This window comes from Triticum aestivum, chromosome 3B (genome assembly GCF_018294505.1).
Source record: "Triticum aestivum cultivar Chinese Spring chromosome 3B, IWGSC CS RefSeq v2.1, whole genome shotgun sequence".
NCBI classification, from domain to species: Eukaryota; Viridiplantae; Streptophyta; class Magnoliopsida; order Poales; family Poaceae; genus Triticum; species Triticum aestivum.
In genome coordinates this window covers 417,578,190-417,650,278 of record NC_057801.1, presented here as the reverse complement: position 1 = coordinate 417,650,278, position 72,089 = coordinate 417,578,190, and the positions used below count along the sequence as shown (strand labels likewise).

The window sequence follows — 72,089 nt, the reverse complement described above, 5'->3', positions numbered from 1 at the left end:
GACCCAACTCAAACCTGGCGCGCTGGGGGCTCTCGAGAGGGCTGAGCGAATATTTTTTGGCGTGAAAGCGCCGTGGGCCAGCTGCGTCAGCGACTCGACTCGCTTCTTGCCGCTTCATCGTCATCATCGCCTCGTTTCCCGCGGCGAATCAATGCCAAAGCTGCGCGTGCTGCCACGCCGGTTAGCCTCCATTGATGCCTCACGGGCGGCGCAGTGAAGGCCGGGCAACGCGCGGCCCCTCGCCCGCCACGCCTCCCGCCACGCGTAATGTGCCGACCAAGCCTACCGCATGGCGCCTCCGCCTATATAAGCCGAGAACCAGTGCGCCGGAGACACGCACAAACACTTCACCGCCGACACGCCCACTTCCCCCCCTTCCTCCTCTCGCCATATCCACCTCAGAAGGATGGCCGAGCGCTTCCCAAGCGACGGCGCAGTAGCGAATGGCTTTGGGCGCCGCCATGTGCACGAGGACGAGGGTCGCCTCCTCTTCGAGGCCAAGTACCCGGCCCCGCCGGACATGCGGGTGCCCAGGGCTTGGAGGATCAGCGCCGGCGGCGTGCCGGTGCCACCATCATCCACTGGGGCGGTGCGACGTGTGGAGATCGCACGCATCCGTGCCTCCCTGCAGCGGGCGGCGAGGGAAGGCCCGCGGTACACCCCCGACAGCCCGCTCTGGGAGCCCTACTTCCGTTGCCGACACGCCGAGCAGCTCGAGGCGACGAACGGCGTCGTGCCCTCCGGCAGGCTCAACTCCGAGGGACGGTGCTGGTGGTGGGGCGTGCCCGGCCGCACGCTGGAGGCCGTCCTTGAGTACATCGAGGGAGGCAACACGCCGCGCGTCGAGTACCCCGCTCCCCCGTCCTTCTCACGCCGTTGTGGGATCTCCTGGACGCCGAGGTGTATGGAGCGCCCCGGCGCGTCCTCCTCCTCGTCCGGGCACTCGTTGGACTCTCCCTGCCTCCGCCCCGTCAAGCCGGAGCCCCAGGACACGCCTGTCAGCGCGCGCACCCGCAGCTCCGACATCCGCATCGCCGAGTCCACCCCCCATCCGGCCGCTTCGTCCTCGTCGAGCCCAAGCCGGAGCCCGGCCTCCCTGCGGAGTACGAGGAGATAGCTCGGCGCGGCTTCTCTGACGAGGACGCCCTGTAGTGGGCGCGGGACGACTACCTCCGCGACGAGATGGTCCGGCAGCGCCGGGCCCTGGAGGAGATCGAAGCCCGCAAGCGCAGGCGCGAGGACGAGCACTACGTCGTGATCCTTGATAGCGACGATGACGAGGATGCCCCCAGACCGTCCAACCCGCCGCTCCAACCCGCGTCCGCCGCCGCCGCCGACGACGACAATGACTACACGCGGTTCTACAGCCTCCTCGGCATGTAGAACTGCGAGGGCGGGTGGCGGGCGGCGGGGAGCGGCGAGGCAGACGGCGAGGAGCGGCAATGGAGATGGCGAGTGGCGGCCCCTAGTAGTTTTTTCTTTTTTTGTAAAATATGTTTAAGTTTGAACGAACTCACCGAAGTTTGCAATGAATTTGCGTCGTGTTTGTGCCGTGTTTAAATTTTTCAAAAAACCATGGGTGCCGCTGTCGGTGTCAAAACCGGCGGATCTCGGGTAGGGGGTCCCGATCTGTGCGTCAAGGCTGATGGTAAGATGAAGCAAGGGACACAGATGTTTACCCAGGTTTGGGCCCTCTCGATGGAGGTAAAACCCTACTTCCTGCTTGATTAATATTGATGATATGTGTTGGGAATATAACTATTTGTGTAAGCGGCCCAGGAGGGGTCAGGTTACACAAAGAGTATTCATCAGAGAGAAGCCAAGGCCAAGCATGAAGATGTCGGTTCATAAAGGGCCCAAAGCCCACACGCAACTTAAGGCCCGTTGTAGTAAACCGCCATGATGCAAAGACTTGTAACATAAGGTAGATTTAACTAGTCATCGAGCCGGACACTGTTTATAAGCCGGCCGGGACTTTGCAAGCCACAGGGCGTCAACCCGTGTATATAAGGGGACGACCTGCTGGCGGCTTAGGGTAAGAAAACAACTCATCGAGAGCCGGGCATAGCGTATGTCGCTCCCTGGTCATCGAAACATCAATACCAACCCAACTAGAAGTAGGCCTTACATTCACCGTAAGGGGCCGAACTAGTATAAACTCTCTCGTGTCCCTTGTCCCGATTTAACCCCTTCAAGCTTCCTAGTTGCGATGGCTCCACAACTAAGTCCTTTCACGAGGACATCTGATGTGACTATTCCACTACAGTTGGCGCCCACCGTGGGCCAGCGCACGGTGGATTTGAGTTCTTGAAGGGCAACTTCGAGGGGCTCAAGGGATACGTAGTGGGCCGGATGACCAAGAGTCGTCGCAGCAAGATCTACATCGACGACGAAGGCTGGGGTCCCGACGCCGGCTCGATTCAGTACGGATACCGGGTCCCCTTCGGGGGAATCCACGTCTTCATCGGCCGGATCGGTGAGCCGGGCCCTCAGTCGGACAACTGCACCGACCTTGTCGAGACGGCTCAGCGTGCGAGGAAGACCCGGGCTCAACCTGTCTTAAGGCGTGCCTTCGTGGGCTGCGTCCACGGAGAGGAATTTTCTGGATCTGAAGATGGGGGTGAGACGGCCGTCCTTTCAGATGATGATTCGTCCTCCGGCTCAACAGATTCATTGTATCAGGTACAAGACGACGCACGCTGTTCTGATGGCATCAGTATTCCGGACCCCTCTGAGCCGCCAAGATGGGCAGGGATCTTCATGGCTAGAACTCAGCCTGGTTCAAACTCTACAGTAGCCGCAGCGATCACGTCTAGATTAGGAGCAGCCGGGGTAGGCAGCCCCGTGAGCCCACCGGCTCAGGTGCTGATGGATCTCATGGACAAGCTTACGGCCCTATTAACCGGCACGGTTATTCCTGCAGACAAAGATGAGCATGATGCAGTGGTAGCACAGGTGCGTGAGGAGATAGCTCAGGCCAAGGAGGCCTTGGCAGCTGAGGATACTAGACTAGCTACAGAGCGGGTGGCTCTCGACGCCCGGGCACAACGCTTGCAGTCAGAAGCTTACCAGCTCACGATGTGCTTAAACGCATCCAATGAGGTAATAAGGAGGAGACATCAGAAAACACAGTCTCGTTTACCTCCGAATTACGACCCCCGGGTTCTCTTTGCTACACCCAGAGCCGGCCCTAGTAACCCGCCAGAGGCCGATCAGCTTATGACAGCCAGAACAGGAGGACCGGCTCAGCCTCGGGATATGGTGCCGCCTCACGTGCGCATGCCACCGCCGCGTTATGTGCCGATTCCACCGGGTCACTTTTCCGACCCCATGGAGAACTTGATCGCAGCTTTAGCGTGTTTAGCGGCTCTTCCTATGGAAGATGATGACCCGGCCGCAATGGAGACCCGGAGGGTCAGAGAGCTCCTCCAGACAGCCCAGGCTCAGCAGGAGACCTATTCTTACAGCCGGGACAGGATTCATTCAACTCCCCCGCCCTGGGTAGCACCACCTCGCCAGAACCGGAGCCCGAGTTACAGCAGACGCATGGAGTCAGAAGCTTTGTCAAGCAATGCTCAACGCCGTAGCCAGCCCGGGGGCTAATCCGGTGCAGGATCGAATACGTCAGGAGAATGAGCAGGCAGCTCAGGCGGCGGCTCAACACTTTCCAGAGTATCCAACAACTTCCATTGAGGCGGGAGTAGCCACTAGAACCGGTGGTGTCCTTGTTTGATTCCAGCTTTGCGGAATGTGCGGTTGCCCAAAGACTTCAAAGGGCCTCGAAAGGTGCCAAATTATACGGCCGACTTGCAGCCTGGAGCCTGGATTGAGAGTTATGAGATGGCCATGGAGCTGTTGGAAGTTAGCGACGCGGCGATGGCTAAATATTTCACCATGATGTTAGATGGAACAGCCCGGTAGTGGCTGAAAGGCTTGCCACACAATTCCATTGGTTCATGGGGCAAGTTAAAGGCCCGGTTCATCCAGAACTTCAAGGACACCTATAAGCAATCTATGTCGATTGTGGACTTGACGGATTGCAAGCAAGAGGAAGGAGAATCCACCACCCATTGGGTACGCCGGGTCAAGGAGATAATTCATTCCTCCGATAAGATGGATGCCGGCTCTGCAGTTCTTATGCTGGAGAAAAATTGCCGCTTTGAACCGCTGAGGCAGAAACTGGGGTGCCTTAAATGTGACCCCACGGATATGGGTACGTTGATGGCGGCTTTAGTTAAATATGCCGATTCTGATAGTACCAAGGATCCCGCGTCTGACAATGAAAAGACAGGGAAGGGAAAAAGGAACAATGGAAAGTGTCAGCAGCACAACCCGGTCAATCAAGGCAGCAATAAGCGTAAGACGGACGGTAACCTGGAGTTTGTGGCTAATGCCAACGCACGAGGTAATAATAAGAGGTATAAGGGTAAGCCGCCTCGGTCCGGCGGGTTAGGCCCATCTCTGGAGCAGTTACTCAATGAGCCCTGCCCAAAACACGGCACCCGGGAGCACCCCGCCACACATCTATGGAAGGATTGCGTGATCATGAAGGCGTTTAAAAATTCCAACACCTTCGGTGGTGGTCATGGATCTGGTGGCGGCTCAGGGGCCGGTGGCTTTCATGGCCCGGGTGGTGGCTCAAATTCCGATTTTTAGGGGCATCCGGGTGGTAATAATCAGCAGCAATCTGGTCAAGGTGGACAGCAGCAGCAGCAGTCGGGCTATCAAAGCCATACAAAGCAGTTGAGTGGTGGACAGTATCACGTGTTTACCACTAGTTTGTGCAAACGTGACCAGACGGTTCATAAGAGGGCTATGAATTCTGTTGAGCCCGCAATTCCTCGTTATCTGAGGTGGTCAAAGCAGCCCATTGTGTGGAGCAGAGAGGATCACCCTCCACGGGTCAATAATCCGGGTTAGTTAGCCCTGGTGGTGGCACCCCAGGTTGGTGGATATAAATTCACTAAGGTACTCATGGACGGCAGAAGCAACATCAATATCCTCTACTACGAGACCTTTCAGCGCATGGGGTTGACTGAGAAGAATTTGAGAACATCCAACACTGTTTTCCATGGAGTGGTCCCGGGTAAGTCGGCTTATCCAGTCGGCAAGATTGAGCTGGAGGTGGCCTTCGGGGACGAACATGATTCCAGGGCTGAGAAGTTAACGTTTGAGGTGGTCAAAATCAGGAGCCCATATCACGCTCTGTTTGGGCGGCCGGCTTACGCTAAGTTCATGGCTCGGCCATGTTATGTTTATTTGCAGCTCAAGATGCTGGGTCACAAGGCCACCATCATTGTACATGGCAGTCGCAAAGTAGCACTGGAGTGTGAAGAAGGTGACGCAGCTTATGCTGAGTCGGCCTGCGCAGCAGAAGAGCTCAAATTTTATCAAGATAATGTTGACCCGACGGATATGAAATCCCTGAAGAAGCCAACTATAGAGCATGACCCGGCGTTGAAATTTAAGTCGGCAGCTAAGACAAAGCTTGTTGATTTTACCCCGGATGATCCTTCTAAACAGTTCAGCATGAGCAGCAACTTGGATCCCAAATAGGAAAGCGCGCTCATCGAGTTCATCCGTGAGAACCGGGACATCTTTGCATGGAAACCTTCTGACATGACGGGTGTACCGAGGGAACTCGCTGAGCACACTCTCAACATTGATCCAAAGTATAAGTCGGTCAGGCAGTTTCTTCGGTGTTTTAATGAAGAGCGATGGAAAGCTATTGGGGAAGAAGTTTCCCGGCTCTTAGCGGCCGGGTTTATCATTAAAGTTTTTCAACCAGAGTGGTTGGCTAACCCGGTGCTTGTTCTCAAAAAGAACGGCACCTGGCGGATGTGTGTGGACTACATGGACTTAAACAAGGCTTGTCCAACTAATCCCTTTGCTCTTCCCCGTATTGATCAAATCATTCATGCTACGGCGGCTTGTGAGCACTTGAGTTTTTTGGATGCTTACTCCGGTTATCATCAGATTAAGATGGCAGTTAAGGACCAAGAGAAGACGGCTTTCATCACTCCCTTTGGAGCCTTCTGCTATGTATCTATGCCATTTGGGCTCAAGAGTGCCCAGGCGACTTATCAGCGGTGTGTGCAGAACTGTTTGCACGATCAAATTGGGCGTAATGTTCATGCTTATGTGGATGACATTGTGGTGAAGTCCAGAGAAAAGGAGACCTTGATATCTGACTTAAAGGAGATCTTTGATAATCTCCGGGTTTACAAGATGATGCTTAACCCAGCCAAGTGTGTGTTTGGCGTTCCTGCGGGCAAGCTCTTGGGCTTTCTAGTGTCCAACAGAGGCATCGAAGCTAACCCAGAGAAGATTAAGGCAATTACCTCCCTAGCTAAACCGGCGTGCATCAATGATGTTCAGCGACTGGCGGGTCGTGTTGCCGCCTTAAGTCGGTTCATAAGTCGACTCGGTGAGAAGGCCCTCCCATTTTATCAAATGATGAAGAAAACTGACACTTTTGTCTGGAGTGAGGCCGCTGATGCTGCTTTTGAAGACTTAAAGAGACAATTGTCTGAGCCGCCAGTTCTCGCGGCTCCGATTGACAAAGAGCCTTTGCTGTTATATGTGGCTGCCAATTCACAAGCCGTCGGTGTTGCCATCGTGGTGGAGCGTAAGGAAGCCGGTAAGGAGCATCTGGTTCAATGGCCGGTTTACTACATTAGTGAGGTGCTCATTGAATCCAAGCAAAGGTACCAGCATTGGCAGAAGCTTTTTTACGGGGTGTTCATGGCCAACCAGAAGTTGAAGCAGTACTTTCAAAGCCACCCTATAACTGTGGTAAGTTCTGCTCCTTTGGGAGACATCATTCAGAACAGGGAGGCCACAGGACGAGTCGCCAAGTGGGCCATTGAGCTTGGGCCTCACGATTTGAAGTATATGCCACTTACTGCTATTAAGTCTCAGGCCTTGGTGGACTTTATCAATGATTGGACAGAGTTGCAGGCCCCTGAGGAGAAGTCGGATAACACATAATAGACTATTCACTTTGATGGGTCCAGGCAGCTAGAAGGCTCGGGGGCTAGAGTGGTGTTAACTTCCCCTCGAGGTGACAAATTTTTTTATGTACTCCAGCTTATGTTTCCATGTACTAACAATGCAGCTGAATACGAGGCCTTACTCCATGGTCTCCGGATGGCTAAGGAGATGAATTTAAGCCGGGTACGATGCTTGGGCGACTCAGATCTTGTGGTTCAACAAGTGTCAGGCAAGTGGGATTCCAAGGACCCCCTTATAGAGGCTTATCGTCATGAGGTAGATACTATGGCTGGTCACTTCATGGGTTATCAAGTGGAGCACATCGATCGAAGGAAGAATGAGGCGGCTGATGCTTTAAGCCGGTTGGGATCCCAACGTAAGCCGGTGCCGCCCAATACCTTTCTCGATGTGTTACATAACCCTTCTGTCAAGGTGCCTACCGAGGAGGAGCTAGCAGTACCAGACCCGGAGGCACAACTGGTGGCGGCTCTTCACGTTATCTCGGATTGGACAGTGCCTTACTTGGCTTATATGACCCGGGTGAGTTGCCGGAGGATGAGACCTTGGCAAGACAAATTATCAGGCGTTGTGTGTCACCTACAGAAGGCCAAGAAATACTTCGTGAGATCCATGAAGGAGATTGTGGCCATCATGCCGGGCTTGACATGGTCGGACCTTTCAAAAGGTCTAAAGACAAAAAGACACATCTACTGGTGGTAGTGGACAAATTTACCAAGTGGGTTGACGCAGAGCCAGTCAGTAAGTGTGATGCAGCCACGGCGGTTCAGTTCATGAAAAAGGTGATCTTTCATTTTGGTTTTCCACATAGCATCATAAGTGATAATGGCACTAATCTCTCTAAGGGTGCCATGGAAGAGTTCTGTCAAAGAGAACATATCCGGCTTGATGTTTCGGCCGTTGCTCATCCTCAATCCAATGGTCAAGCAGAGAGAGCTAATCAAGAGATCCTGAAAGGTATCAAACCCCGTCTCTTAGTCCCCTTACAGCGGACTCCGGGTTGTTGGGTGGAGGAATTACCCTCCATGTTATGGAGCATCAACACTACGCCTAATAGATCTACGGGATACACACCTTTCTTCATGGTTTATTGAGCAGAGGCGGTCCTGCCAAGTGACATCCGGCACGACTCACCCCGTGTGGCGGCTTACATTGAGGCGGATAACGAAAAAGCTCGTCAGGATGCACTTGACTTGTTGGACGAGGTGCGAGACTTGGCAATAGCCCGCTCGGCGATTTACCAACAAGACCTGCGCCGCTATCACAGCCGCCGGGTTAGGAGCAGAACCTTTCAGGAAGGCGACTTGGTGCTCTGGCTCATCCAGGATCAGTCTAACATGCACAAGCTATCCCCGCCTTGGGAAGGGCCCTTTGTGGTCAGCAAGAATCTACACAGCGGGTCATATTATCTCATCGATATTCGAGAGCACAAGGACTCACTTAAATCGTAGGAGGAGACACGCCGGCCGCGGAACATAGCTCATCTCCGGCCTTACTATACTTAAGTTGCTAGTTTTTTAAGATGCCTTTTGTGATGTACATATTATATAAAGCAATAAAGCAGGACCTCTGTCCTTTTTCCCATAAAGAATGTTTCATGTCTTCTTTATCAGGTGATGGACACTGCCAACAGGGGACGGATCATATCTGAATCTGGCTTTCCCTTTGGTCCGGCTTATGATCATATCTGAATCTAGCCATGGTCACTTGGGGGCTTCCTGTTCAAACATAGGTCGTATTCGAACCAAAGAGAACATAGCTGTCGATACCCACTTGATCGACATACTGCCAAACCCACTTGGGGGCTTCTTGATCATATTTGAATCATAGCTTAACCCCTTTGGGTCTGACGTGGATCGTAATCGAATCAGCGTCATTAAACAATTCTTATGTTCACTTGGGGGCTTCCTGTTCAAACATAGGTCGTATTTGAACCAAAGAGAACATAGCTGTCGATACCCACTTGATCGGCATCGCCAAAGCCACTGGGGCTATATGATCGTATCCGAATCTTAACTTAACCCCTTTGGAACGGTTCTCTGATCGTATTCGAATCAGGAGGCTGTGAACATTGCTTATAAGTATGATTACTTTAACTATCATTGAAACCTTCTTAAGGAGATGGTTCTTGATCCTTCCGGTTTTCATATTGATTACCTTTAGGTTCTGAAAGGGCCGGGTGAAGCCTTATATGAGCCAATGAGACTATTAAAAGGGTCACAGGTATGCTGTTGTGATTATATTTTAAACTAATCATGAACCGGCTTATACATGTTATCTTTTGATCATGTTCCGTGTTATCAGTACTTTATAACCCCCTGGCGCAGTGAACCACCCAGGAAACCTTTCCTGTTTTTATGTGTAGGATAAAGCAGAGCAAGTTAAAATATCAAGGAAGCACATGGTTAACATAAGCCAGAGGAATTTAGTGATGGCGGCTTAAAAAAAGCAATCAGTACCATAAAGCATGACAAGCATTAAGGAGTTTTCTCTATCCTATTACAAGACTCCCCGAGTCTAAACAAGTGAAGCATTGTTTTTTGCAAAGGTAATAAACCGTCTGGCGGCTCATTCCTCCGGCTGGCTTGATGACTCCGGGTTATCCTTCCCCGCCTCCCCTTCGGTTGTTTTGTCCTGGAAGGTGGACGAGGCCCAGTCAATGCCGCTCAAAGCTTCCAATTCAGCCTCATTATCTATTAAGCTGGATGGGTCCACTTCAGGGGCAAAGGTATGCTTACACGTTGGAGGGATCAGGCTGACTTGGTCATATGGGGCGTTTGGGATTCTCCGGTTCTCGCTATCGTAACCCGACGAATTTTTAGTGAGATCAGTATCATTCCCAATGAGAGTCGCCAGGGGATGTACGACTTTAAAGCAGGAAGTGAAGTCTTGTTCGCCAAAAGCAGTGTTGTCCTCCTTAAGGCTTGGATATCCGAGTGAGACATCAGCAAGGTCAAGTTCTGGCACCCATGCTCTTGCCCGACTCAATGCAGCCACGGCTCCGGCTCTCGCCGATGCCCGCCTTAAGTCCTGAATTCATTGAGGTAGCACCGAAAGATGACTCAACACATCTTGTAGGAGCCGAGGAGTGGTATTTGATAAGGCCACAACGGCCAACGCACGTTGTGACCCGGAGTACAGCTGCTCTACTAAGGTATACACCGCCTTAAGCTTGATCAGCATATTTTCCTTCAGATTGGTACTCCTGGGGCCTATATGTTCACAGGTATAATAGTAAGCCGGAGGTAACTATTATGATAGCTCTTGAAAGATTACAATATTTACGAGCGACTTACCGAAGATGGCTGAGACCATTTGGGATATCTGCCGTTTTAAGTCGGACAGCTCATTTGTTGCCTCGGCAAGAGATGCCTCTGCTGTTTCAGCCCGAGTCACCAGTGAAGCCCTCTCATCAACCCAAGTTTTCTTCTCCGACTCAAATTTTTTCTTCAGCTTCTCTTGTTTAGAGACACTGAATTCAAACTTGGAGTTGGCTTTTTGAGCTTCGAGCTCTTGGGTTTTCAACTGGCTCTTCAGATCAGCAATCTCCACCTCAAATTGACTTATGGTGGCCTGTATCGACATCAGGTTATGGTAAGATCACATTTAAGTCCCAAACACTTTACAAGTAAAGATACTTGGCACTTGGGGGCTAATGTATGCTTAAAGAATTTTTAAACTATTTTACCTTGTCATATATATTAAGTCTCAAGCACTTTACAAGTAAATATACTTGACACTTGGGGGCTAATGTGTTACCCAAATTCAAAGTCTCATGCTATCACCGAGTTAAGCATATTCAATTTAAACCGGACAAAGCTAACAGTAAGCAGATTATTAAGTCTACATCATATTCATTCATAAGCAATAGACTTGGGGGCTGGTACAGGAAGTAAGGTTCAAAGTAAAAGCTTAAATTATACCTCAGATTTATGTTGTATTTGCTTCACCATGTCAATTTCCAGGTCACGACTACTGTGTACTTGGTTCAGATAGCCCGAGACTATATCACCAATAGTTAGGTGAGAATAATCAGTGATATCTTGTTTGGCTTTCCGACACTAGGCAAACTCCTCCTTCGCAGTGCATTGGGCAAGAGCAGTAGGCCGGCCTGGTTCAACATATTGGCTCTTCACAATTTCAACCTCTGGGTCAGTCGTCTTGGCCAGGCTAGGAGTTTCCGGGTCATCCGAGTTGTGAATAACGTCTTCTGCAGGCGGGTCAGAAGTTGGCACTGGAATATCAGAAGCCGGTTCAGGTGGTGGCTGATGAGTGGAGCTGTCAGGAACAGATGAGTCAAGCACCGGTTCAGTAACCACCGGGTCTTGGGACGGCTTATTCTTCTTTGCCGTCTTGCTGGGCTTTACTTGCAAGCTGTCAACCAAAGTGGAAGTATAACCATCAAAGTATAAGTAAGGAAAAACTTAAGGTAAGAAAGGTTATATTACCAGGGAGCCGTTTTGAAAGCCGGCATGTTTGATTGCATCGACTCATCAGAAGAAGGGGAGGTATCCTGATAGTTGGAGTCAGATGAATTGAGAGGTTGGTGAATCAAACCCATCAAGGGTAAAACAAAACGTAAATCAGAGATAACCTCGGTCCAACGCTTCCTGGTTACGTCGAGTAAGCCGGAGGAGAGCTCTGCGTCCTGGTTGGCCCGAGTCTGCCGCCGATTTTCAAGCTGTTGTTGCTTCAAAAGAAATTGAGGATCTTGGTAAGCTAGAGGGTGTGAAAACCTTACTTTGCGGGTCACCCTGCAGATTTTTTGTGTTGGCAAAGGCTCTGAGTCAGAGGAAATTATAGTTACCTCTTCGCCAACTGCTAGACTGTTCCCAGTATCCTCCTGAAAGGATCAAATATCAATAAGGTAATGACAAAGGAGTTAAAGAAAATCAAAAAAGATTACCTCTTCCTCATCCGAAGAAGAGTCATCCAGTTTCAACATATCGGAGGCTCTGGGTTTCTTCTTCTTAGAGGTGCCCGTCCTGGCAGCTTTCCTTTCAGTCTTCTTGGCCGCCCTGGCCTGTTTGGCAGCCTCATGGTCATACTTGACCTTCCAGAAATTATCATCGGCCTGTGGAAAAATATAAAGAATCATAAGTACCAGAAGGTAACATATTAAAGAGTATTTGTGAAGATTAGTAACTTACCGCAGGAACCGGGTTCTTCTTGTAGAAGGGAAGTAAACTGAAGGTATTACTGGTTACAATGCCCTCCTTCAATAGCGACTGGACTGTAGCATCTACCACATCATCTGGTAAGTCCTCAGGGCTATGACGCATTGGGTCTTCCTTTTCGCCTATGTAAGTACACATTAAGCCGGAGCGGCGGCTTAGTGGTAGTATCCTCCAGGTGACCCAGACCCGGACCAAATCGATGCCACTTATCCCGTTGCCTAAAAGGGCCTTGATCTTCCTGATTGTGGGATTAAGAGGAAGGCGCTCAATAGCAGTTAACTTGTCCGCCAGATGATGGTTGGACTCAAGACGCAGGGCATGAAAGCCGGGCAGAGCCTTCTCATTAGCTGGAGAGGTGTCTTGACAGTAGAACCATGTCTGGTTCCAGTCTTTTGGGTGACTCGGCAGCTCAGCGTAAGGAAAAACGCAATCTCTCTGCCTCTGGATTGAGATGCCGCCAAGCTCAAGACTAGGCCCGTTGGCACGTTCATTCTGCCGGTTCAAGTAAAAAAGTTCTCTAAACAGCAGCAGAATTGGTTTCTCTCCTAGGTATACCTCGCAGAAGACTTGGAAATTACACAGATTTGACACGGAATTGGGTCCAATGTATTGAGGCTTCATGTCAAAGAAATCCAAAACTTCCCTGAAGAATTTTGAGACGGAAGGGGCAAATCCCCGGTTCATATGATCTATGAAAACTACCACCTCCCCATCCTTGGGTTGAGGTATCTCCTCAGACGGATGAGGGGAACGATAAGACATGGCTTCCTTCTTTGGTAAATGGCCAGACTTTACAAACTCGGCAAGTTTGCTTTTGGTTACTGTGGATGGAACCCAATTGCAAGTCACAGGGGCCTTGGCCGCCTTAGGAGCCATAACAGCAGTGGCCTACGACAAAGTAAGAAAGCTCCGGCTCAAGTTTAACCCGGGGAAAATATTTAAAATTATTTAAAGTGGCGGCTTAAAGAAAAGGGGCCGAATGATATGAGGGTGATTATGCAATCATATTTAAGCCGCTAAGCAGTGTCAAGAGCAATTCAAGAGTTCTTAAGACCATAAGAAGAAGAAGAAGTTTGTCGGGTGATAGAAACAAGTTTCATAGATGACTGCTATTATTCTGGATCAAAGTATTGCTCGGAAAGAGAAATATTCATGACCGAAAAAATGGGTAGAGAAGTTCATACACTCGAAGAAGGTTTCTAAAACAAGGGAAATGAGGTCAATTCCTATGCAGATCAACAAAAACAACTACTGCAGCAGTTCTGCACAGTTTTTTCGATCTAAACAGGGCTTTGGAAGCGAAAACTAAGGAGGGTTTGCATTGAGCAGTGATGAATACCGATGAACTCGGCCGAGCTTCAAGGTAGATCTAAGAAAGGGGAAGGGAGGAACTTACGGATGAGGACGAGCTGCGGAGGTTCGCCGTCGATCTCTAGTCAAGTCAGGTCGATGCAGCAGCCTAAGTCGATGAAGACGAGGGGGTCAATGGCGACGGCGGCGGAGCTCGAGTGGCAGAGAGGAGAGGAAGAAGACAACTGAGGGGATAAAAGTGAAAGACCTAAGTCACAGCTATTTATAGAGTGAGGATAAAAGAGACGGCGCAGGAAACGAGGAGATAAGAATTATTATCCAGCGGCCCCGACGCCTCGATTTTCGGAGCAATCAATAAAGAAGAGATCCGTTGAAGGATTCGATGGAATAAAAAAATGAGTTAAAGGAAGAATGACGTCACGCCGAGTTAAAACGGATCCAGAAGATGATGTCATGGCGGGTTAACAAAAACCCTCTGTATAGTCAGAGGACTGAAGATTTAATTCTTTGAAAATATATTTTTAGATTGACATGAACAGGTTCAAATCAATCTGGGGCCTAATGTTGGGAATATAACTATTTGTGTAAGCCGCCCAGGAGGGGCCGGGTTACACAAAGAGTATTCATCAGAGAGAAGTCAAGGCCAAGCATGAAGATGGCGGTTCATAAAGGGCCCAAAGCCCAGAGGCGACTTAAGGCCCGTTGTAGAAACCGCCATGATGGCAAGACTTGTAACATAAGGTAGATTTAACTAGTCACCGAGCCGGACACTGTTTATAAGCCGGCCGGGACTCTGCAAGCCACAGGGCGTTAACCCATGTATATAAGGGGACGACCTGCTGGCGGCTTAGGGTAAGAAAACAACTCATCGAGAGCCGGGCATAGCGTATCTCGCTCCCTGGTCATCGAAACATCAATACCAACCCAACTAGACGTAGGCCTTACCTTCACCGTAAGGGGCCGAACTAGTATAAACTCTCTCGTGTCCCTTGTCCCGATTTAACCCCAGCAAGCTTCCTAGTTGCGATGGCTCCGCAACTAAGTCCTTTCACGAGGACATCTGACGTGACTATTCCACGACAATATGGGTAGTACAAGAGTAGATCTAACACGAGATCGTAGAGGCTATACCCTAGAAGCTAGCCTATGATGGTATGATTGTAATTGTGATCGACCTTCTAAGGACCAACCTCTCCGGTTTATATAGACACCGGAGAGGGCTAGGGTTTACATGGAGTCGGTTACAAGAAAGGAAACACAATATCCGGATCGCCAAGCTTGCCTTCCACGCAAAGGAGAGTCCCATCCGGACACGGGCCGAAGTCTTGAGTCTTGTATCTTCACGCTTCAATAGTCCAGACGTTGCACATAGTCCGACTGTCCGGATACCCCCTAATCCAGGACTCCCTCAGTAGCCCCTGAACCAGGCTTCAATGATGATGAGTCCGGCGTGCTGTATTGTCTTCAGCATTGCAAGGCGGGTTCCTTCTCCGAATACTCCAAAGTAATCATTGAACAATTGAATTGTGTCCGGATCCACAAAATGATCCTTACACACTGTTGTAGAGAGAATGATATTTCAAAAATGCAATCTGCTGACAACTTTTTCTGATGACGTGACATGTTATTATGGTCGGATCATTATTCGAACCGTTTCCCCATAACCAGCTATAGCGCATATTGTGAGGCGGTTTCTTTGACACGTCTTGTCAAAGCAGAGATCATATCCCCTTATCACGGGATTCTTTATCAATACGGACATGGGTAACCCAACCGCACCACTAATCACGGTGAGTGGGAGGCGGACGATCTTCACCAGGCAAGTGGGGAGGCGCAAAAAACTTTTACCGCCCCTATAAAGAGGTAAGGTCCCTTTCTCTTTTCCCACGCCTTCTCCTCCCGTTAGCTCATTCCCCTCTGCCCGAGCCCTAACGCCCAAGAACTCTCCTCCATCAAAGAGAGGTCTTCCAAAGATGCCCGGATCCGGAGCAGGAGGCAGATGGATGGCCTCGACCGTCCAGGAGAAGGACATCAAGAAGCTTCGGGGAGCCGGGTATGTGGCCCAGAAGATCGGCCATCGTCTCCCACCGACAGGACAGGTCGTCCCCACTCCGGAACCTCATGAGAGAGTCGTGTTCCTTCCCCATTTTATCAGTGGGATCGGGTTTCCCCTTCACCCATTTGTTCGCGGAGTCATGTATTACTACGGGATCGATTTTCATGATCTTTCCCCCAATTCCTTCCTCAATATCTCGACGTTCATCATCGTGTGTGAGGCTTTTCTCGGGACCCCACCTCGCTTTGGCCTGTGGCTGAAGATTTTCAATGTAAAACCCAAGGTGGTGGGTGGCGAACACGCCGAGTGCGGCGGCGCCATGGTAAGCAAGATGCCCAAGGCCGCTTGGCCGAAGGGTGCCTTCAACGACTCCATCAAGTAGTGGCAGCAGCAGTGGTTCTATATCACTGAACCACGCGGCAAAAAGTGGGCGGCGGCCCCCGAGTTTAGATCCGAAGCTCCACTGCGGCTCACGTCCTGGCCCAAGAAGGGCCCGAACTGGTCTTCACCCGATGAGCTGTCATTGCTCCAGACGCGCGTTCAAAGCGTGGTTGACAGGGACGTCAAACTCGTCGACGTAGTCCAGGTGATGCTAGTTTGCCTAGTTCTCCCCTGCCAGCGTCGAGCTTGCACTCTGTTGGAGTTCGACCCAACCGAGCACCAAACCCTTCAGGGGCTTTATGATTCCTCCCACAAGGATATCTGGAAGGTGCTCTTCAAGCCCGACAAATCATGGCCGAGCCCCGCTGAGGACCGTGGGTATCAATTATCCCATCCTGCAAGCTCGGTAAGTTATAGCCGCGCTCTGTTTATTCATGCTTTAGCTAGCATGCCCTGAGGGAGACATCTTAATTGTGCTTCATTATGACCTCAGGGATGGATAAAGAAAGTGGAGTGGATACATTGTCCGGCCCCGCTGCCGGAGGAACCGGCCGGACCCCTTCTTTCGAAGATGCTGGTCCCTGCGCCTTACGAGGCGCCGAAGAAGGAAGCCTCAAAGAAGGTCAAGAAGACCCGGAGTGGCCTCCGTCGCCGCGAGGCTTCGGATGCGAAATCCGAAGACTCAAGCGACGCGCCTTCTTCAGAAGGCAAAGAGACATCCACCACGGCTGCCGACAGCAGCCCAGAGTGGGATCCCAGGGCCCAGCCCCTGGGGAAGTCATAAGAATAGGGAATCCGAACATGCGTATGTGTCCGGGATTGTTGTTGGATTTATTGGCTTTAACCGTTGCCATATTTTGCACAGCCCAGCGAGATCTCGCGCAGGACAGTCCTCGTCAGAGGATTCACTGGGCTCTGACGCCTTGGCGAGCGAGACGCCTTTGCGGGCCCCTTCCCCAAAGTCCAGGCGCGACATTGAGGTGTCATCCCGACAGGATCCATCCCAGGGAGGACATGTTCCCGTTGCCAAACACACGGGGGTGGATAAGGCCCCCGGGACCTCTAGGGTGCCAGAGTCGAGCGAACGGCCACCTTCGATGGTGGGATGCCTGCCTACCCCACCGGCATCCTTTGTTCGAGCAGAGCTGCCCGGCAGTCTATTGATAGCGTTGAAGAACGCATCCATCATCGATGAGCACCGCACTCTCATGGGTGCGGTGGTTGAGAAGATTCAGTCCGTCGAGAGCAGGTTGAACGAGTCCTGCTTTGGCCTTATAAAGGCCTTTGAGGTATGTTTCCTAAGAAACCTTTGAGGGTTTGTCATAATATGAGTAGTAGCCCCTGATGCACATTCCGGCGGAGGAGACAAAGCCGGGCAGGGGATCAAATCTTCTGCAATCGTAGGAGCCTATGTGAATGACATATACCCTTTATGTGGAAACAGGTGTCTGCAGAGAGGATGGCCGCTTATAATGCGGAGGTGTCCGAACTGAAGCAGAGCCTTGCATGGGCCGAGGAAGAACTTGGCCGTGTGAGGAGGCAATTGGAAGACAAGCAAGGTATGTTGAAAACATTTGTCTTGAAGTTGGCATGAATTAATAGTTGTGCATAGTGAGAAGTATTTGTATTGTATGCTCTAGGAGCGAGTGCCGAGCATGAGACACTAAAGAAGGTTGGGGCTAATGGCAATAAGAAGGCTGAGGACGAACAGGAGCTTCGTGAGAAACACGAGGACAGGGTCATCGCAGCTGAGCGAGAGCTTTAGGAAGCTGTGAAGAAAAGCGAGGGCTTGGAGCAGAGCTTAATAGGGAAAGAATCCGAACTCGCCCAAGCTCTCGAGGCTGCGGAAGGTGCTCGTGAAGAAGCCCGAGGTGCTACGCGGGACATTCTGGAGGCCCGGAAAGTTGCGGCTGGTAAGGCCTTTTGTAATCTTATCCCTTTGTACATGATAATGGAAAGAATCCTAAGCGGCAAGCTGAATTCTTATTTTTCCAAGGGCCTTTGCTGATCTTCCTCGTAGCTTATCCAATGCCGCCCAATTCTACCGCACCGAGGAGAAGAAGTCTGCGGAGAGGGATTTCTGGTCGCAGTATTTGGCGCCGAACTATCCGGTGCCATTTATCGATCAGCTGAAACAGCTGGTCGAACTGCACCAGGGGCTGAACTAGCCATGAAGGACTTAGTTGTCCGGCTGTGGCCTGCGGAGCCAATTCCAACCAGTTACTTTGGACTCGTCAAGCGAATTGCGGGTGCCTGTCCTCGGCTTGATGCTATCAAGCGATCAATCTGTATAGAAGGTGCGCGCATGGCGTTTGCCCGTGCGAAAGTGCATTGGGGGACGCTTGACACGGAGAAGCTGAAGACTGAGGGGCCGCCGGAGCGTAAGGAGCACTGCAAGCCCGAGCTGTACTATGAAGGTGTGATGAAAGGGGCCCGCCTTGCGGCGGATAAGTGTGCCAAAGACATTATATTTCCCTGAGGGCATTTGTGCCGCTTTTTGTAATATGGGATAATGGCATTTTTATTATGTATTGCATGTTTTGTTTGAACATATGTTCTTCCTGTCCGGCTGTTTATTGTATGCAAATCCTGAGAGTTGGCCAGTCGTCGGCTTCTGCCCCCTCGTAAAAGAATACGGGGGTGTTCGGGTTATATCTGAACGCTCTTTATCCCATAGTTGGGTCCTTTTAAGGAGGTGCTTCTCTCCGCGAACCAGGCAATCGTACTATAAGGCTTTATTACTCTCACTTAGCCTTAGGAATTCGAGTATGGTCAGCGCATCCCCTAGTGTTCAGAAGGCCGAACTAGGGGCTCTATTGGCGCCTGATCAGAAGACCGATCCGTCGCACTCTACATTTATAATGGCGTTGTGCGGAATAAATCATTAAGGATTTTACAACCTCTCGAACAGCTGACCATCTCTCGCTTCATCATGACGGTCGGTTTTCGGCTTTCTCTACTGAGGTGCTCGTCCGGCTGAACCGGGACACAATCGCAGTAGTTCTCCCAGTGCTACCTTAGCCGATAGAACGCAACTTAAGGTACCAAAACATGGGAGCCGGGCAAACCCAACCAATGACCCAAGGCATGATTCGGAGTTGATGCATATAGTGTTATAAGTTCGGGGTGCCGAGCGACCGAAAAGGTGGTCGGACTTTATTGCCATACTGTGAAGCCCCTGGTGTGACCGGGCCAACACGAAGCATGGCTGTCCTTTTCAGTAAAGAGGCGTCCGGTAAGTGTTATTTAAGTCTACACATTGTAGTAGGATGATATGTCTATGCATATGAGTATGATGTATGAAAAGAGGTGTTATTTGGCGGAACCTGTGATGGCCGGACTGGAGGGGTTGTGAGTGGATCAAGAGTGAATCTGAACTGCCTTCTACCCGCACGTTCCTGTCATTGTGTGTCCGGTACTGATTCCGCGCCGACAATCCTGTTCTGTGTCAATCGTTAGTTTGTAAAGGCGGATGTTTGAAGGCGGCTGGGCGTCCTCTTGTGGTTGGTCCAAGGGTCCCTGATTGGACCCCGGTGGGCCAGCCGTTATACCGTAATGTAATGCGGACTCCTCAATGGGTGTCTGGATTAGTTGGCCTGAGTGATTTACCAAGTGGAATCTAGTCAACATGGTTTATCCCGTTGGCATATGGTAAACTACCGCATGGTGGGAAGGTGCCGAAGATTTATTCTTCGGCGTGGCATTTTTGGGTGATCCGAAGACAACCTTTAGAGTGGTGGGCCAATAAATCTTGGCCTTTGCGCATTTACATCTTTTAGGAGATGTTATTCGTGGCTTCATACCCGTGTGGGCTTTGTGTGTTATGGAGCCCCCGGACTACTAGGTCTGGAGGTACTGCAATGGACTTGTTGTGGTTGATGTGATCATGGGTGATCGGCCGTACTTTTATGCTCTAGGGGGGGGGGTCTTGACGATACGCCTCCCCTTATTGCTTCCGGCGCACGACCAGCCGCTTTGTTTTGAGGATCCGGCATTCTCTATTTGTATGCTTTGCCGTCCTTCTAGGAGTACCGTGAATTTCACACGGTTGATCGAGTTGTGGCTTTGGTCGAGTAGGCTTGAGATGTTCTTTGTTCGTTTACCTGACTGAGGGTTGCTGGACCTAGCAGCAGTTTCCCTGTCTTGACGTTTATGACCATTGTGCCAAGGCTTGAGGATGCCTCTTCGTGTATACTTCTTACTGTCTTGGACCGTAGTGGTGTGTGGGCGCCTGGGTGTGTGTCTGTGGTTTTCCGGTTTGAGTTGAGGTAGCCAGTTGTGCCAGGTGTGCCCTTTGTTAGGGTGGTCAAATCCTTACTTTTCGGTGGCCAGGATCTTGGTCCACCTGTCCACTAGCAAATATTGGTCAGCTTTGAGCTGCTCTTGCTTCTTTTGCAGGCTCCTTGCCGTGGCCATGAGTCGTTGCTTGAAGCGAACCTATTCCACCGGATCTTCAGGCACGCGGAACTCCTCGTTGCCGAGGCCTTCCTCGTCTTCAGAGTAAACATATGAGCCGTCGCTTGAACACGTCCTTAAGGGACCCATAATCAAGGACTACCTCAGCCGCGACTGGGGGGCATCACGCCCCCAGCGCGCGGGTTAGCGCTAGCGCGCCCCCAGGGGGCAAATTTTAGCCCCTCTTGGGGGGCCAACGGCTGGAGATGCTCTAAGGGAGATGATCTTAGCGGGAGGAAAATACTTAGAGATAAAAACATCTTTGCACTTATTCCATGAATCAATACTATTTTTAGGCAAAGAAGAGAACCAAGTTTTAGGACGACCTCTAAGAGAAAATGAAAATAGCTTCAATTTAACAAGATCATTATCCACATCTTTCTTCTTTTGCATATCACACAAATCAACAACGTTGTTTAGATGGGTAGCGGCATCTTCACTAGGAAGGCCAGAAAATTGATCTTTCATAACAAGATTCAGCAAAGCGGTATTAATTTCACAAGATTCTACATCGGTAGTAGGAGCAATCGGAGTGCTAATAAAATCATGGGAAAACTTTGTTTTTGCCACTCTAGTTTTTGCCAACTTTGCTTATGCCACTCTAGAATTTGACATCTCACTTTTGCCACTCTTAGCTTTTGACAATACATCACAAATGCCATTTCGTGGCAAAAATGATAATTTTTTATTTCAATTTTGCCACTCTTAGCTTTGGACTTGTATCAGAATTGCCACTCTGAAAAATTTGCTTTTACCACGTAGTGGCAAAAGTGATATATTGTCAAAAGCTAAGAGTGGCAAAAGTGATATGTCAACTAGAGTGGCATAAACAAAGTGGGCAAAAGCTAGAGTGGCAAAAACAAAGTTTTCCCTAAAATCATTGTTGTTGGTATTGGAAAAGTCACACAATTTAGTATTATCTTGAGCCATCGTGACAAACAATCAATCCAACACACATGCACACAAGAAGCAAGCGAAAAGAGACGAACGGAAAAGGGGCGAAGAAATGGCAAAGGTTTTCGAAAATCGTTTTAGAAGTGGGGGAGAGGAAAATGAGAGGCGAATGGCAAATAATGTAATGCGTGGGAGAATAGTTTATGATGGGTACTTGGTATATCTTGACTTGGTGTAGATCTCCCCGGCAACGGCGCCTGAAATCCTTCTTGCTACCTCTTGAGCATGCGTTGGTTTTCCCTTGAAGAGGAAAGGGTGATGCAGCAAAGTAGCATAAGTATTTCCCTCAGTTTTTGAGAACCAAGGTATCAATCCAGTAGGAGAAAACGTGCAAGTCACCTAGTACGTGCACAAACAATCAAGAACCTTGCAACCAACGCGATAAAGGGGTTGTCAATCCCTTCACAACCACTCACAAAAGTGAGATCTGATAGAGATAGTAAAGTAAATATTTTTGGTATTTTTGTTGTATAGATTGGAAAGTAAAGATTGCAAAATAGTAGACGAGATATGATGTAAATAAACGAGATGCAATATAATAAGGAAGAGACCCGCGGGCCAGTGGCTTCTCTCAAGATAGCATGTATTACGGTGGGTGAACAAATCATTACAAAAAAATACACTTCCGTGATGATACGTGTTTTTCACAGTAGGTCACGTTTTCTGTCATGCATGTACATCCATGACAAATTTATGACAGAATCAAGATAGTCATACCTGTGCTATAGTAGAAGTGTTCCATGACATTACCAAAATTATCATCATGGAATTGTCCCCTTCTATGACGATAAATCGTGCATCATAGAAGTGCTTTCGTCAAGGGTGACCGACATGTGGCATCCACCGTAATGGAATGTCGTTAAGCTATCGGGTCCGGTTTTAGATCGGATACCCCGTTAACAGCCCCGACCAATGGAGATTTTCCACGTGTAAAATCATCATTGGCTGGAGGAAACATGTGTCGGCTCACCGTTGGGACAGATGTCATCCACTCATTGGACCCAAAGCGCCTATGATACGTCGACACGTGGCACGACCCAACAGAGGCCCATATAGGTTAAAAAGGCCGGCCCAGTCAAAGGCACGTAGTACTTACTCAGGTACTAGTGGGCCAGCCCAATAACGGCCTGCTTAATAAAGGCCCATTTACAGCCCGAAGCCAGATCTGGCCCGTAATTGTTTGCCGAATATTTGGGCCCATTTACGGCCTGAAGCCAGATCTGGCCCATTAATTGTTTGCCGAATATTTGGGCCCAATTATAGCCCAGTGACTTTCATCCTGTTAGAGGCCCGATGTAGACATGGGCCCATTTCAGTCTGGTGTGACTTTCGGCCTGGGAATGGCCCATGCTGCCCATGGGCCATATATGGTCCAACGGGACATCGGGCCCACTAACGGCCCGTGATAAAGGTGGCAACAGTTAAGCCCAACATGACTTTGGGCCAGTTAAAGGCCTGTCACAAAATTCGGCCCATTGATGTCTGTACTAAGCTTTCGGCCTCTTAAAGGCCCATGATATTAGTGGGCCAACTAAGGCCCGAGATATGTTTCGGCCTGGTAACTGCCCGTGATATAACTGGGCCCAAAAAGGCCCGGTCTACATTTCAGCCTGCTGAAGGCCCGTCGACTACTAGTGAAAATTGAGGCCCAATATGCATTTAGGCCTGCTAAAGGCCCATGGTTTCATCTGGGCCATAGTAGGCCAGTACAATATTCAGCTTGTTAATGGCCCAACGCTAGCTGGGCCAAACTAAGCACTGGGTCCACAAAAGGCCCAACTAAAGTATAGGCCGGTGTAAGTTTTGGGCCTCGCGCAAAGTGTGAAGGCCCCAATCATTCGGGCCCAAGAAAGATGCATGCCGACCCACTTGTGGCCTGCTAAACACCAGGCCCGTTAGAGGCGAATGTTTCGGCCCGGTCGACTACATCTGATTTTTTTTCAGATAGCGAATGATGGCAGTAACTAGTAGGAATTAAGAACAAACCTACTTCATACAATAAATAAATTATGGCATAGTAACTAAGAATAAACCTACACTATACAATAAAGGATTTATGGTATATTACATCCACTGGGCATCGAAGTTCGCCACCAGTGATCATAAAGCGCAACAAAGAAGCAAATTACAAAAATTGGGCACCATTGTAGCGTAACAAAATAATACTGAACCGAGAGCACTTCCAAGACAGTTCACGAAAGGTTAGTCTTGCGCGGGAACTGCTGCGCAAGCTGTTGAGCAAGGCTGTGAGACTTGCCTAGCATGTCGGTCATAGCTTCCAGGTGTAGCTGTTTAGCGATGAGGTTCTCATTGGTGTTCTACGCAATCTTTCTTAGAGATAGGACTTCAAGTCGAAGTTGAGTTGCAGAATGCCTTTCTGCTAGAACTTGGGACTGAAGAAGTCGAAATGATTCAGACAATGAATTCTCTGAGCTTGTCTGACTGCTAGTCTCAAGTAACTTGAACACTACATCAAGACAAGACTTTGGGGTTGTCTCGCTATCTTCAAGATGATTTTCCTTCTTTGCTGCAATATATGTTGGGTTTGTCGCACAGCCTTCAGCAGACTTGTGCATGCCATCAGGCACATCACCCTAAAACAAAGCAGAGAGATGACAAGTTTTGCACGTGTATAAACAAAGATGATAAATGTGCTGTCCATTCCATCCAATTTCAAATTAGAAAATAAAGAGTAAGTTCAAAATATCAATAGCATAATTTGGCATTGTTCATAATGCGGGGAGCTTCACCACACTACTGGATTACCATGTCAACATACCAAGCATAGATGAAGGGCAAAGAAAATCATTGTATCTATTTTGGTTAATGTGCATGGCATGTTGTTCATATCATCAGCCACATCAGTAAGATAAAACAGGAGATGACAAGGTGCAAACGTGGGCTGCTTCACCACACACTGGATTATAGATCCACAAAAACAAGCATACAAATAGGGAGTATTGAGTAATGTGCATGGTATGAATAAGAAATTGGTTTTACAAGTAAAACTTAGAACTTACGGTTCTTGCAAACATGCATTTTGGTAGAAACAACAAACTAAACAGCAGTAAACGATAGGGAGTATGAGAAAATTAAACAACAGTCGAGGATAAAGGCTTTAGAAGGAGTGACTTCCATTAACAGCTAACACCGGCTTTATAATGCCCTTCTCCATGTCAAGGGAAGGATAACTCAAGAATTTCAGCACAGAATCTTCTTCATAAGCATTGCCTGTACTCTACATTTTGTAGAGAGTAATTATAGATATGATAATACTGGAAGGGATAGAGGATAATGAAGATAAGATGCAGATTGATGCTACACAATCAACTACCAATCCCTGGAAGTACAAGCACTACAGGACAAAATGTACTGACAAGAGCAATGGGCTACACTTCTGCACTGGCATTGTCAGTGTATTCTACTTTTTGGTAAGATTAAATACAAATATGATCTTTTTTAGTAAATGGTGGGCGAGGGAGATAAGATGCAGAATGCTACACAATGAGCCAATCCCTCTTCCCATAATACAAGAGTGTTTTGAACACTGGTGTACTGTACAAAACGTTCTTATATTATGGGACGGAGGGAGTAGCTGTTAATGTAAGTACAGTGATAGATGATGTTCATTCCTTACAAGAGGACTGCAGAGCTAAACCTCTTCAAAAGCATTGGGATGATTCTAAATTTATGTAAGAGTCCATACGGATCTTATAATGTCCACCAAATGGATGATAACGAGGCTAACATGTGCAGTGATGATACATAATCAAACAGCTATGAAAGTAAGTACGGTCATACAGGGCAAGAGGTACTCACAAGAGCAATGCAGTGTGTAGTATAGTTGCGAGATTCTGTGGTCACTTGAGAATGAATGTTCTTCTGCTAACAGTTTTCGTGTAAGTGAGACGTTAAGGCAAATGCAGAAATGTAGTTCAAATTGTGATGTGATATCATAGATAGTACCTTACGCTGCAGCCTAGACCAATGTGTAACAAGATTATTCCAGTCACCGTCGGATAAATGTAGCACTGGAGACTTTACAGAAATTTTGTTTAGAGGCTTCCCATCGAAGTGCTTGCCTCAGGTAGGAATGATACTTCATCAACGAGTGCTTGAAAAGCGCAACCAACCCTTGCTCGTCTTCACAATCCAGTTTGGTCCTTGCCTATTTAAAAGAATGAAATCTTGTGTCTTCTGTCAGTAGAAACATATGCAGTAATGACCATGAATAACGTTAGTACATTACTTGCCCGTAAGTTGCGGAGGAAGACTGGAAATTGTTCTGTGTCTGCGGTATAATCTTTCCATGAAGGAAAGATGCACACAAAGTTCTTGAAAACAATATAAGCTTTGTCTTCTAAACTGGGACAAAATGGAATAGGGGTCCTATTTGCTGCAATTGGGGCTCTCTCTAGATTGAGAAGGGATTTGACAACTGGATTTGGTGTACTCTTTGCTGGAATGGGGGTTTTGTGTCGTAGATATGGTGCTATGTCAACTGGCATAATCATAACGTTTGCTATAGTTGGGGTCTGCTGAGTTGGGGCATCAGAAATGACTAGTGTAGTAGGGCTACAGTCTGCAAGAGTTGGGGTGTTTTGTGGGTCAGGTGATATTGCAACTACACCTAATGGGCTATTTGATTTATCCGGTGCCACTACCTTTTCCAAATACTTTGCTTGTGCTCCTCCACGATCAGCAATCGCCCTCTTTCTCTTGAATGTCTGATACACAAGAACATCATTTGAATGGATAAATATGGATGATGACAGATGGAATATGTACTGAAAATGGATAGGCAGGCCGTATTCAAATACACGATGTGTAAACTAAGCTAATGGCAGTTCAACAAAGTAGAAGCAATGCAAAGCATCAGTTGCAAGATATGTGCGACAAATATAACCTTGGAAAGTTAGAGCAAGCACCTTGATGGGTGAATAAGATAGGGCATCTTCCTCTAACTCCTCCACTAGGGAGCTACATTGACTTACGTCTCCCTCTAGCTCAGAATCACTGTTAGGATCATATTCTGACCATGAATCTGTAGGTGGAGAGCGTTTGCATTGCATTGCACTGCATCCATACTTGATTTCAGTCCCTTAATGCCATGTTTGACAACCATGGCATCATTCTGCTTTATCCGTTTCATGCGTGCAAGCTCATAATCATTATGATGTTGTTCAGAATCTAAGATTCATGAAAACATAAAAAGTAGTCAGGTTATCTATGGAATGCATTGCGGATTCAACTCGAAGAGTGTCTCCCTATAAACCACTGCATATGCAAAGTTCACCCCCCAACCGTGCTGACCAGACCACACACAGAAATACAAACCCCTTATGTCTCTATAACAGGCAGAAACACATTTAAAAACTGAAGTAGGAACATTAGAATTATATGAAATTCGTATTTAAACAAATAAAATAAGGAATTATGAGTGGAATAATTTTTAGCTTCAAGGGTGGAGTGTTGGTAGTGCGACACAAAGCAAGTAGGCAGATTGTATTCCATGTAAAAGATCGAAGCCTATGTAAAAGCTGGAAATGACACTTTCTTTCTATACAATGCACTATTCGTTGCCCACACATGATGGAAGAGATCACATAGAGAAATACTATTCACTCATGTCTACGGATGCAGTATTTAGAAACAGGGTGGTCCACCCTAAAAGAATATTGACAACAAATATGACAAGGCAAGCATAGATGTAGTGAATCAATCATTTACTTGTGAGCTCACTAGTACATGTATGCAGAATTGTAGCTGCAGTAAGAGACCGTCCAAAATCTGAATCAAGAAGTTTGTCTTGCACTTATTGTTTGCAACTAATCGATGTGAATAATTGGATATTATATCGAATGAGTAAGAAAGACAAGTAAAATTTTCAACAAACATGGCTTGCAGTAGTAATTTGGGTCAATGTCACTACGACCAACAATCCAAAATGACTAGTGTCTGTTCCTAGGGACGGAATTTTGAAAACCTTGTGAACTTTATAGGTACTAAATATTACCGAAATACATCAAAACCATTAAGTGTAGGTAGTACTGAGCAGACAATGAACCCTAACGACAGTCCTGCCTAATGAGTAATGATTCAATTAGAAAATGGGTGATGAGGAGTGGCTGCTGAGTGTTGAGGACTTATCTCAGGATAAATCGGGTTGGCTTAGTGGGTGCTGCACGCCTGATCCCTAAACGGACTGGGAAGGTAGGAAAGGCGACGCGCCCGGGCAGCGGTGACGCTGTTGGGCGAGCGGCTCCTGGCCTCCTGTTAGTCCGGCATCTCCTCCTAGAGTCATGCCTTCCGGGGATGGCAAGTCGCCAGCAAGGCAGGCGGCTAGGGGCGAGTATAGATCAGAAGCACGCAGCAGAACAGAGGGGAATCGGGGCTTGGGATGACCCAAAATCCCAGGGTGGGTCGGCCCACCGTGGGCGCCCTGTAGAGATACACACCCAAGCGGCGAACATGCATTTTCGAAACTAATTTAGGAACATTTAGCTGACTAATTAAACGAATCTGTTTTAGTAATATGAGATTCGTATTTGAACTACTAAGCTTGTTTAGCTTGATGGGTCGAGCAGTGCTATTATGACATGAAGCACGTATTCTAATCGTATAGTGATCATAAAAGGGGGAAACTGGAGAAATAATATTTAGCAGCCATTGTTTGCTTCGAACTTAGAACTAAATTCTAAGAGCTGAAAAGAAAGTAGAGTAACCAAGTTAAGATCTATTTTCTGTTTGAGATCAAAAAGTTGAGGAGATATGAAGTACCACCTCTCTTGCGGCGCCGTGTAGGCATCGGGTGTGTGATGGCTATCGGTGGCGTTGAAGGAGATCTGCAATGGTAGATGGGTGCATCGGGGGATAAGTCCCGTTGCGATGGAAGAGAAGGTCGTTTGAGCGGCCCCGGCAACGAAGACGACGGCGCCGATGAAGCGAGAGAACGTGATGCAAGGCTCTTGATCCGTCGCAGTGGATGAGAAACGTCCATCTCTAGCAGTGGACGACGCGGTCTTGGTAGGTGCTCCGGCATGGTGGAGGACGGTGGCGATGGATGTGGTGGAGGACGGCGGCGATGGATGTGGTGGAGGACGGCGGCGATGGATGGGGTGGCAGACGGAGGCTGGTGTGGGGATGGTGTTCTGGCGCGGACAGTGTATGAATGGGAAAATGGAGGGAGAGGTATGGGGAACCATGTTTTTGGGACGCGCCTGTCTGAAATATGGGAAAGTTACGAACTTAGCCCCTGTTTAAAATTTGGACGTCTCGTCGGTTGGGGATACGACGGTAATCTCGTATCTCGTCAATAGTTGCCCAGAGCGATTTCGGGCGAGGAGAGGGAGGTTGGCGCCCATAGTGTATGAACGGGGCTGACAAGTAGGGTGGTTGTGTCACGTCTGAGTGAAGTTACAAACCTGCGCCTATTGAAAATATTTGCCTACATCGATTTCGGTCGAGTCGAGTTTGTTTTGCCGCCCGCCGTGTATGAATGGGGAAATGGAGGGAGAAACAGAGGTCTTTCAGACGAGCTTGAATCAAATGTATTTTGCCGCCCATGTTTGGCGCCCACCGTGTCAGAATGGGCTCAGAGGTGGTCGTGTCACATCTTATTGAAGTTACTATCCTACCCCTATTTAGAGCAGTGGAAATCGGGCTGATGGATTATCCGTGTAATGGGTAGACAATAATTTCCATCTCCCACACACTTGGCTTCGGGCAGTCGACGTGGGAGTGGACATTTTGCCACTTCTTTCGAATTTTGGGACAATAAGCATAAACGTTTACCCTCGCAACTAAATTTGAATCCATTTTGTATTCCTATACGAATCTTTACAAATCATTATGTGTGTTTTTATGTATCTTCAAAAGGACGACAAAGATGTATTCCACTGTCATATATGAATATGGTTTACAAATGCTGATACTCAAATTCAGAAGCTAGAATCGAGTTTAAGGTGAATTCGAATATTTGGAGCACTTCATGTCCAACTCAAATGTCATACACAGTGTAATGTGTACTCCCATTTAGATATGTACACAAGCGATGTATCAAGATTCAAATACCGAGTGAATCAACCAAGAATGTATAGAACTAACAGACATATAAACACTTATAGTGTATATGGATCAACAATATCAACTAACATACATAAGCCAGGCCGCTGTACTTTTCTTTGCTACAACAGCATCATTTTTTTAGCCAAGCTACTACAGCATCTTGGCCCTTTCCGATGCGTGCCACTTATGGTCCATCTATACTACTATTATTGCTGAATGCACACTCAGCCTGATTGGCATATTTGTAGGTCTGGCACAATGATCAAAATGAAATGTCTCTGAGTCTTATCAATTAATACAGAGTTGTGCTCAAATAAAATTACAAACCAAAAAATAAAAAATAAAAAACAATTATTACATGATCTCTAAAACAAATGGTTTGATTGATTACATGAACAAACAACACAAAGGTTATTCAATGATGGAAAGCACATTTCACCTATGATTTACCAAGTGGGAATTTAATTTCCTTTTTCCCTTCAGGACCTTAACAATGTGGTCAGTCTCAGCTTGCTTAATTTTGAAATCCAGAAAATATTTAATGGTTGTCTTGAGTACTCCTATTGATTGTGCTGCTTGCTTCCTCAACATGTCAACTTCATCTCTAAGTGCAGAAGCAGAATCTCTTTCTACCACTAGTTTAGCCTCTAGAGCATCAGCAGTTGGCAATTCATAATGCACGATTGGGCCAGTACCACTACTGTGGGATGATACAACGTCCATGGGGACCTCACTCTTTCATCTTGGGCTAACCTGTTTTGCCATTAAAGTTCCGATTGGATTCAGAAAAGTTGAAGTTAGCAAAACATCTCAACTGGGAGTTATAACAGCAAATCAGTTAAACAAACAACGAATTAAAGAGTTTCAATTCAATGCTGAAAAGTAGTTATTAACATCATTGTAACCCGTTGTTGCAGCAGCAAAGCAGTTAAAAAAACAAGTAGCTATTTAAGTTCAGGCAAACAAGTAATTCTTAACATTAAGTATCAAACACATAGATAGGTGCATTCTACCATAGGATTAACAGGCTGTGGCATTATGTAATCAGTAGCAAACTAAATTAAGCCAAGCAACATAATTGAACAATTTTGCAATAAGTGGCTAACTAAAATTCCGAGAAGCAGGTAACTAAACTTATGCTAGTTCTTTGTACCGGCACATTGCAACTTCTTTTTCGCTTACAAGGTTTTACGAAGGAGTCCATGGCATCAATTGCTTGGATACGCAGTCCTAATACTTCTTTCTTCCCACACTGCATTGGTAAGTCGAATGGTTAATCTCGTAAGATGGTGCGTCATTGATATGTTATATGAGGACGTGTAGTCAGACTAGTTGTAGCCACACACATCACACTGGCTTTTACTATATATTTCATGTGATTACTTCTGGCATATCGAGATCTAAGCAATCTACAATAGGATGAAAAGACTGGCATCCTCCACATTATTGGCGAACTCAGTTCATAGAAACAAGCAATTGAACCATTCTGTGGGTAAATCAAAAGCGCCAGTGGAATATTTTTCACTACCCCTATCATACACGCAAAAAGGGGTGACGCCACCATAGGTGCTGGTATGGGCGGCCGCCTTGGGTGGCTCGAAAGTGTGCACCTAGTTTGAGTCGTCCAAGTTGGCCCAGGCCAGTTTTGTTCGTCCCAACGCACGAGCAAGCAATGTAAAAAATGAAGAAAAATGTTTCAATTTGGACAGCCAATAACATAAGTGCAAGGCAGGCCCTATAGTAGGCTCGCGGCTCAAACGAGCGCCTCCCATATCGATCGATAGCAGGAAAAATCCCAATTCATCCGCTCTAGCCTCCAGTCTGGTTCGCTTCTAACCTAGCCGCCGCTGGACAGTCCGACACAACACTTCCTCGCGCCCTCGTTGGAGGGCGGTTGCTGGGCTTCAAGCGAATGAAAGGACAAGAAGATAAAGATCCAACCCTGGGTGTAGCCTGCGTGGGAGGCAGCGGCGGCAACACGAGCATGGCATCGAGCTTGCGCAAACGGACAGTCGCATCTTGCTAGAGTAGCATGCGCAATGAGCAGGTACATCACATCCCTGATTATATCTAATTCAACTCTTCAATTTCTGGCCAGTAGTTAAACCTGACGGTGTTGTAAAACTGCTTGTATGTAGGGAATCTCTGAGAAAATGAAACCAATTTCTACTTATTTTATCCCCAATCAATACTGAACTGACTGAATCTGATGTATCTAATCAAATTTCCGGTGCAAACATCCAAGCTCATGTTGTTATTGAGCCTGAAGTGTCTAATGAATAGACTGCTAATGAAGGAGTAAACATTTTACATGCTCCTGGTGATGAACATATAGTGTCTAACGAGGCATCTAATGCAAGCATTTTGCAAGCTCCCATTGAAGGATTTAGTGTCTAATGATGATCTGCTATGTTGAGAGAGACATAGAGATTTGCAGGCATTGATGACAAGCAAATTATAGTGCATTTTCATGGCTTGAGGAAACGTCGAGGGCATCTACCATAAAGTCCCCGTATCATGACAACGTAGCATAAACACTTTTCTAATATGTTGTTTGAAACTATTGGCATACTTGTGCAGGAAAGATATATTGATATGCAGTTTGTGCACTGGTTATTGGTGCAATTACACTTCGATATTTTCAGCCAGAGAATGAATAATTCAAGCAGGTACAGACCATGTTTTTAGTCCTTGTACACCATGTTGCATTTTGTGTTTTTTGATGCTTGCATCATTTAGTGTATATAATCTGAACTACTTTGGATCATTAGCTAGTTTTCAAAGTGCATGTAGCTTCACATTTCTCTAGTTATGTTGATTTCCGGAGTGCAAGAGCCTTCGTATTTTTTAAGTTAAATGTTCACCCCTGGTAACTTGAATTCATGGATTCGCCACTGCACACAAATCATACACGAATGCCAGTACGAATTAAATGAAATTCAGGGACTTACGATAGCTCGTTGTACAGGCTCACTGCAGCTCTGCTTGCGCTTGGGATGTTCCATGTACAAGTCCATGTTACCACTTGCTTGGATGTGCAGGCCTTGTGCTCCTTGCCTCCCCCTCTACATTTTTGACACGGCGAATGGCTGATCAAATAAGAGAAATCGACCTTGCTGTTGTACCGGAGGACAGATACTTACAAGGTTATACGAGTGTGCAGGATGTGTGCCAGATCCCGTAGCACCATCATGCTTCGCTAAAAAATGGATTTGCTTGTTTTAGATGATATCTCCAGAAGAAATAAGAGTTAAAGTCAGAGTTGGATAGGCGTGTAAGCTAAGAAAGCAGTGAAAGGATATCCAAACATCACCGGAACAGTGCACAAGGGAGTGATGTGTGGATACCTAGTTCGGGCCGGCATTTGGGCATGCTCGCCTAGCTAGAGTGTGGGTCACTTCAGAGCCATCGAGGGTGATGCGCTCGCGTTGGTTGGCTGCACACAGATGCAGACCTTGAGTGGTAGTGAAGCGCTATGATGCGGTGGACGCGACCATTGGTGAAGCCCCAGCAGCCTCGGGGGGCGGAGGCGCGACGATGTGCTCGGTGAAGTAGCCCCGATGAGACGGGAGACGGCGTCGGTGAAGCGCACCTGATGCGGTGGAAGTCGGTGTCTGTGAGGCACGTCGGTTGCGGCGGCCGACATTGTCGGTGGACCACCCGGTGCGGTGGAGGAGGGCGTAGATGAGGTAGCTCCGGTGTGGTGGTGAAGCGCGACCGTCGTCTTCGTCGTCACCGTCCGGCACAGAGGTGGGGAAAGAGACGAGACGAGGGGCGGTTCAAACTTTTCTTGGGTTGGTGGCGAATTAGGGATTTGAGCAATCTGGGCGTGGAAGGGGACGGTGGAGGAGGGAGATTTTGCAGGGCTGGAATTGGGGCCGCCAGATATTTCAATCCGAAATGTGGAAGCGCGAACTTATTTTGTCGCCATACTTTTTTTTGGGGGGTGGAGGGGGGAGGAAGGGGGGAGGGTGTCCTGGATTAAGGGCTCCTTCGGCATCCGACATGTTATCCATGGGCCAGACTGATGGGCTGTGAAGACATGAAGACCGAAGACCATACTCGTGTCCGGATTGGACTCTACTTGGTGTGGAAGGCAAGCTTGGCGACCAACAATAAAGATTCCTTCTTATGTAACCGACTCCATGTAAACCCTAGATCCCATCGGTGTCTATATAAACCGAAGGGGATAGTTCGGAAAGGGGACCGCATATACTCATTACCATAGTCATAGGCTAGACTTCTAGGGTTTAGCCATTACGATCTCGTGGTAGATCAACTGTTGTAATACTCATATTCATCAAGATCAATCAAGCAGGAAGCATGGTATTACCTCCATAGAGAGGGCCCAAACCTGGGTAAACATCGTGTCCCCCGTCTCCTATTACCATCGATCCTAGGCGCACAGTTCGGGACCCCCTACCCGAGATCCGCCGGTTTTGACACCGACATAGGTGCTTTGATTGAGAGTTCCACTGTGTCGTCGGCAAAAGGCTCGATGGACCCTTCGATCGTCAGTAATGACATTGTCCAGGGAGAAACCTTCCTCCCCATACAGATATTCATATTCGGCGGCTTCGTACTGTGGGCCAACTCGCTTGGCCACCTAGAGCAGATCGACAGCTACGCCCCTGGCCATCAGGTCAGATTCGGAAGCTTGAACTATGTCGCGGATATCCATGGAGACTTGATCTTCAAGGGATTCGAGCCCGCAGCAATAGCTCCCCCTCACTCCGATGAACTTGACTTAAATCTGTCATCGGATCACGCCCAGCAGATAGTTCCTGCGGCTACAACGGCCTTAGAGCCAAAGGAGATCGGGCCATCCGACGCCGCAGGGTCCGCGGCGTTGGAGCCGCACATGGACTCAACGCCCAGCAATATCCGCCCTAACGCAACTTCGGACTTGTCTCCAACTATAAGTTCTGGATTGTGTACACCCGCGGACACCGAGCTAGATCAGCTATCGATCTTTAAGTTCAGCGCCGCTGACGTTTTCCAGCACTCGCCTTTGGGTGACGTGCTAAAATCTTTAAACAATTTTTCCTTGGAGAAGGACTCACTGCCGAACTATGTCCGGTTCGAGCTAGAGATGGATGACGAGGAATTTTGGTTCCCTCCCACCACCCACTTCATAGCCACTGTCGATGACTTAACAGACGTGCTTGACTATGGCTTCGAAGACATCGACGGTATGGACGACGGTGCCGATATGGAGCAAGGCCAAGACCTGCCATTCACCAGATGTTGGACGGCTACCTCTTCATATGACGTGTACATGGTTGATACACCCAAAGGATCTGGCGACGACAACGAAGTGCCAAATGCGAACAAAACCTCTGAGACGCAGTCCAAGCGCCGATGTCCCAAGCACAGTCCCAGCCTCGTCGCTCAAAGGACAGCAGCACTGGTAACAGAGAAAATAGTACTCCAGGCGACGCCGAAAACAATGAAGACCCTGCCGGAGCTGCATCCGAACAGGAGGAACACGGCGACAGGCAAGACAACCCTGATGAACAGGCCATAGAAGATGACTCGGAAGATGATAGTTACCATCCACCCTCCAAGGAGGAGACAAGCCTTGGCAACGAAGGCTTCATCGTGCCTAAGGATCCTCTCAAGCAGGAGCGCTTTAAGATTCAGCTGATAGCCACTGCAAGGAGCCTGAAAAAGAAACAACGACAACTTCAAGCTGAACAAGACCTGCATGTCGACAGATGGACTGATTTCCTGACAGCCGAGGAATACGGTGTCAAGCGCCCGACCAAGAGCTACCTGAAACGCAGACTGCTACCTCAATTCAACGAGGAGGCGCCGGAACATATATCTCCCTCGCGTAATGCGGAATGACCACCACAGGGTCGAGACAGGGTGGCTGACCGGCCACCCCGCGGCCGGAATAAAGCGGCAACCCAGGCTGAACAGCAGCGAGCCCCACCGCCCCGAAAAAATAGAGACGAAAGAGTTTGGGGTCACACGTATGACCTCCGGCAAATCCTGGACGATAGAGCAGGACATACAAGATCGATCTACGGATCACGAGGACGTGCCTCAAGGCACGACGACGGTTACCTATTCGACAAACCTAACTATACCCAGGCCGAATGCCGCAGACGGACTCCATCAGAGCTACGCCGTGATGTGGCCCGATACAGAGGTGCCGCACACCCTCTCTGCTTCACAGATGAAGTACTGGATCACGAATTCCCTGAGGGGTTCAAGCCCGTCAATATCGAATCATATGATGACACAACCGATCCATCAGTGTGGATTGAAGATTTTATTCTCCACATCCACATGGCCCGAGCAGATGACCTCCACGCCATCAAATACCTCCAATTAAAGCTCAAAGGACCAGCTCGGCACTGGTTAAACAGCCTGACTGAGAATTCCATCGGCAGCTGGGAGGACTTGGAAGAGGCTTTCCTTGATAACTTCCAAGGAACTTATGTCCGGCCACCAGATGTCGATGACCTAAGCCACATAGTTCAACAACCTGGAGAATCAGCCAGAAAATTCTGGACTAGGTTCCTAACCAAAAAGAACTAGATCATTGACTGTCCGGATGTCGTGGCCCTAGCAGCATTCAAACACAGCATCCGTGATGAATGGCTAGCACGCCACCTCGGCCAAGAAAAGCCGAAGTATATGGCAGCCCTTACGGCATCATGATCCGCTTTTGCGCGGGTGAGGACAGCTGGCTGGCTCGTAGCAACAACACAGCCAGCGAGGCAGGCCCCAAAGAGTCCATGAACAGCACCAGCAAGCTCCGACGCAATAGACACAAACGCCGAAGTAACGGCGACACCATCGATGACACCACAGTCAATGCTAGATTCAGTGGCTCCATGTCCGGCCAATGGAAGAAGCCCTACAAAAGAAACAACGAAGGACCTTCCAGCCTGGACCGCATACTCGACCATCCGTGCCAAATTCACGGCACCCCGGATAAGCAAGCCAATCATACAAACAGGGATTGTTGTGTCTTCAAGCAGGCTGGCAAGCTAAATGCCGAAAACAAAGAAAAGGGATTACAAAGTGAGGACGATGATGAAGAGCCCCGGCAGCCGAACACCGGGGGGCAAAAGAAACCCCCCCCCCCCCCCACCAAGTCAAAATGGTGAACATGATATACGCCACGCACATCCCCAGAAAGGAGCACAAACGGGCACTCAGGGACGTCTACGCGGTAGAGCCAGTCGCCCCAAAGTTCAATCCGTGGTCGTCATTTCCGATCACCTTCGATCGTCGAGATCATCCAACTAGTATCCGCCATGGAAGTTCAGCCGCACTGGTTCTTGACCCAATCAACGGCGGATTCCACCTAACACGAGTTCTGATGGATGGTGGAAGCAATCTCAACCTGCTGTAACAGGATACAGTACGGAAGATGGGCATTAATCCCACACGAATCAAACCAACAAAGACCACCTTTAAAGGAATCATACCAGGCGTAGAGGCCCACTGTACGGGCTCAATCACGCTGGAGGTGGTCTTCGGTTCTCCGGACAACTTGTGAAGCGAAGAATTGACCTTTGATATCGTCCCCTTCCGCAGCGGCTACCACGCACTGCTCGGACGAACTGCATTTGCTAGATTTAACGCAGTGCCACACTATGATTATCTCAAGCTCAAGATGCCCAGTCCATGTGGCATCATAACAGTCAATGGCAATACGGAATTCTCCCTCCGAACAGAGGAGCACACAGCCGCCCTAGCAGCAGAAGTACAGAGTGGCCTTCTCAAGCAGCATCATAATCCAGCCGCCGAGCTCCTAGACACCATCAAGAGGGTCCGGACTTCACTGCAACAGGACAACACCGCTCGTCAAGAGCTCGAGTAGCAATTCGGCCTCCATCACAGCCCCAATGAGGTAGTGGCACTTGTACCACACATACACAATTACACACTCAAAATTCCATGGACGTCGACGGAGGCACAAGATAACCCGGGGTCTACGGTTCGATCAGACCGATCCCGGACACACATACCTTCACTTCTCTTTCTCGTTTCAGGCACCTTTTTCTACAGGCCTGATCGCAGGTCCTTTAGAAGGATTGGAATACAACGGAGGCAAGCAGCACAGGTGTGTAGGGTAACTTTTATACGTTTTTCTTGACGATATTCATACTTATTTCTTAAGACCCGCACGCTACGCTCTATTGATTCCGGCATGTCAAATAGTCGGATACTTCTCGCACCATCTGTACAAGATACACCTTGACGTATCCATCCAGTTATAATAAAAATGGTTCATGGCCCGGTTCCTGTGGTTTTCCTCCTTACTTCATTTCATTTTGAACTGCTTATTTGCTGCATCGACACTCTTTTACATTCCATACTCGCCAGGGGCTACCTGTGGCCCCACAACACGGCAGCACAGTCCGAACACTTCCTATATATAAGTTCGGCACCCCGAATTTAGCATTATATGCATTGGCTCCGAATCATGTCTTTGGTCAATAGTTGGGTTGCGTGGCTCCTGTGCTTGCTACCCTATGTTCCGCTCTATCGGCTAGGGTAGTAAAGGGAGAACTACTGCTATTGTTCCCTGGCTTTGACCAGATGAGCACCTCAGTAGAGAAAGCCGAAAACTGACTGTCATGATATGGCGAGAGCCGGTCAGCTACTCGAGGGTTACGAATCATTGGAGATTTTTCGTGTTATGCGAGAGATCGATACTTTTCGATCATATGCTGACAGTGCCCTGGTTTGAACCAAGGGCTGCGCCCATGCTTTATTATAAAACTCCTATGGCTAAGTGAGGGCGTTAAAGCTGTAAAAGTCTGATTGCCTTGTTCGTTGCACTAAACAACTCCTTCAAGGACCATGTAATTGGATCAAGATTGTTTAGATTCTATCCCGAACACCTCCGTACTATCTACGTGAGGGAAGAAGCTGACGACTAGCCAACCCTCAGATTACACGCAACACGGCCGCACAGGAGGAAACAATTCAAAGCATAACAAAATTACTTTACAAAAACCGGCTTTGTTCCCATAATACAAGGCAAAGGCAACACAAATACATTTATTCAAATACAATGTCCTACGAACATTGCGCCGCTACAAGTCAAGTCCCCTCTACGACATCCGCGAAATATCACTCGGGTGTGCGGTGCTCCTTGCCCTCCGGCGGCCCGCTGGCAACTTCAACAGTGTTCATCTTCGCCCACCACATCTTGCAGCGAGCGAAGGACATACAGGCACCTTCAATACATGCAGAGCGCTTGATTATGTTCAGCCGAGATCAGGCGTTCACCATCCGCCTCACGAGTCTGAAGTAGCTGCCAGGCATAGCTTTGGCTGGTCATAGTCGGATCGTCAAATCCTTCATGGCTAATTCGGCCACCTTGGGCAGCTCCACCAGCTGTCATCGGTGAAGGACACGGGAGACTCCGACACCGCATATTGTGACCAGAAGAGCTTCTCCGTGGAACCCCCTCCTTCGGCTCGATAGAACTCCACGACGTCTGATACATTGCGTGGTAGATCAGCAAAAGCCCCTGGGGAACTCCGAACCCGGGTTAGTAAAAGGTACTGCTTCTCCGCATACTTGCTTTGCATCTTAAAAGCCTTACCCGCCGTGATGTTCTTGGCCTCCTGGATCTCCTGGAGGGCGGCCTGGGCCTCATTCCGAGCGGTCTCCGTGCTCTGACGAGCCTTGGTGAGCTCGACCTCCTGAGTCGATGCATCATTCTCCAAGGTCTCACATTTGTTAACTGCATCCTGGAGCTCCTGCTGGATCTCTTTGACCCTGGCCTTTAGCTTCTTACGGGCGGCCTGCTGCTGGACAGCCTTCTCCTCGGCCTCGCTCAGGGCATTCCTCAGGGCCTCAACCTCGGTCGCAGGTTCTGCACATATCACAATACCGCTCTCAGTACACAACACTTATCCTTTTTTGAACATATAGCTGGTCGTTCCTCACCTTGCTTCTCCTAGAGCCGAACTTTAACCTCCACGAGCTCGTTCTTGGTAAGCTCCAGCCTTCGCTTCAGCTCAAAGAACTCGGCAGCATGCGAGGTGGTGGCCAACAGGGACGCATGGTTATTGATACATAATTTAATCAGCATCTTATAATTAAGGATTGATCCTCTGTCCGGTTCCTCTCGCCGAACATCGGACAACGTCTCAGGGGCTACAGACTTTACCGGGTTGTTCTCTTTCTTACCTCGAAACCTGTCAACAGGCTGATGCAGGCTTCATTCAGTCCGCTCTTGACGGACTGAACCTTCTCGATCGCCGTACCCATAAGGACACGGTGCTCGTCCATGATGGAGGCGCTTCGTAGTGCCCCCATCAGGTCATCTGGCGCTCTTGGATGGACAGGAGCCACCGATGGAGGCGGCGCACCCCCTCCTTCAAAGGGGGCTGCTCGCCCGACTCCGGAGCCACATGGGTGAGGGAGTACTGGGCTAAGGGGTCCTCGGGCGTCCGGCCTGTTATCCATGGGCCGGACTGGTGGGCTGTGAAGACATGAAGACCGAAGACAATACTCGTGTCTGGATTGGACTCTACTTGGTGTGGAAGGCAAGCTTGGCGGCCGAAGATTCCTTCTTATGTAACCGACTCCATGTAAACCCTAGATCCCCTCGATGACTATATAAACCGAAGGGGATAGTCCGGAAAGGACACCGCATATGCACATTACCATAGTCATAGGCTAGACTTCTAGGGTTTAGCCATTATGATCTCGTGGTAGATCAACTCTTGTAATACTCATATTCATCAAGATCAATCAAGCAGGAAGTAGGGTATTACCTCCATAGAGAGGGCCCAAACCTGGGTAAACATCGTGTCCCCCGTCTCCTGTTACCATCAATCCTAGACGCACAAGTCGGGACCCCCTACCCGAGATCCGCCGGTTTTGACACCGACATTGGTGCTTCCATTGAGAGTTCCACTGTTTCGTCGGCAAAGGGCTCGATGGCCACTTCGATCGTCAGCAATGACGTTGTCCAGGGAGGAACTTTCCTCCCCAGACAGATCTTCATATTCGGTGGCTTCGTACTGCGGGCCAACTCGCTTGGCCATCTGGAGCAGATAGACAGCTACGCCCTTGGCCATCAGGTCAGATTCGGAAGCTTGAACTACATCGCGGATATCTGTGGAGACTTGATCTTCAAAGGATTCGAGCCCGCGGCAATCGCTCCCCCTCACTCCGATGAACGTGACTTAAATCTGTCATCGGATCACACCCAAGAGATAGTTCCTGTGGCTACAACGACCATAGAGCCATAGCAGATCGGGCCATCCGAGGCCACAGGGTCCGGGGCGTTGGAGCCGCACATGGGCTCAATGCCCAGCAATATCCGCCCTAACCGAACTTCGGACTTGTCTCCGGCTATAAGTTACGGACTGTGTACTCACGCGCACACCGTGCTAGATCGTCTATCGATCTTTGAGTTTAGTGCCGCTGACGTTTTCCAGCACTCGCCTTTGGGTGATGTGCTAAAATTATTAAAGAATTTGTCCTTGGAGAAGGACTCACTGGCGAACAATGTCCGTTTCGAGCTAGAGATGGATAGCGAGGAATTTTGCTACCCACCCACTACCCACTTCATAGCCACTATTGAAGATGTAACCAACACGCCCGATCCCCGCTCCAAAGACATCGATGGTGTCGACGATGATAAGGGGCAAGGCCAGAGCTTACTACCCGCTAGACACGTGATGAGCACTTCCTGGTATGATGTGTGTATGATAGACACACCTTATGGCACTCTCGACGAAGAGAAGGAGGATCCGGTCGAGGATAAACCGCCTGGTACACAGCCCGGACACCAGCATCTAGGCCCCATCGCCCAAGAGAAAACACTGCCAACACCGGAGAAGACGATACTCCGCACAATGAAGCCCCTGTTAAGGTAGAATCCGAGCAAGAGGAACATGAAGGCGGGCAAGACAGCCCTGATGAACAGACCACATGTGGGGGCTCGAAGGACAGCAATTATCTCCCCCCCTATGAGGATGAGGAGATCCTCGGCAACGAGGATTTTATCGTGCCAAAGGAACCCCTCGAGCAGGAGCGCTTTAAACGCCGGCTTGTACCCACTGCAAGGAGCTTAAGAAAGAAGCAGTTGTAGCTTCAAGAAAGCCAAGATTTGCTCAATGATAGATGGACCGAGGTCTTGACCACCAAAGAATACAGCCCGAAGAAAAGCCACCCCAATAATAGGTGGCTCCCTCAATACGATGGCAGGGCGATGGAGCCCATACCATCATCGAACAATGCGGCGGGGCAACCGCAGTTCGGTCCAGACAAAGCAGCAGCCCAAGCAGAGCACCACACCAACCTATCTGGTCATCAAAACAACACGGCTCGGGGTAACACTCGCCATATCAAACAGGACACGGAGGGTGGAGCAGGACGCACAAGACCGATGTACAGATCACGAAGATATACCCCGACCGACGATGATGGTCGCCTATTCGGACACTACAGAGCCGGCCACGCCCGGTCCGAGCACCGTAAACGGAGCCCCCCAGAGGTGCTTCATAGTGTGGCCCAACACAGAGGAGCCGCACACCCCCTCTGCTTCACTAATGAAGTAATGGAGCACGAATTTCCAGACGGGTTTAAACCCATCAACATCGAATCATATGATGGGACAACAGATCCCGCGGTATGGATCAAGGATTATCTCCTCCATATTCATATGGCCCGCGGAGACGACCTCCATGCCATTAAATACCTTCCTCTCAAGCTCAAAGGGCCAGCTCCGTACCGGCTAAACAGTTTGCCAGAAAATTCTGTTGGCAACTGAGAAGATTTGGAAGACGCCTTCGAGAAAACTTTCAGGGAACATATGTGTGGCCATTATGTGCCGATGACTTAAGTCACATTGTCCAGGAGCCAGGAGAGTCAGCTAGGGAGCTCTGGACCAGGTTCTTAGTCAAAAAGAACCAAATTGTCGATTGTCTGGACGCAGAAGCCCTTGCGGCCTTCAAACATAGCGTCCGGGATGAATGGCTAGCATGTCACCTCGGCTAGGAAGGACCCAAATCTATGACAGCCCGTACCGCCCTAATGAACCTCTTCTGCGCGGGAGAAGACAACTGGCTTGCTCGTAAAAGCAACGACACCAGCGGCCCGGGCACTTCCGAAATCCGAGATAGCAATGGCAAGCCACGACGAACCGAACACAACAGTCGCAGTAATCTACGCGACAAAGCGGTGAATGCCGGATTTCACAATCTGAAGCCCGGTTAATGGAAGAAGCCACTAAAGGAAAACCAGGATGGACAATCCACCCTTGACAGGATACTAGACCGACCTTGTCAGATTCACGGTTACCCTGATAGGCCAGCTAATCATACCAACTGTAACTGTTGGGTCTTCAAGCAGGCAGGCAAGCTTAACGCTGATCAAAAGGGGAGGAGGCCACCAGACGATAAAGACGACGGATCGGCTCGCCAGCAGAACACCAGGGGCCAGAAACAGTTCCCCTCCAACGTTCGACAACTCCCGGAACGCAAATAGTAGTTTGCCTTCCGCCACCCACCTACTGTACCGGCAAAGTTTGCACCACGCGCACATCACTACGCACTCAACATACCATGGGCATTGGCGGAAGCATAATACGGACAACCCTACTATCATTCTCGTAATGTTTTTATCTGTTTTCTCATTTTTTCTGTATCATCCTTAAAGAATAGTTTACCAACTGGAAAGCTTCTACAACGGAACTTAACGGAGTTCGGATCAGTACACTCACCCAAGGGGCTACCTCTGTCAAGTATTTCCCTCCCCGAGGATAGGCAACGCAGACGTGCGACAGGAGGTCCAAAATTACTTTTGAAGAACGCACTCTTTTATTTCGAGCATGTACTATGCCCTTTTTCCTCTGATCCCGACCACGAGCATGTCAAATAGCCGGGTCCGTGGTTTATTTTTATATATACATACATAAATTTGTCATTGGCATACTTCTCCGCTCCCAGTAAATTTCTTCCGAACAAATCTTTCATACTCTTTCAACAATGAGTACGGCCTCAACGGCTGCTTTATAGATACACCTCGGTATATTCTTCCAGGGTCTCGATATGGGAACGAACGATCCGCCAGCAAAAGTCCGAACAGCTCTATAGCATACTTCGGCGTCGCAAGTTTGGCCATATATGCATCAGCTTCGAATCATTATCTCGGGTCAATAGTTGGGTTGCCCGACTCCTGTGCTTGCTACCCTACGTTCCGCTCTATCGGCTAGAGGCTAGGGTAGTAAAGGGAGAACTACTGCGATTGTGCCCTGGTCTAAACCGGATGAGCGTCTCAGTAGATAAAGCCTAAAACTGACTGTCATGATGCGGTGAGAGCTGGTCAACCACTTGACGACTTCTTAGAATCCTTAGCGATTCCCCGTGTCACATGAAGGATCTATTTTTTGAGATCAAATATGCAAGGCACTACATGCCGCATACATACCAGGGGTTATGTCGTAGTCTCACCATAAAACTCTTATGGCTAAGTGAATGTGTTAACGTCTTATAGTCTGATTGCCTGGTTCGCCGCATTATCACCTCCTTCATGGACCAAGATGTTGGTTCAAGAGTGATTATATGCTTTTCCGAACACCCCCGTACTTCCTATGAGGGGGCTGAAGCCGATGACTGGAAACTTTTAAATTATATTAAAAGGGCCGCACAAGAGGAATTCAAGCTTTTTTCGCAAAACATAAATAGATTAATTATAAAATTGTCTTTCACAATTTCAATACATCTCACTCGAACATTATGTTCTTCGAGCATTGACCCTCTATCAGGCGGGTGGCCTCCAGGACATCTTCAAAACAATGCTCTAGCTCACCACGGTTCTTGCCCTTGGGAGGATCCTTCGCAGCCACGTCGACGGCCTTCATCTTCCCCCAGAATGTCTTGACTCGGGCAAAGGCCATCCGTGCACCTTCAATGCACGCCGATCGATTCGCCACATCAATACGCGGCACCGCATCAACTAGACGCCGCACCAGGCCAAAGTAGCTCTCTTGAATGGGCTCATTCGGCCACAGCCTTACTATGACGTTCTTCATGGCGTCACCGAACATCCTATGCAGCTCGGCCCATTGGGACATTTGCTCATTTAGAAACAAAGGGCGCTCTGATGCGCCAAACTGTGACAAAAAAGCTCCTCCATTGCATATCCATCTTGCGCCTGGTAATACCACACTGCATCAGAAGAACTCTTTGGCAAGTCCAAATACTCGTCCAGAGAACTCCACACTTTGATCAGTTGAGCATAGTCCGGATCGCCAAACCTAGATTGAAGAAAAAAGGTCTTATCGGCCGCTATCTCCTTAGTTTGTCGAATCTCTTCATGATCTGCCCTAGATTCAGACCGAGCCTCACTTGCCTCTCGTACGGCCTTATCAAGTTCAGCCATTTGGGCTTTGTTCTCCTTCTCAAGGTAATCATAGCGGCTGGCAGTATTCTCCAAGTCAAGCGCCAGTGCGGACATTGTCTCCTCATCCTGGCGCCGAGCTACTTGTTCGGCTCGCAGATCAGCCGATGCCTTCTTGGCAGCCACTTCGCTACACCGAGCCTGCTCCTTGGCCCAGACTAGCTCCACACGAAGAGCCTCCACGGCAGCAGCACCATCTACATTTCATGCACATTTCATATAAAGCTCTTTTCCGTGTTAAGCACACTGGTGTAAGGAATGCTCGAAATATATGCCTTGAGAGTCATCAAGACGCCTGTTGATCAATGCAATGTCATCTTCCGCAATATCCAGCTTTCGCTGCAGTTCAGCCACTTCCGTATTTTGGGAAGCCGCAGGAGGAGAGATAGCCTATATTTCAAATTACATCAAGGTTAATACCTCAGCATATCTCTTTGATCCTCCGATCGCTCCCTTCGGAAGGTAGTCCGAGTCTCAGGGGCTACTGCATATACAATAGGTGCATTCTGTCAGTAAAACTCAATTGACAAAACTACATCACAAACCTCAAAACCTCTTAGAAGGCTCGAGAAGGCCTCGTTCAATCCGCTCTTCGCGGATAGAACCTTTTCAACCACCGAAACCATCAAGGCACAGTGCTCCTCTGAAATGGACGCTTGTCGCAGGATGTCTGTCAGCATTTCCGACGCTCCGGGGTCTTCGGAAACTGCTGACGAAGTACGACATTCCTTGGAAGGAATCCGTTCACTCGCCTCCAGAATTGTCTCTGGCTGTAAACTGGGCGGTTTGGGGCCATCATTCTTTACCTCTGAACCCCGAGTGACAGAATTGCCGCCCTCGGGCAACATTTTCTTCCCTTCCCGCACTACTTGACGATCAGGAGAAGCCCTTCGGGACAACACCTTGGTATCATCCCCCCTATTGGCTGAGGGGGACGGAGAAGGCGTGTCACACTCCATCATCTCCGGAAAAAGATCTCCCGACGAGGAGGACGATTGAGAAACACCAGGCTTTAACATGCGTGGATGAACATACATCAATGATCATTTCACTAGTATGAAAGGAATGAGTTGCGTTTAAAGTGCCCCAGCCTGACTTACGGTTCGCCTCGAGGTTCATCCTCGTCATCAAGCTCTACGGCAGCCTCACTCGCCCGGCCCAAGCCGCTTGACGATGGCGTTTTTCCTCTCTTGGAATGTTTTCCCTCCCGCTCTTCGGAAGCGGCCCTCTTCTTGCCCTGAAGTACTCTATCTGCACCCTTGCCCTCGGGCAAAAGGGTTTCAGTTTCCCTGAAAGCAGCCACCTGGTATGGTGTTGGAGTCAGCATTCTTGTCAGCAGGGCGGTCGCCGAGTCTTCGGGAAGAGGCACCGGACACCAGATTAGCACCGCTTTCTTTACCTAGACCTGAACAGGGACATATTGTTCAATATCTCTACTCCTAATGGATGACTTGGTGAATAGTCTGCGCGGTTTATTTTCGCTCGGTTTTTTCGTCATCCTCCCACCTCTGGTTTTTTTCGTCATCCTCCCACCTCCCCTTTTTCGTTCGTCTAAAAAAACAGCCTCGAGACTCCCCTCGATCTGTTTCCTCGTTCTATCGTCAAGACTCCCCCAGCCGCTGAGCCCTTTCACCGCCTCTGAGATCCACCGCCGCCGCCACCCCTCTGATTCTGGCCGACGCCGCCGACTCACGCGCCGGCCGCCACCAGCACGGCTCACCCTTGTCTCCCCAATCGATGCACAGCATCTCCTCACCGTTCCCTCCCTGCGCGCGCTCCCACGGCTAAACCTAGCCGCCAACTCGTGTTGTGGGCACTGAGGATGGGAGCGGGGCAGCCGCGTCGCTGAGGGGTTGTACTGGCTGGGGCGTCACCGCTTGGGTGGAGAAGTAGGGGCAGCGGTGGCGCCGTGTTGGGGCGGAGGAGAAGGATGGCGACGACGGGCGAAGGCATCGTTGGCGGTGGCGGCGGCGGCGATGAATCTGGTAGAGCCCCTCTCTCTTCCCAAGCCTGCCCCTCTCACCCTCTTCCTCAAGCGGCAAGACCCCAGGGGGATGGAGGACTAGCAACGCGGGCGTTGGTGCGCTGGCGTGGCGGTCCGGCGGTGACCGGAGGACGCCCATCCCAGCCCGAAGCAGCAGAAGGCAACTGAAAAGCGGAGCAGATCAGGCACCTGGGGTCGCCTGAGGCGTCTCGGTGCACCTCCAAGTGCGTCAGTAGCTGCGTCCTCCGTGGAGTCGGCGCTCCCGGCATCATCAGGCCCTTCAACGTCAGAAGGTAATTAGACCAAGGGATGAGTCATTGATGGATGGATTATGTCCATCCATTTATTATCCCCATGCTTCTATATGTCAGCAATGCATATGTTTTTGGTTTGCATTAGATTTGTATGAACTACTTAATTAGTATTGAGTCTCAATGGCATCTTCTCTTAGGAGCAGTTGATGGGGGAGATCCTAGCATTCTACATTTGGGGAGGTTATAAACCTCTTTCTATAGAGAAATTGATGCAGTCCTGAATATTAGATTAGTCTATTTTACAAGGTTGAGAGTAGCTCAAAAGATTCTCATAGATTCTCTACCTTTGCCCTCATGAAATAATTCTAAAACCAAATAGTGATGTCAGGTGTAAATTCCATGAATAATAGTTGGTTTCTGTAGTTATTTGTCAAATTTTTCATCATAGGGTTCTAGGATTGGTAACTAAGCAGGGTTGTTTTCTTTCTTTAGTACATATAGGATTAGGTCATAACAATGTATTTTTAATGATCTTACCTTTAAATGTCACATGAAAATAGAACATATCCTAACTTTTCTAACCATTTTCTGTTATTTGCTTGAGGAACAAGCAACATGAATATTTGTATTCAAGCTCCCAACAAAGTTACTACTGTTGTCACAGAAATATAGTTCTGTTGTATGTATACTTAATTTCCCAAGATGTAGATTTTATTCTTATCTTACATGTTTTTTTCTGCTTGTGAAAAAACTCAGTTTAAAAAAATAGGTCCTCATTCTAAAGGAGTAACTTCTTGAACCAGCAGTAGATATTGTGTCTCATGGATGAGGTCGTTGGTGCTCGCAAGGACTGGGTCGAACACGAAACATAGCAAGAGCAAGGAGCTGGACGTGGTTCATGGTTTGCCTTTAGTTCCTCTCTCTCTAGATCTCTAGACATGGGTCTTTTTGTCCATATACTGAACCATGAAGTTGTAAGTTCATGTTCTTTATATTTGTACAGATATTTAACTGCATTAGTGAATGTTTTGGGTCTGATACAGTAGCTAAGCTTAGGTGATTCCTCATGTTCTATGTGGACTGCATAGAAACTAGAAATCCTAATTTCTGAAAATAGACTGAATCATGTATATATTTGCAGGGCAAGACAAGAACGTTTAGTTGGATCCAGAGTATTGAGATTGCAGAGGACTCAACAAAGGGTCTGCACTTATTCTATAAATTCAGTATCACGTTAGTGCCTCTGTTTAGTGATTATATAGAACTACCTTTTGAACTTGCAGAACTTGAATGCATATAAGAATCGAGGACCTTTACAGTGGATGCATGATGATGATCATCCACCGAGCAGCACATCATCTTGGAAAAGCATATGTGAATTTCTGCTAGGTTTGCTTCTCCGGTTGTCCCTCCCATCAACTCTCTCAGCTCCCAAACCATTAACCCCGTCCTGGTTGTTCCTATATTTTCTTTTTGTTTTGTTTTTACCAATGCACGTTTCTCGACATGTTTTAGTGTGTTCCTTCCTATGGCCATCTCGACCATTTGCTCCGCAGGGAGTTTTTAGCTCAGAAGGAGCAAATAATTTGAGAATGCATTGGTCTTTTCTGCAATCTGTTGTTCCTAAGTCATAACTTGTTCCTTTTCTTTTTCTTAGCTGCATGTTTTCATCCAAGTCAAAAATTTTATGTGCACTTGAGAACTAACCATGCTTGTACAGAGACATATAATACAACACATTCGTTCCATAGGTAGGTGTAGGGTTAACCAATAATAATTGCCTCCTTTTTATTTTCTAAAACTTACATTCGAAATATGTCCCTTTAGGGGATCCCCTAGAGTGTACAACATACCAGTATGCAAGGACTAATCAGTAGTCTTGTATGCTTTTTTTTGTGCTTACATGTCTAAAATTTGTTAAGGTGGATGTCAAGCATGCTTTAGTTGTAGATTCCCTAAGTTCACTGTTTGATTGTCGTAAAGCATCCACGTATAATAACTTTTGTGTGGTATAACCCTTTAGCTTATTAGTTCACCGTTTACATGTTCGAATAACCTTACCTCATGCTAAAGCCAAAAAGGTGGTCAGGTAGAGAGTCTCAACTCACCATTGGATCAAAACTATTTAGTAAGCTATTGTTCTCTACTTTCTCAGCGAATGAGCACAAATTCAGAAGGGTACACAAAAGAACCCATGTACAAAGTCTCTAGTCTTTTACCAGGCTATCCACCGTCTACACAGCAAGATTCACAAAGGATGCTAGCAAAGTGATAAAATTTGGATGTTTTTGGAACTATAGCATCACAAGCCCAATAAGAGAAAAAGCATACATCATGAAGAATGCATTAGGATAATGATTTTACCTTGGGGTTATACTCTGCATTGCGTGCCTAGAGAGCTATTGCTTCCAGTTCCAATTTACAGTCCATGTTGACCGTCGACACAATATTCTTGTCGTCAGATCAGACACCCGAAAGCAGAGTATACCCAGGAGAAATCAGACTAGTAAATAGCTCTGGCCCATACTGTCAAGCAACCATATAAAATATCAGTTCCAAAACAAGGAAAGAGACAATTTCTTGGAAAGAAAGAAAAAATATCATACATGATAAAATAGTGCTGACAGAACAGATTTCAACTTAGTAACTTACAGAGTTACACTTCAGAAAGCGCCATGCGAATATGTGAGGCCCTGAAGCCTGATAGCCAGTATCAAATAACGTAAGATCTCAGTGCTCCAGTTTTAATGTGAAAAGGGTACTGATATGCTTTTATATACTAGAAAAGCTAGGTATGAGATGCCTCTGGTATCTACGTACCACTGTGTAACTCTGGAGTGAGGCAATTGTAATCATATAGTAGATCACTACATTTTAGGCTTAGGGCATGTTTCACCCGCCCTTGACTTCAGTTAACTTCCAAACTCCACTCTACTTCTAAAGTTCTAAACTCTCAAGCTACGTAAACTCCAGATTCACATTACATGGAACGTTTTTGATTTAGTACCAATTACCCTTCTTTTTAGTTTTTTTTACAGGTGGTTGCTCTAGGGCCTTCACTACTGCTATTTTCTGTTCTCTAAGAGACAAATTACGAAGCAAATCAAACAGTACAAATATATTAGAGGTTGTATTCATTAGTTCATGTATATCCAAAAATTAATAATTATCACCCTGAGAGAAATTAGTAGTTATAGCTATCAGCAAGAATTCATGAAACCAACGGAAATTAAATATCATGTAGGAGTATATTGTTTTCAGTTTTCTTGTCGAACAACATTTATTAATAGTTCACCATGTACCAGTCAATTGATTTGGTACTACACACTGGACCGCTTGAACGTCTGAACAAGCACAAGGATAGCTTTTGTGTGTGGACCAATTGTCTGAATCAATTACTAAGTAATTGATGCTGCCTGAACTCTGAATAAAAATGCATAGACGCTCATGTAGCCTGAATTTTCATCAGGTAATTCCCCCATTCATTCATTCAGATCCATCCAACATCAACCGAATTGAAGAGCACAAATTATATACAACCTGAACGAACACCACAAAAAATGAAGAAATAGACAACCAAACAGTAATCAGGAATCCACCATGTCAGAATATGGAAACTCACCAGTATTAGACTGCTTTGTAGCCTCACTGGAACAGCTCGAGCGGCATGAGGAAGGAGGCAGAGCTGTGGCTGGATGCAAATGAGAAGGGCGAGAGATGAGGCCACCACGCGACGAGCAGGAGAGTCAGCAGCGCCACAGCGGAGCACGGCGGCCGGGCAGTGGGGCATGCGGCCGGCGGGAGCAGCTGACCTGCGGCGGCGGCAGGCCGCAAGATGCGTGACGGCTTCTCCCACGACCAGCTCTAAGGGAGGTAGTGCCACCTAGATCCAGACAGCGAGCTCTTCCGCCCATCCAAGTCAAATATGACTGCCGACGATCACCGATCTGCGGGCGCGTGGGCTCGGTGCCTAGTAGTGGCGCGAGACGTCGTACGGCGGCGGAGGGATCGAACCGCCGGGTGACGGCGCCGAGAGAGCATTCAGCGAGATGAGAGAGGAAGAGAGTGAGGCAGTGACAGGAGTCTCCATGAGTTTGCTTTTTCTTTTTCTAGAAACTTTTTTAACATACTGTGCAGCAGCGCCGTATCCGAACCGTCCGGTGCATCGCACGACGAACACACAAGCGGTCGTCAAACAAAGAAAAAAAAATCTCTTCCACATGTTGTGCATTCTGATGTTCATTTTGCACCCCTCACTGCAGTCTACTACGACTATGCTTTGCAAGATTGTTGCGAGGCTTGCCTCTCTTTGCTCTCCAATGTACAATACGTGACTCACAGTTAGCATCATCATGTTATCAGTAGTAGGCCATCAATTTGCTTATTTATGCTAGTTGGTCCTATAAGCATCCATCACCACATAAATAACTTTTTAGGGCATGTACGTATTATCATATCATCGGTTCGAGCTCTCAAGGATGGCCTAATTTTGGCGGGTACCGTTGGCTGCCATAACGTAATTCTTGACGCTGATTGTATGGAGTTGATTGATGTAATGGTCAATGGGGGTAATTTGCTAGGACCAGCAGCGGCCATCTATGAACAATGTCCTGAGTTGAAATTTTTCTTCTACTACTTTTAATCATTGTCATAGAGAGGCCAACACGGCGGCGGACGTTTGAGCTAGCAAGGCGGGGTGCGATCGATCCATTGTTTGGCAATCGGAGCCTCCGGATTTCTTGTTGATGTTTTGGCAAATGATGCATTCATATTTGAGCCTGAAATATAAAACACCATGTTGGTGTATTGCCCTAAAAAAACATCATCAGTTTACTAGTGTCGTTTATATAATGATCAAACGTTAGGAGCACTTACCAAATTGTTTGAAACAATTACCACTTTTTCCTACATAGCTAATGTATTACTTTGAAGGGTATCTTTCTTTTAGAAAGAAAAGGGCACCATATTGTTTAGGATAACTGCAATTTTTTCATTCTATATCAAATTATTTCGAGAAAACGTTATCGCCTTTTTAAGAAACAATTGCCATATTTTGTTTACAGAGCCACCGCACACAAAGATGGTGGTGTGCACATCTTCCTATGAGAACTTTCGAACATTTTTTAGAATATTTTTTATATAACAGATTTCTTTGAACTGTTCTATATAACAGATAGGGGAGCCTGTGTATGTTTGCTATATTCCAGTTTCCTGCTGAAGCCTAAACTAAATCATTGTAATATTTTTTTAAAGGTCATCCCACAAGGTACTTAATTTCACTGTGGTTATGATCATTTCATTTTTATTGGTTGTAACTAATTTGACTCACGCGTGATAGGTTATGCCTGCACCCTTGAAGCTACATTTATATGGTCACGTAAATCACTGGTTGGTATTCTAAAGATATTAACTTCGACATATAGATCATTGGTTGGTATTTCAACGAGCCAGGACGGTTGAATACTTGAAAATCATTACTTGTATTATTTCTTTGGAATAACATCAAAGATAATGATTAGTGATAGTGTATTCATCTACCTAATTGCTTCATCCATTTTGTACGGTGAGTATTTTATAATGCATATTCTTACATATTGCACATAATAGCCTCATGCTAACGACATATATTGCTCGTGTGCGATAGTTACAATCTTTGTACACTTGCTTAAATACCATGTGAATTACGCCAAAGACAACATATCTAAGTTATACATGAATTTCTTAAGCGTGTCAAAGTAGATATGTTACATTACTTAGCTGAATCATTGTCTTATATACTTTATACAAGTACGGCCTGTTATAACATTTTGGCCATCGCAGGTGGCCCAAATTTTGGGGAGCCTGAGCTGGTTGCATGGTTAGATTTTGCGGAATCTATTGGGCGCCTCTTGGAAGTATGAGTGACAAACACCGTGGGAATGAAGCTAAAGTCAACTTTCCTGATATTGTTAAAGAATTTCTTAAGTGCATCATCTAGATATTGATAATTTTGTAATAGATGTTTAGATTAAACATCGCTCAGTTTGTTACATGGACATGTCGTTAGTCTTTCTTTTTGTTATCAATTTTCATTGCAAAATGGACTTCAATTGTTCAGTAATTGTGTTCGTGTTATATTGTTTATGCATGTGAAATTTAACATGTAACTCTTGTAAACTTTGTCAAGAGCCCGTGGCAACGCACGGGCACTCTACTAGTCTTGTTAAAGGATGCTCGAATGGAAGGTGCTCGGATATTGAGTACTTACCGAAGTGTCTGGATGATTGCAGTCAAGGCCGACGTCTTCGGTGGTGTCCGGCCATTGCTCTCGTTCCCAAAATATAATTTCCACATCCCTTCGTGCGTAGTGCCGAAGAAGTGCTATAGGGTCCGCCGCCCTTCTGGGTTAAACTCCCACATACGGAGAGGCCGCCGCTGACATGGCAAGATCGGGCGGACCAACATTACTTGAACGACATTCACAAGATCGATACCCTTCTCGGTAAGGCTTCAGATGCGACTTTGCAGAGTCCGCACTTCATTGACGAATCCCCAGTCCAATCCCTTATTGATCCATGGAGCAAGCTGACTTGGAGGGCCGGGGTGGAACGCCGGCATAGTCACCCACTTGGAGCCTCTCGGCTCATTGATGTAAAACCACCCTTGCTGCCAAAAGTCCGAGGACTTGGCGAAAGATCCTTCAAACCAAACCGCGCTGGCAAGCTTGTCAATTATGACGCTGCCACACTCCGCCTACTCATCCTCTGTCACCCGCGTCCTCACATCGAAGGTCTTCAGTGACAAACCAAAGTGCGGAGGAGTCCGGAGGAAGGCCTCACTCATGACGATAAATGTCGAGATGAGAAGAATAGAGTCCGGGGCCAGATCATGGAAGTCTAGCCCATAGTAGTACATAAGCCCCCAGACGAAGGGGTTGAGTGCGAACCCTAACCCATGGAGGAAGTGGGATACAAATACTACCCTCTCACCGGATCTGGGGATAGGGATGACCTGCCCCTGTGCAGGAAGCCGATGACGAATCTCCGTGGTCAGATACCTCGCTTCGCGATATCCTCCTCTATGACGGAAGAAGCCACCCACCAGCCCGGACGGTTGGACCCAGACATGATTAAGGCTGGTGGCGATTAGAACCCGAGGTTTGAAAGTTGGGGTGGCTGGGGCTGAGGAAGGAGCAAGCGCAAGGGAAGAAGACGAGACTGGGTCCCTACATAAAGGCCCCGAATACTGGGCATCTCCCCCTGGGTCTCTGAACTTACCTATCACCAAGGAGTTGTACCCAGGCGACGGTTGAGTTACCCACGCCAGCATTGATGAAAATCCCGTAAATAAGGGAACACGATCTTTGCCTTGACAAGACGTGCCAATAAAACCGCGCCCCGAGATGTGGGGCGGCCCACTAGCTGATGGTTGGAAATAGCGAACCGGGCAGGCGTGATACGATGTCATGAATAGTTATCAACAAGCCGGGCTCGCGGAGTATTGTATTCTCCGTGAATATATATACATACAGGTCCAGATATACTTACTTCATCGAAAGACTACTCTGGAGTTCGGAAGGAGGGAACCCGCCTTGCAATGCCGAAGACAAATATGTGTGCCGAACTCCTCGTCATTGAAGCTAGGTTCAGGGGCTACTGAGGGAGTCCTGGATTAAGGGGTCCTCGGGCGTCCGGCCTGTTATCCATGGGCCGGACTGATGGGATGTGAAGACATGAAGACCGAAGACCATACCCGTGTCCGAATTGGACTCTACTTGGCATGGAAGGCAAGCTTGGCGACTGTCGGTGTCAAAACCGGCGGATCTCGGGTAGGGGGTCCCGAACTGTGCGTCTAGGCAGATGGTAACATGAGACAAGGGACACGATGTTTTTACCCAGGTTCGGGCCCTCTCGATGGAGGTAAAACCCTACTCCTGCTTGATTGATATTGATGATATGGGTAGTACAAGAGTAGATCTACCACGAGATCAAGGAGGCTAAACCCTACAAGCTAGCCTATGGTATGATTGTTGTTCGTCCTATGGACTAAAACCCTCCGGTTTATATAGACACCGGAGAGGGCTAGGGTTACACAGAGTCGGTTACAATGGTAGGAGATCTACATATCCGTATTGCCAAGCTTGCCTTCCACGCCAAGGAAAGTCCCATCCGGACACGGGACGAAGTCTTCAATCTTGTATCTTCATAGTCTTGGAGTCCGGCCAATGATGATAGTTCGGCTATCCGGACACCCCCTAGTCTAGGACTCCCTCAGTAGCCCCTGAACCAGGCTTCAATGACGATGAGTCCGGCGCATATATTGTCTTCGGCGTTGCAAGGCGGGTTCTCCTCCAAATTCCATGTGCTTGCCAAATAGTGTCCAGCTTCCTTATAAATGTTGCGCTCCTTGGCTTTCACGTCCAATAATGGCCCTCTTCCACGTGTCGTATGAATGCTAAAAGCCAGGGTATTTTTACGTTTTACCCCCTAGCTGCGCAAATAAGCTGCCTATAAGAGAGGCGAGGATCTAGATCCGAACCACACCATCCTCCTTCCGCGAGTACTCATCGAAGCGCCTCTGACAAAAATTCACTCCATCATGGACAGTCGACGCGACTCCTCCTCTCGCGCTCCCAGCCCTTAGCTAGGAGATTGGAGGAGATGTTCAGTTCCGCATAGCGAGCTAGTGACGCTCTGAGCAGAGGGATACCATCCCCCAGCCTTCATGGTTCCGGTTCGAGCCGGACTGGCCACCTACAAGGGTGGAAAGCAGGCGGAGAGCGTCCCCAATCCCTCCAAAGGAGAGCGGGTATGCTTCGTCCCTTATCTAATAAGGGGACTCAGATTTCCCATACATCCGTTTCTCCGGGGGCTCCTGGAGTTCTATGGACTCTAGCTTCACCACCTTACACCTGCCTCCATCTTGCACATCGCGGGTTTTGTAGCCCTTTGCGAGCTGTTCTTGGGCATCGAGGCCCATTTTGCGCTGTGGAAGAGATTGTACCCCGTTCTCACGAGGGGTCGATATATCAAGTGGGCGGAGCCGAAATATGGCGCATCACAGGGACCGGATATGTATCCGGAACCCCGAAGAAGGCGTCCGAAGACTGGCCTTCGGAATGGTTTTATATGGAAGACGCCCCACTGCCGGACCCAATTCGGATCGGCCTCCCGGAGTTCAGCAACGCTCCCCTAAAGAAACGCCTGAGTTGGCGCCCGCGGATCCCTCAACGGGAGAATGATAGGGACGTCCAATATCTAATAGGCCGGATAAGGTTACTGGATCATTCCGGATTGACCATGATTGGAGTCATGGCCACGTGCATCATGCGGGGGGTGCATCCGCTCCAATACAGGGGCCACCCCATGTGGGATTTCAACGGGGAGGATGACGCCACCCGTCATGGCAGCAAGGGGCCGGGATCGGTTGCCGATCTTGTGAAGATCCTGTCCGGCTTGTACAAGGGGGAGAAGGAGGACTTCCTCCACGCGAGTCCATTGAATGGATTCTCCATGAATAACCCTCGGAGCTGGGTAAGCGGACATTTATCTATTCGATCCATATTCCCAAAGTTAAGTGTCTCACTTTGTTACATCGACGCAGGAACTGCGCCGGGACGTAGAGGGCATACTCAGCCCGACTCCACAGCCCGAGGATCCAGGACGATCCCTTGATCCGGCCTCCGAAGAGGATCCGGACATAAAGGTGGAGCTGATCGATGGGGTATTCCACCAACTTAGCATGGACAATGCTTTGGTCGCCATTACGGCCGACTACCCCGGTTTATCTCCGGCTTCCCAGGTAACTGTGATCGGAGTCCTGACATCATTACTCATCCATGCTTATTTCTGACCATCGTATACCAACGGTGCTCCGCAGGAGGTGCCTTTAGGGCGGGAAGCCGAACCCGCGGCGGCTGACCAACAAGGGTCAGTTCGGCCCAGCAGGCGGAAGAGGAGTGCGGCGCGACTCGAAATGTCACCGCAATGGTATGACGCACCACCGTGTTTAAAGGAAAGGTTCCTAGGAGGTATATTAACGCTCACGATTTTTCCAGGAGAAAGAGCGCTCGCCGGACTGTGTCCGGAGAGGTTGCCAATCAAGCCTCCGCCAACCAGGCTCCAACGCCTGGTCCGGAGGGGGAGGCGAACATAAGGCGTGAGCCAGATGCTCCTCCAACGGAGGATGCCGACAGGCTATTCGCCACCAGGTCTGAGGTGGAGAGCGCCATGAATCATAGGCGCCGCCGGACAGTTCTTCGTGACGCATGTTTCTCCCCGGAGGCGTTGAATGCCTTTAATACGGGAGACACGCACCTCCGTGCCGCTCGAGATGGTCTAACTAGAGCCACGGAGAAGTATGTGAAAGACATACGGGTGAGGAATTTTAATAGTTATATATGCCAGTAGCCCCCGAGACTTAAAATAGTTAGAATAGCTGATTTAAGGATCATTTGTTATGTAGGATCTTACGGAGAAGAATACCCACCTGTCCCAGGAGCTTCAAGGGTGCAAGGCCCAACTTGAGGCCGCACTAGCCGCCGCAGGGGGAGCCACAGAGACCCCCTCTGGTAATACATACTTCGAAAAGATAAGAAGTTTATGAAGTGCGGCGTGCGTATAAGTCTGACACTAATATTGCAGATGGTGCCGGACTTGATCCGGACAAGCAACAGCTACTGCGCCAGCTGAAGGCCGGCGAGAAGGTGCTTATGAGGGTGCAGCAGGAGAGGAACAAACTCCAAGATGCCAACACCCAGCTGGGCGAAGAACTAAAAGGTGTTTGGGCCCAGCTGTCTGGCTCCGTGAAGGAGAATCGGCGGCTTCGTCGCGGCATTTACAGTAAGTGCTTGAGCAAACTCTTTTGAAAATAAGAGTTCGGCGAGGAAGTCGATTGACAGAAATGTGTCTGTAGGTGTGCTCACAGGTCGTCCTACGGAGGAAATGCCCAATTCAACGGGTGACCTACTTCCCGAGCTGCTGCAACTGCACGAACGTGTTCGGCAGGTGATGAGCGGCGTCGCCCAGGCCTTATGGCCGTCCATCTCCCTACCCGAGGGTCTTGGAGGGCTTGCGAAAAAGCTTCAGGGAGCACGGCAACGCTTCCGTCTATGGAAGATATCGGCATGCCGTCAAGGCACCCGGGAGGCCTGGGCCATGGTGAAGACGCGGTACACGAAGGCTGATCCCAACCACATGGCCGGGGTCGGACCTGTGGGGCCTGATGGGAAGGAGATCCCTGTGAGCTTAATGTACGGCCAAGTAGAGTTGGCCGCTAAGTATTCCCAACGGGACTAAACTAGACAGCCTGTTAGATGGGATTGAAGAGGAGTACAATAAGTCAATTTGACGATGTAATTTAAAAATGACATGTAAAATGCCTTCTAGCCGGATTGTAGATCGTTTGTCTTTGCGGACCTTTTCGCTTCAACCTCGGGATCCAAAAGTCCGGAGTGTGTCCGAATACCCTCACGGTAATGTAAAAACCGGGGCATGCATGGATACCAGGCGTAAGGGTCATTAGTGCTTTATCAAATAAGTGCCCAACTAGTTATGTTATATTACATGGTTAGTAAGAAACATCTTCCAGGGAGAAATAGTTCCGTTAGGGGTTCCTTTCCCTGAGAGGCATGTCCTAAAGTGCATGTCCGGACTGCGAAAAGAGCAGAAAAGCATCTGGGGGCAGATAAATAAATTTATAAGGAATCATCTTTCAAGTCACCGACCGAATATCTATCTATTATATACTTAAAACAAAAGGCAAACAAGCCATTACATGCGTCCACATAGATCAAATTATCTTGATCCTTTATTTTATCTTTTAACGGCTGAGATTAAAAGATGCAAACGTAACGTAAAAATATGTACATGTACAAGTAGTATAACATGCCACGTACAAATAGTGCACATAGGTTCCATCCAAATCGTCAACTAGCCCGCAGAAAAAAAATCTTTTAAACAATGGGTCAAGGAAGCAAAAATAGTAGGAAACCTAAACAAATAAGGACAACGATTGGACCTAACCAGACCTCACGTGAGGAAGTTCCAAAACAGGAGCCAAGACATGAAAAAAAGACAGGTTTCCGATCTTCTTTCACGGTCTCGGCCACCTCAACCCACGCACCTCCACCCATATATAAACAAGTACAGCCGGCCGCAAAAGCAACACCAAAAATTTGGAAGTCGGCAAGCAAGATGGCTTGAAGACATCACACGCGACTCGGCAACTCAGATGGCTTGAAGACATCACACGCAACTAGGCAACTCGACGTTTGATACGCAAAGCCACCTCCAGCCACTTCACTCTACGTCCGACGAAGTCACGCCAAAGCACACTCAACGCATGACGAAGCCATGCCCAGCTACTCCAATCGACCTCGGAAGAAGTGACGCCAAAGCACTTTTGGCCTAAATCATCAGATAATTTGGTAATTGTTAGTAACAGTCTTATTTTCTCCGGATAGAATCTTTATAAACACTATATCAATTGACAAATTGTTCCCTATTAATATTCAAGGCAAAACATTCATCAAGAAGTTGAGCGACTTAAATACAAGGGGACGGAACATGCAAGAAGTTGAGCGACTTAAATACAAGGGGACGGAACTAGAACGTTCATCAAGTAAAACAAATACGAATGTGGTATTCAGTCAATCCTACCACTGATGAGCTTATTAGCCCAGATATGATATAAGTGCAAAGGATCATCAGAAATCGACCAAACAATCAGTGCGGAGATCTCGGACAAAGATGTTAATCCGGACGGATATGAAGCTGTTGAAAATTTCATGATGCACATGCCTTGCAGAGAGGCAAATACAAAATCACCATGCATGATGGACAACAGATGCACTAAACACTTCCCAAAAGGATACAATGTCGATACCACAATCCATGAGGATGGGTTTCCGATATATAGAAGGTGAGACAATGGAAGGAAGATCAAAAAGGGAGGAGCAATGCTCAACAATAGATTTGTCGTACCATACAACCACAACCTTTTGGTCAATTCCAAGGTCACATAAATGTCGAGTGGTGCAACAGGCCCAGGTCAATCAAGTACCTATTTAAGAACATCCATAAAGATGACGATCAGGTAATGGCCTTACTAAAGGAAAGAGATGCGTCAAACGACTATGATGACATCAAGAAATACCTAGAGATGAGATACATATCAACAACTGGAGCATACTGGCGGATATTCCAGTTTGATCTACACACCATCGTGATCCACCAGTCAAGAGACTACCATTCCACATTGAAAATGATCAAGAACTTATTTTTCTGGACTCGACTGACATTGATAAGATAGTAGAAGGCCAGGATCCACGAGTATAAAGTTCACTGAGTGGATGGAGGCAAACAAAATACATGAGGCGGGAAAAGAACTAACCTATGCAGAATTCCCATCAAAATTTGTATGGAAAAGCGAAACCAAAACTTGGGGAGCCGAAAAGGGGCTTCGCTATTGGAAGAATCTACTATGCACACTCTGCAAGTGGCAACCGGTATTATATGAGAATGCTTCTAAACACCAAGAAAGGATGCACATCATTCAGGATATTGGAACCGTTAATGGAGCTGTTCACCCAACATACAAATAAGCATGCCAAGCACTTGGATTTCTTGATGACGACAATGAGTGGATTGAATGCATCAATGAAGCATAATGCTGGGGCTCAGGGACACAATTACAATAATTATTCACCACAATTTTATGCCATTGTGAGGTGACCAGCCCAAAGATTTTGAGGGAATCAACATGGGAGGCACTGTCTAAAGATATCCAGTACAAAAGAAGAATTATCCTTAACTTTCCTATGCTGCAGCTCACTGATTCACAGAAAAAGGCATATGCTCTGATTGAGATAGAGAAACTAATGAGGCAAGAAGGAAAGACACTAAAGGACTATCCAGATACATAACTACCAAATGCTACAGAACTTGAAGAACTTGGGAACAGAATGATAAACGAAAAACTTAGCTATGGCATGGAGGCACTAAAAAATGAGCAGCAAACCATAATAAGCAATGTTAACCATGGCCAGAAAATGACCTTTGATGCAATAATGGAATCAGCTGAGAAAGGACTTGGAAAATAGATATTTGTAGAAGGCTACGGTGGCACAGGCAAAATTTATCTATGGAAAGCAATTACAACGAAGCTACGGTCAGAGGGAAAGAAAGTGCTTGCGTTAGCATCATCTAGCGTTGCAGCTTTGCTCCTACAAGGTGGAAGAACAGCGCACTCAAGATTCTACATTCCAATAAATACCATGGAAGAATCAACATGTGAAATAAAACAAGGCTCACATTTGGCTGAACTGGTAAAGAAGACCTCACTAATACTATGGGACGAGGCTCCTATGGCAAACAAACACTGCTTCAATGCACTAGAAATAGCCTTAGGGATATTCTAAGGTTCACAAACCAAAATAGTGAAGAAAGGCCACTTGGTGACATGAAAGTTGTGCTAGAAGGTGACTTCAGACAAATACTTCAAGTGATAACAAAGGAAAAGATAGAGCAGATAGTAAATGCCTTGGTCAAAAGGTCATACCTATGGAAGTACTTCGAAATATTTAGACTAACTGAAAACATGCGGCTAAAGTCTGTCAGAAGATCCAATAGAAAAGCAAAATGTGGCCGTATTTGCAGAATGGATATTACGATCTGTGATGAAAAAAACGGAGATGATTGGGTAAGAATACCTAAAGGCATAATTCTACATAAAGGAGAAGACCCCAAAGAAGAGATAGTAAAAAGCACGTACCCAAACTTGCAGCAAAACTATCGTAACCGTGAACTTCTCAAAGAAAGAGCAATCCTGTGTCCAAGGAATGAAACAGTTAAGATAAATGACTACATAATGAGCCAATTACAAGGTGAAGAGATGAAATACCTATACTTGGACACTGTGTGCAAGGCAACAATGAATTACAACACAATGGAGAATATGTGTGCAATAGAGTTCCTTAGCAACATGATCTTCCCAGGAATTCCAATCCACGAGCTAAAACTGAAGGTAGGTTTGCAGGTGATGCTCCTACGAAACAAGTAGCTGGTTTATGCAATGGCACAAGAATGACTATCACACAGCTGGGAAAAAAGGTACATTGAGGCACAAATAATCACACGAACACACGTCGGTGACAAGGTATACATACCTATAATCATTATGTCACCAAGTGACTCAAAGTGGCCCTTTGTGCTGAAAAGAAGGCAATATCCTCTATCAGTTTATTTCGCAATGACCATAACCAAAAGCCAAGGTCAATCCCTAAACAAGGTGGGCCTATATTTGCCTAAGCAAGTCTTCTTCCATGGGCAATTATATGTAGCATTATCAAGAGTCACAACCAGAGAAGGATTAAAGGTGTTGATTGACAACACGGAGTACCCAAGCGAAGATAGCGCAAAGAATATAGTATACAAAGCGATCTTCTAATTTTTTGTTATACAAACAAATGCATATGAATGCCAAATAATCATGATTAAACAATAAAATGTATGGTTCAAAAGTGTGACGTCCATGTTTTAGATTTATGGCCGGAAATACTGTACAAAAAGGATGTTATAGATTGGATTTCTTATTATTTTCGTAAACACAAAATAAGAACATGATAATGCATATTATTATTGCCATACACTGCTTTCATGCATACAGATGTTAACAAGTGTGTACATGTAGCTTCCTTTCTGTATGACAACAATCAATTGGCACTTATTAATTTAAAAGTATATACTCCATTAATTCTTATTATAGCGGATGAGCTTTAAAGATGAAAAGGTTATGTAAGACATAGAGCGCGTACACAACAGATCATTGACATGTGTACGAGGAATTCTTTTTTTTCCAAGAGAGGACGTACAGGGAAGTCCAACATGCATACGTACACATTTTAGTTAGAAAAGCACACCAACTTCAACTCAAAAAGAAAAAGCACACCAACTTTTTTGAGATAACACACGTATAGGGGAGTCCAACACGCATACATAGACATTAGTTAGAAAATGAAAACAACTAAAAAGAGCAAACTATGAGAGGTCTATTCTCAGGAATAAAAAGCACATACACAGCCGAAAAAAGGCAGGAAGGTCTATACCAAATAAAAAACGCCTTATCAGATAATATTGAAAATATATATGAGTCTTTCCCGGACATGTATGCCGAACTTGGAAGAGCTGGTGTCCCTGTCTATCTAGGATTCTAATTGAATGCAAATCTTATTTTTGCAACTTTTTTTAACACTGTTTTGCAACTCCCACATGCATGCATGCAAACAGGAAAGCTAGCATACATGTATGCAAGCTTATCTCCGTACTTGCACGACAAATAAGAACATAGACATCTATAATACCATAGCTAACACATCAAAATATCCCATACACTTATCAAACTACCGCACATTGAATACAAAAGCGATGAGCGCCCAGCTAATTGAAATATCAAATCCATAGATTCGCACAGGATCTGCATTAGATGAGTTAAGAAAACATTGTATCTGGTGAACACCACAAAAATTATTTTTAAAATTAATTTGGTAATGCAAAATGTTTGCAAAAGAATCATAGATATTCTATATGAAGTCCATAAAAAATAATTCTGTAAATTACAATGAAAGGATATTTTAGCAATTTTCAATGAGTAGTTACATTTTCTTAGATGAGCAAGTTACATAGTAATTAATAACCAAAAGATTAGCATGATTGCAACTGTGTTGTCGTAATCAAGGAATGCAATTAGAACATGTCGGGGCAAAGGAAACGAGATGATAAGGCGAGACTGAACAATGTTTAGACTTGATCTCATGGCAGCAATTTCTCAAAACAATATAAAAACATAGCCAGACACTGAGAGATGAGATGTGGAAGAGGTAAATCATGACCTTAGTAAGAACATGACAATGCATATTATTATTGCCATACACTGCTTTCATGCATATAGATGTTAACAAGTGTGTACATGTAGCTTCCTTTCTACATGGGCAAAAGTTTTAAAATCTTATTACAAAGTTTGGATAATAACCACTTTGATGAACATGATTCTGAAATCATATTAGCCGACAAGATTCCATAAGCAAGATAAGAAACCATATGTGTAGCTAATTCGGATCTTGCATTTGTGTGTGCACCATATAACATTGTATATGTTCACCATATAGCAGTGCCTATACGTGGTAATTAAGATGCAAGAAACCAACAAGAAAAATAGCCGCACATAAATCGCTGAACTTGAAAACTTAACCTGCAGCTAGACGCATGCATGTTTCACATTAAGCTGATGCTTTTGCTACCTACCTCAGTAAAAGTGCATCTAAACCTCCTTTTTTTACTGTCAATCAATAATTAAATGCAACGGTCTCTTGCTAGGTTCAGTTAGACATAATTCCAACAGATCCATATGTTTTCTTTACTGTGTTCTCTACTACAGAATTCAGAAAACAAGTATAAGTGCACTTCTCCACACACAAAGTTTTGGTATAATTTCTGATTTCACACGAAAAGTTGTTTAGTAATGGAAAGATAAAATCTTATTCTGATTTCTAGATCATTCAACTTCAAAAAAAACTTATATGGTTGAAACAACACTAACATTTGGTAGAAGTCCGGGCAGCAGGAGGGCAACAGCTAACAGCCACTCACAGAAGATACTCACGTCTTGCAGATATTTCTTCCTCCGCGAGCTCCCTCAATGCCTCCGCGGCCCCAACATCCAGAGCCTCCGGGCACGACAAGTTTGAGCAGCACAACCCGCGTTCCCACTAGACATCTCCGTGACCGCGTTGCCAGAGTCGACGAGTTCGCCGAGATCCACGCACTCACCCAGCCACATGTGCCACCACCAAGGAAGAAAAATCAGGAGAAAAGAAGTGACATGTGGATCTGGGATAGCGTGAGGATTAGTTTCCTGATGGGGCATAGAGACGCCGTCCTTCGCCGGCGGCAAATCGGAAGAAATGGCGGATGTGTATGAGGAGCCTGGTGGGGATCGTACGGGAGGAGAGGAGAGTTCTTTTTTTTCACGGAGAGAGAGAGAGAGAGTTCTATGTAGATATTTTTTTAGGGCTGAGAGTTCTATGTAAATGACTGGGACTGGGGACTACAGGCTGTTTTACTTAGAAAAAATATTATATGGAGTGGTAATCATCTTCACTCATGGGCTTACAGAAAAGTACGTTTGGCATGACACATGATACATGGGCTATGCAAGATGGGCTATGCAAGATTGGGTACAATATATTTTTTTAGTTCTCGGTATCGAATACACAGATCCTAGCAAACATAAAAACCATAAAAATATGCTTTCTTTTTTGCCGGTGAAAAATGCTCTTAAAATATGGAACTTAGACTTCCCTAAAAAAAATAGATGAAACTTATACATTGTTATTCAAAGGATCATATGATCTAAATCTTTAGATTTTTCACCTGTAGATAATCAGCAAGATTAGTAAGAATCAACAAACATTTTTCAATGATAGGGAAATATATATAAATTACATGCCAAAATTCATGTTGGAAAATAAACAACTTTTGCATTTCTCAAACTACCATAAACAATTCAAAACGGATGTCATTTAACGCGATAAAAAACAAGAACAAAATGTGAGCCAAACTAAAATAAGAGTAGATAGAGAAATTGGAAAATAAATATGATTAATGAGGCTGTAAAAATGAACAAGGTGTGAATGAAAATTATTATAAAATTACATACACTATATGTACAAATCCATACATTCAAACAAAAGACATCAACTGTCCCATATATAAAACATAACAAAAACTACTCTAGCCGCGCAATTGCGCGGGTGCACCCGCTAGTTCCCTTAAGAACGCCAGCTTTCGGCTTCACCCAGTCTAAGGTACACATCCGGCTGACCCGGCAGTAACAATCGCAGAGGTACTCCCTTTACCTCCTAGCCAAACAATCAGGAACGTAGGGGTAAGCACAGGAGCCAGGCAATCCAGCTTGGCCAAAACTTAAGTCATATCGATGCATATAATGGTGAATAAAAGGTACATGCGGAAGTGTGACACATGTGTTGGGCATGAAGCCCGTATAAATAAGCTTCTGTTAAAGAAGCCCCCAGGTATAATGAGTGCGAGCAGCACGTCAAGTGTGTGCGAACAATGTGCAGATCAGCCCTCAAAGGCTTTACGAAAAAATGAGGAAGAAAGAGATAAACAAAAGATAGCTAAAATATAAAATGTGGACGGGGGAAGGAGACGAACTCTGAGTCCGGCGCTAGGCGTAGAATCTTCGGAGGCGGGCTGCGTTCCATGGGTTCGGCTCGAGTCGGTTATCCGATGCGTTTCGTAGACGGTATGCTCCGCCGGTCAGGACTTGGTCGATGATGAAGGGACCTTCCCATTTGGGCTTGAGTGTGTCCTTTTTCTTGTCCGGCAGGCGTAGAACTAGTTCGCCAACATTGTAAGTTTTGGCCCGTACTTCTCTGCTTTGATATCTTCGAGCCCGCTGCTCATAGAATGCGGAACGAGCTTTTGCCACGTCGCGCTCCTCTTCTAAGGCGTCCAAACTGTCTTGCCGATCCAACTCGGCTTCTCTTTCTTCGTACATGCGCACGCGAGGTGAGTCATGGATTATATCGCAGGGCAAAACTGCCTCTGCGCCGCATACCATAAAGAATGGTGTGAATCCGGTAGTACGGTTTGGCATGGTCTGCAGCCCCCAGAGTACGGAGTCGAGCTCCTCTACCCAGTGCGTGTTAGATTTCGTGAGGGACCGCACTAACCTGGGTTTGATGCCGCTCATGATTAGACCATTTGCTCGTTCGACTTGACCGTTAGTTTGAGGGTGATAGACTGAAGCGTAGTCGAGCTTGATGCCCATATTTTTGCACCAGAGTTTAACCTCATCGACCGTGAAGTTCGTGCCGTTATCAGTGATGATGCTGTGGGGGACTCCATAACGGTGTACTACCCTAGATATGAAGTCTATCACAGGTCCGGATTCGGCCGTTTTAACTGGCTTGGCCTCTATCCATTTGGTGAATTTGTCCACCATGACCAATATGTATTTTTGCTTGTGGGTTCCCCCTTTAAGGGGTCCAACCATGTCAAGCCCCCAGACCGCGAACGGCCAGGTGATGGGTATAGTTTTGAGGGCGGTGGGTGGCATGTGGCTTTGATTAGCAAAGAGCTCGCAACCGACGCATCGTTGGACTAAGTCCTGAGCATCTGCCCGGTCCGTCGGCCAATAAAATCCTGTACGGAAGGCCTTGCCTACAAGGGCTCGGGCTGCGGCGTGGTGCCCGCCGAGTCCGGCGTGAATTTCAGCCAGAAGATTTCGCCCTTCCTCTTCGGAGATGCACCTTTGAAGGACTCTGGTTGTGCTTTTCTTATAAAGCTCTCCCTCATGGACCTTGTAGGCTTTAGATCGCTGTACAATGCAGCGGGCCTCGTTTTGGTCTTCGGGAAGTTCCCGCCTAATTAAGTAGGCTAGGAATGGTTCCGTCCACGGGGCAATGACTGCCATTATTTCGTGGGCTGAAGGTGTTATTTCATTGGCTGAGCCACCGATTGTGTCAGAATGTTCAGTGTTGGGCGGTGCGGTTGGTTCCGGGTTATTGTTTCCGTACTCCTCTTCCCATAATACGGATGGCTTAAAAAGCCGCTCCAGGAAGATGTTTGGAGGGACGGCGTCGCGCTTTGCGCCGATGCGTGCCAACACGTCAGCCGCCTAGTTATTATCCCGGGCTACATGGTGGAATTCGAGTCCTTCGAACCGAGCTGACATTTTTAAGACGACGTTATGATAGGCTGCCATTTTCGGATCCTTGGCGTCAAAGTCTCCATTTACTTGGGATATTGCGAGGTTTGAATCCCTGCGGACCTCTAGGCGTTGAGTGCCCATGGAGATTGCCATCTGGAGACCATGTAGAAGGGCCTCATATTCGGTTGCATTGTTGGAGTCCGTGTACATTATCTGAAGTACGTATTGGACTGTGTCTCCGGTTGGGGACGTCAAGACGACGCCAGCCCCCAAGCCGGCCAACATTTTGGAGCCGTCGAAGTGCATGATCCAATTGGAGTATGCGCCGTACTCTTTAGGGAGTTCGGCTTCGGTCCATTCAGCGATGAAGTCGGCAAAAACTTGTGACTTTATAGCTCGTCGTGGTTTGTAGGTTATGTCGAATGGTAGGATCTCAATGGCCCATTTTGCAATCCTTCCCGTTGCTTCACGGTTGTTTATAATGTTGTTGAGAGGTACTTCAGAGGCTACTGTTATCGAACACTCTTGAAAGTAGTGTCGCATCTTCCGGGATGCCATGAACACTGTGTACACTATCTTTTGATAATGTGGATACCGGGACTTGCATGGAGTTAAGATAGTGGATACGTAGTACACTGGTTTTTGAAGAGGGAATTTGTGTCCTTCTGTTTCTTGTTCGACGACGAGCACCACGCTTACAACCTGATGTGTTGCCGCGATGTATAATAACATTGGTTCGCCCAAGTAGGGCGCGGCCAGGACCAGATTTGTTGCCAATATGGCCTTTATTTCTTTGAATCCGGCCGTGGCAGCATCCGTCCATTCGAAGTGTTCGGTGCGCCAGAGGAGGCGATAAAGGGGCAATGCCTTTTCTCCCAAACGGGAGATGAAGAGGCTTAGAGCCGCCACGCATCCAGTTAATTTTTGTATTTGTTTGAGGTCTTTTGGGATATCCAACTGTGACAGAGCTCGGATATTGGCTGGGTTTGCTTCAATTCCTCTACCGGATACAATGAAGCCCAAGAGCTTTCCGACTGGTACGCCGAAAACGTATTTTTCTGAGTTGAGCTTAATGTCATATTCTCGGAGGTTGTCGAATGTGAGCCTCAAATCGTCTACTAGAGTTTCCACGTGTTTGGTCTTGACGACCACATCGTCTACGTATGCCTCCACTGTTTTGCCGATCTGGGTTGCCAGACATGTCTGAATCATGCGCTGATATGTTGCGCCGGCGTTTTTGAGCCCGAAGGGCATTCTGTTGAAGCAGAATGGTCCGTATGGACTAATGAATGCCGTTGCGGCTTGGTCTGTCTCCGCCATCTTGCTTTGATGGTAGCCGGAGTATGCGTCGAGGAAGCACAATGAATCGTGCCCTATGGTAGCATCGATGATTTGATCGATGCGGGGAAGGGGGAAAGGATCCTTTGGACAAGCCTTGTTAAGGTCTTTAAAATCGACACACAGGCGCCAAGATTTGTCCTTTTTTTGGTACCATTACCAGGTTTGCTAGCCAGTCTGGATGTTTTATGTCTCTGATGAATCTGGCTTCTAATAGTTTGGCTAGCTCCTCTCCCACTGCCTGTCTTTTGGGTTCGGAAAATCGCTGAAGAGCCTGTTTGACTGGCTTGAATCCTTTTAGGATGTTTAGGCTGTGTTCTGCCAACCTGCGTGGGATTCCTGGCATATCTGAAGGGTGCCAGGCAAAGATGTCCCAATTTTCCCGAACGAACTCTCGTAGTGCGGCGTCTACATCAGGGTTTAATTGTGCCCCAATGGAGGCCGTCTTTGTGGGGTCCGTTGGATGGACTTGGAATTTGACTATTTCGTCCGCTGGCTTGAAAGAAGTGGACTTGGATCCCTTATCATGTATCACGTCATCCCTGTTCACCGTGGAGCGCAGCGCAGTGAGTTCCTCTGCCGCTAGGGCTTCGGATAGTGCATCTAGGGATAGTGCGGCTGTCTTATTTTCGGCACGGAGTGCTATGTCCGGATCACTGACAAGAGTGATGATTCCATTGGGCCCGGGCATTTTAAGCTTCATGTACCCGTAATGGGGTATAGCTTGAAAAATTGTGAATGCCTCTCGCCCTAATAAAGCGTGATATCAGCTACTGAACGGGGCCAGTTGGAACGTGACCTCCTCGGACCTGTAATTGTCCGGCGAGCCGAACACCACATCCAGTGTAATTTTTCATGTCCAGCGCGCTTCCCGACTAGGGATTATTCCTCTGAAGGTTGTGCTGCTTCGCTCAATGCGGCTCTAGTCTATTTCCATTTTTCGAAGGGTTTCCTCGTAGATGAGGTTTAATCTGCTGCCGCCATCCATGAGTACCTTAGTAAGACGAAAGCCGTCCACTATTGGACTGAGGACCAATGCAGCTGGTGCTCGGGCTGTTCGGAATTTAGGTTCGTCGCTGGCGTTAAAGGTGATAGCCGTGTCGCTCCATGGATTTATTGTTGCTACTTGGTAGACTTCGGCAAGGCTGCGGAGTGTTCGTTTCTGCATATTATTTGATGCGAAAGTCTCGAAGACTGTTAATACCGTACTGGTACTGTTGGGTAGGTTCTCTAGGGCTAGAAGCTCTTCACCACTTTTGGCCACCTGCCGCAGTATCCAACATGCTCGAAGGCTATGTGTCGGAGTGGCATCCTCTGTACTATGGATTTTACAGGGTCCGTTGAGCCATCCCTCCAGTACGATTCCGTGCCCTTTAGGTTTTTTTTGCTTTTTGGTTCTTGTTCCAGGTGCTTGAGCATGATGCACCCTTTTATTTCGGACTAGGGTTGTGTTCGGAGCCAGATTGTCCCAAAACTTAGTTTCGGTTTTCCAGGCACTCTCCATCGCACAGTACTTCCGCACTATGGATGCCAGGTCAGCGAAGCATGCAATTTCACGACGACTTATGGCGTTCATGATTCCCTTGTCCGTGCAATTGTTGCAGAAAATTGAGATTGCGCTTTCCTCACGGCAGTCCTTTATCCTGTCCATAACCAGGAGGAATCTAGCCCAGTAATGATGTACTGTTTCAGCGGGCTCTTGCCGGATTCGAGATAGATCGCTTGTGTTTAGGTGGGCGGGTGGAATTAAATTCGGAACCCCGCCCAATCTGAGGCTCAAGGGCCGAAGAGTTTCCGAATTTGGAAGCTTGGATTGCTGGATGTTGTCCAACGAATGTGGTCCGCCGCCTGACTTTAGGTTCAGTACTTGATTGACGTTCGTCCCTCCGCGGGAAACCGGCATGGAGGGATCAGGAATCTGGACATAACTGGTCTTTAATATAGAAGAAGAGTCGCTGCGTTGTTCCTCTACCGCAGCAACATGGTGGGTAGCCTGGGGAGAGTTGATCTCTCTCAGATCGGTTTTAAGCCCAACCTGATCGTAGTCTGTAGCGACTCCCAGGGCGGCGATGCGATCCAAGAGCTCATTTACGGAGGAGAGTTCCATCGGATCTAGCTGCTCGGCGAGTTCCGAGTGGATGTGAATATCGCTTTTGATGACCCGAGAGGTCATTGTCGGAGCGGCGGCCGAACAGGAGGTCGTAAGAAAACCACCTAGTCGGATAGTTTGGCCGGTGGCCAAAGCTCCTTTGGCAACGGTACCGTCTTTAAAGACGAGAAGAGGCATCCTTCCTGATTGCAACGGCACAAAGGAACTCTCAATGAAAGCACCAACGTCGGTGTCAAAACCGGCGGATCTCGGGTAGGGGGTCCCGAACTGTGCGTCTAGGCGGATGGTAACAGGAGACAATGGACACGATGTTTTTACCCAGGTTCGGGCCCTCTCGATGGATGTAAAACCCTACTCCTGCTTGATTGATATTGATGATATGGGTAGTACAAGAGTAGATCTACCACGAGATTAAGGAGGCTAAACCTTAGAAGCTAGCCTATGGTATGATTGTTGTTCGTCCTATGGACTAAAACCCTCCGGTTTATATAGACACCGGAGAGGGCTAGGGTTACATAGAGTCGGTTACAATGGTAGGAGATCTACATATCCATATTGCCAAGCTTGCCTTCCACGCCAAGGAAAGTCCCATCCGGACACGGGACGAAGTCTTCAATCTTGTATCTTCATAGTCTTGGAGTCCGGACAATGATGAAAGTTCGGCTATCTGGACACCCCCTAGTCCAGGACTCCCTCAGCGACCGAAGATTCCTTCTTATGTAACCGACTCCATGTAAAACCTAGATCCCCTCGGTGTCTATATAAACCGAAGGGGATAGTCCGGAAAGGACACCGCATATACACATTACCATAGTCATACTCTAGACTTCTAGGGTTTAGCCATTACGATCTCGTGGTAGATCAACACTTGTAATACTCATAC

At 47.5% G+C, this 72,089-nt stretch overlaps 2 long non-coding RNA genes across 11 annotated transcripts; both read right to left on the bottom strand.

Annotated features, from left to right (window-relative positions):
- Positions 1-30,065: 30,065 nt before the first annotated feature.
- LOC123065438 (uncharacterized) lies at positions 30,066-51,122 on the bottom strand. The gene is made up of 4 exons (XR_006431040.1): positions 50,669-51,122; positions 49,699-49,746; positions 49,411-49,572; positions 30,066-30,165 (listed from the first exon to the last, which is right to left on the bottom strand). It is a non-coding gene; the product is annotated as an uncharacterized lncRNA (long non-coding RNA).
- A 7,691-nt stretch (positions 51,123-58,813) lies between these two features.
- On the bottom strand, positions 58,814-65,083 carry LOC123070136 (uncharacterized). Of its 10 annotated transcripts, none has more exons than XR_006433454.1 (9): positions 64,621-65,083; positions 62,192-62,235; positions 61,927-62,070; positions 61,798-61,851; positions 61,585-61,697; positions 60,418-60,516; positions 60,181-60,269; positions 60,009-60,087; positions 58,814-59,432 (listed from the first exon to the last, which is right to left on the bottom strand). It is a non-coding gene; the product is annotated as an uncharacterized lncRNA (long non-coding RNA). The 10 variants fall into 10 exon arrangements; XR_006433456.1 differs by having other exon boundaries at positions 60,023-60,087; XR_006433455.1 differs by having other exon boundaries at positions 60,181-60,237.
- Positions 65,084-72,089: the final 7,006 nt, after the last annotated feature.